The 72089-nt window shown below is 44.0% G+C and overlaps 3 protein-coding genes across 4 annotated transcripts in view; 1 reads left to right on the top strand and 2 right to left on the bottom strand.

Moving 5' to 3' along the window:
- The window catches only part of LOC310798142 (two pore channel protein 2-like), a gene marked incomplete at its 5' end in the record, with an annotated part of 36104 nt that extends 33212 nt beyond the window's left edge, over positions 1 to 2892 (top strand). The window contains 4 exons of the mRNA XM_083660625.1: positions 1288 to 1370; positions 1483 to 1564; positions 2013 to 2104; positions 2772 to 2892. Coding sequence (XP_083516751.1) covers positions 1288 to 1370; positions 1483 to 1564; positions 2013 to 2104; positions 2772 to 2850 — 336 coding nt within the window. The 3' untranslated portion in view covers positions 2851 to 2892. The remainder of the gene's footprint in view (positions 1 to 1287; positions 1371 to 1482; positions 1565 to 2012; positions 2105 to 2771) is intronic.
- A 25134-nt stretch (positions 2893 to 28026) lies between these two features.
- On the bottom strand, positions 28027 to 44823 carry LOC310798554 (semaphorin-7A-like). Of its 2 annotated transcripts, none has more exons than XM_083661096.1 (6): positions 44717 to 44823; positions 41422 to 41614; positions 37109 to 37224; positions 32352 to 32497; positions 29701 to 29765; positions 28027 to 28921 (listed from the first exon to the last, which is right to left on the bottom strand). In XM_083661096.1, the coding sequence occupies exons 1-6, from the start codon at positions 44765 to 44767 to the stop codon at positions 28569 to 28571; spliced, it is 924 nt and encodes a 307-aa protein (XP_083517222.1). In that variant the 5' UTR covers positions 44768 to 44823; the 3' UTR covers positions 28027 to 28568. The 2 variants fall into 2 exon arrangements, with proteins under 2 accessions (XP_083517222.1, XP_083517223.1); XM_083661097.1 differs by having other exon boundaries at positions 29710 to 29765.
- Positions 44824 to 51949: 7126 nt separating this feature from the next.
- LOC310798141 (semaphorin-7A-like) lies at positions 51950 to 59153 on the bottom strand (the record flags this gene model as incomplete). Its single annotated transcript, XM_083660624.1, has 6 exons — positions 51950 to 52132; positions 52828 to 52967; positions 57497 to 57607; positions 58317 to 58416; positions 58713 to 58814; positions 59118 to 59153. The coding sequence occupies 6 exons, from the start codon at positions 59151 to 59153 to the stop codon at positions 51950 to 51952; spliced, it is 672 nt and encodes a 223-aa protein (XP_083516750.1).
- Between the last annotated feature and the right edge of the window lie 12936 nt (positions 59154 to 72089).

Below are 72089 nucleotides of genomic sequence, written 5' to 3'. Positions count from 1 at the left end.
CTCTCTCCCTCTCCTGTCTCTCTCTCTCTCCCTCTCCCCTCTCTCTCTCTCCGGTCTCTCTCCCTCTCCTCTCTCTCTCTCCGGTCTCTTTCCCTCTCCTCTCTCTCTCTCCGGTCTCTCTCCCTCTCCTCTCTCTCTCTCCGGTCTCTTTCCCTCTCCTCTCTCTCTCCCTCTCCTGTCTCTCTCTCTCTCTCCCTCTCCTCTCTCTCTCTCCGGTCTCTTTCCCTCTCCTCTCTCTCTCTCCGGTCTCTCTCCCTCTCCTCTCTCTCTCTCCGGTCTCTTTCCCTCTCCTCTCTCTCTCTCTCTCCTGTCTCTCTCTCTCTCTCCCTCTCCTCTCTCTCTCTCCGGTCTCTTTCCCTCTCCTCTCTCTCTGCTGTCTCTGTCTCTCTCTCTCTCTCTCTCTCTCTGGTCTCTTTCCCTCTCCTCTCTCTGCTGTCTCTCTCTCCTGTCTCTCTCTCTCTCTCCGGTCTCTTTCCCTCTCCTCTCTCTGCTGTCTCTCTCTCCTGTCTCTCTCTCTCTCTCCGGTCTCTTTCCCTCTCCTCTCTCTGCTGTCTCTCTCTCCTGTCTCTCTCTCTCTCTCCGGTCTCTTTCCCTCTCCTCTCTCTGCTGTCTCTCTCTCTCTCTCTCTCTCTCTCTCTCCGGTCTCTTTCCCTCTCCTCTCTCTGCTGTCTCTCTCTCCTGTCTCTCTCTCTCTCTCCGGTCTCTTTCCCTCTCCTCTCTCTGCTGTCTCTCTCTCTCTCTCTCTCTCTCTCTCCGGTCTCTTTCCCTCTCCTCTCTCTGCTGTCTCTCTCTCTCTCTCCGGTCTCTTTCCCTCTCCTCTCTCTGCTGTCTCTCTCTCTCTCTCTCTCTCTCTCTCTGGTCTCTTTCCCTCTCCTCTCTCTGCTGTCTCTCTCTCCTGTCTCTCTCTCTCTCTCCGGTCTCTTTCCCTCTCCTCTCTCTGCTGTCTCTCTCTCTCTCTCTCTCTCTCTCTCCGGTCTCTTTCCCTCTCCTCTCTCTGCTGTCTCTCTCTCTCTCTCTCTCTCTCTCTCCGGTCTCTTTCCCTCTCCTCTCTCTGCTGTCTCTCTCTCTCTCTCTCTCTCTCTCTCTGGTCTCTTTCCCTCTCCTCTCTCTGCTGTCTCTCTCTCCTGTCTCTCTCTCTCTCTCCGGTCTCTTTCCCTCTCCTCTCTCTGCTGTCTCTCTCTCCTGTCTCTCTCTCTCTCTCCGGTCTCTTTCCCTCTCCTCTCTCTGCTGTCTCTCTCTCTCTCTCTGGTCTCTGTCTCTCTCTCTCTCTCTCCCTCTCACCCTCAGGCTTCCATCGTCCTGCTCTACAACGTCATGGTGGTCAACAACTGGCAGGCCTTCATGGACGCCTACAGCAGATACACCACCGAGTAGGAAACCACACAGCCCAGCCCACCCTTAATCAACAGCGCTTGTTGTTATTGTTGTTGTTGATGCTGATGATGATGATGATGATGATGATGTTTCTTGGCTCCCTTCCAGCTGGGCCAAGGTCTACTTTGTGTGCTGGTGGCTCACTTCCTCTGTCATGTGGGTCAACCTGTTTGTGGCGCTCATCTTAGAGGTAGGAGTCACTTAGACCACATGGGTCCATTCATATAAACGACTTATAAAAGTACTAATATACCAATAAACCACAAGGCCTGTGAGGCTCACGAGAGAGACTGAGGGAGAGGGAGAGAGAGGGGGAGAGGAGGAGAGAGACTGAGGGAGAGGGAGAGAGAGGAGGAGAGGGAGAGATAGGGGGAGAGAGACTGAGGGAGAGAGAGGAGAGGGGGAGAGAGACTGAGGGAGAGAGAGACTGTGGGAGAGGGAGAGAGACTGAGGGAGAGAGAGAGAGAGGAGAGGGGGAGAGAGACTGAGGGAGAGATCTGCCCCCTCCCCAATCTGCATTGTTTCAGGTGGATTATGAGCCAACAAAGTAAATAAAACAATCTTGTTGCATTAATGTATGCATGCATCAACTGAATCACTCATCATAATAATAAGCTCTATTATCTGTCTTCCAACAGAACTTCACCTATAAGTGGGACCGCAGTCACAGCTGCTCAGTGACAGAAGTGGAGCGGACCAATTATGAGACTTCTGTTCAGCTCATATTCAAGTAGGCCCACCTCATGCTTATTGTTTTGTTAGACAGACACTGACATATTTGAATGGTGGTGAGCGGTGAGATACTTTTTCTGATCCCCTTTGAATTGTGCCATGAAGTACACGTGATTTCTCCTCCATTTAAAAGAAGTCAAGAAAGCCGCAGTTTGTCGTAAAACTGAAACGTAACGTTTAGTTTTGTATGAAACCGCTCAATCAACTACATCTCTCGTCTCGCACAATAATACGTCACGCCAACACGTCACGCCAACACCAACATGGCCTGGCGGGAGAGACGTCACTTACGCGACTGGTTGTGTGTCGTCTTTCTGATTTATAACTTATCGTGCCACAGTTTTATGACAAACTGCGACTTTCTTGACTTCCAAAGTTATCTTTTTAAATTGACAAACATCATGTGTGTATTTCATGGCACAATAAAAACAGGATAAAAAAAAAATTCACCGCCATTCACCACTCTTTTTTTTTCAGACACCGGTGTGTGTAGGCCCCGCCCCCGACCGGAAGGGGAGGGACTTTGGATCTTTATTGGCTTAATTAGACTATGACTATTAAGTCTGTTAAGTGACTCATCATTCCTATTCTCTCTCTCTCCCTCTCTCTCTCTCTCTCTCTCTCTCTCTCTCTCTCTCTCTCTCTCTCTCTCTCTCTCTCTCCAGAGAGCAGGTCCAGGAGCCGACAGAAGAGGAACTACTCAGTCAGCTACACCAACACCCTCACCTGCACCTGCACTGGTGACACACACACACACACACACACACACACACACACACACACACACACACACACACACACACACAGCACTTGTCTGCCAGTACCCAGTCACAGAGGAACCATAAGTTTGATGACTGCCTACTGTGTGTCAGAAGATCACCTGCGCTGATGGAACAATATCACGATCTATCTATCTTATTATTATACAAGGGAGCAAGTGGGCAATGTTCTGTTTGTTTCCATTCTTGTCCCACTGATGATGTCATAGGAGGCGTTGTGACATCACTGATGATCTCATCGGTGATGTAATAAGACTGATGATGTCATCAGTGATGCCATAAGAGCAAAATCATCTTATGACGCACACACACGCACACACCCGCGCGCATGTAAACTTAAGGGCAATAACATTTTGTGAGCAATACACACACACACAGACGCACGCGCGCGCCAATAGGGCAGGCGGGGCCGCGCAGCAGCCGAGCTGCATTATGCGAGCTGCGGGGCCAGCTCGGCGACCTGCATGTCGGGGCGAGGCCGCGCAGCGGCTGAGCGAGCAAACCCGCGCAGAGCGCGCGAAATGCCTAGTGATCTAAATTACTACTAGTTTGTTTTATATTGTTTTACTTGTTACTTTACTATGTAGCTACCACTGAATCCAGTAGGAAGCAGATATTTCTCATGTACTTCATCAGTAAAACCACTGCAAAGCGCAGATTGGAGTTCTAGCTCTACAAACATTTGTCAAGAGGCAGAGCCGCTGTGGAGACAGAAATACTCTTGATTAGTTGAGCTATGTTAGGGACGGCTGTGAATCAACGCTGGTTTGGAGACCTAATATACCCAGTGGGCCACAGAATTTTAAAAAATACAGCTTGAGTTCACCCAAAACTAGCAGCTAGTCCGACCGGCGGTGAGATGTCACTGTTGGGGAGATTTGGTTGATCAACATAGTAACTAGCTACATAAAATAAGTACAACCAAACGTCAGATAGGTCGCACCACCGTGTTTAACTAGGGTTTATACCTTTAACATTACAATCACAGCTGAAAATGACAACAGAAATAAACAATAAACAAATTGTGATATCTCCACAATTTAAATCAGGTGTCGACCCGGAAGTCCCTGTTGTTATTAACGCAACGTCATGGCGATTGGGTCTAGAATAGCCGTTAGATACAGTCTGTCTGTGTGGGAACGTCCACAAAATGTTACTACGGCTGGTGAGCGAGACTAGACGACGGTGGGGGAAAAACCCCCATATATCTCAATGGGCTGACTCACCAAAAGACGGTGCTGCGGCTCTACACTACAGGATTGGGGATTCAAGAGCACATAGACGACGACGACGTCTGTTCAGAACAGATGTGCGTTTACTGCGGTGGTTGAATCCCGATCCTGTCTGCCTGGGCTGGGCTAGCAGCTAAATGCTAACTATGCTGGCTGGGAAAGGATTTCCCCCATGCTGATCCATTTATCCGCGCGTCTATGACGAGACACTGCCTGAATGTATGGTGCTTGTTTACAAAGATTCAGCACATTGTACTTCTGAAGTCTTTTTGTATTTTTGTATTTTATTTTTGTATTTTCTCCCCTCTCACTGGATGTACTCAGTGCAGGATCTCCCTAATTAAGGACTTAGTGGAAAATGAAAGCTTGTTATAGCCTCTTTCCCCTCTGTGTGTGTGAGCAGGATTGAGGTCACTGGGGTGCATGCTAATATCGTGGCTGTATTTTGGTGGATGGTATCATTATGCAAACCACACACACAGTCTTCAGAAATTGTTAGCATTTGTCGTAAAGCCAGTGTGTTATTTTAAGTGAGATTCAATTTTGACCTAAAAGGGGAATGAAAGCTTGCTTCTTGTCAGTGTGTTTGTTATTTATTATAAACAGAGATCTTTAAACTGGTGGTTTGTTTGTTTGTTTGTTTGTTTGTTGTTGTTTTTGTTTATTTTTTGTTGTTTTTGTAAATACAATTCAAATGCATTTTGTATTGAGAGAAAAAAGAGCTAAATAAACTGCACAGAAACAAGTTGGGATGTTCTCCTTGTACCTTTGTTAACATGAGACAGGGCTCACTTTTCTCATCATCACTGATGACATCATCACTGATGACCTCATGTTCATCACTGATGACATCATCACTGATGACATCGTCACTGAACTTATATAGCCTCAGCCTTAGGGCAGGTAATTAGGGCACTTGATCTGCACTAATCTTTAAAAAAATCCGGCTCCGTCAGGTCACCCGCACATGTGCTCTTTACACTTCCTGAAAGTTTCAGCCCGATCGCACGTACAACGGCATGGCTGTAGCCAAACAAGATTCTGCTCACTCACTCACTCACTCACTCACTCACTCAATCACTCACTCAATCACTCACTCACTCACACACACACACCACACACACACACACACACACACACACACACACACACACACTTGGCTTCCACAGTGCACATTGTGCCCCTGCTCCTCTGGACATAGAGGATCAATATTGTGCATGAATGACATCACTGGTCCACAACTTAACTCAAAACAATTCTCAATAACTGTCAAACTAAATAAATGCCGACAAAACAGTTTACAGCTTTTGGATATGTGTGAGATCAGGTGCAAAATAAATAAGCGTTGCTTTTTGGTGAAATTCCCCTACCTAGATCACGGGACACGGCAAAGGGGCAGCACTTGAAACTTGAACTCTGCACAACAATATTACAAACAGTTTCACGAGGGTAACCAAGACAAACACGGCGGTCAAGAGTACCACATTAGTTCAGTTCACTTCAGTTCAGATCAGATCGGATCAGATCTTTATCGTCCCTCAGGGGGACATTTGGTTTACAGTAGAGGGGCAAAAACACAACATAAAAGAGGACATGTGATCACATTAATCGCAACAGTTACAACAAACAACCAAAGAAAATGTATCTGTTGGTTAAAGTATCAAAACCATTGGAATGATATCCATAATAAAGTTCTGATGAGCAGTGCTGCCAAGGTCTAGTGCAAATGAATGATTAACGTTACCCCGGGGGACCTCTGTCTCTGCCCAGAGGGGAGAAGAACAAATTCCCCCAAGAGTGGGTGGTCAGAGCTGGCTAAAATAAGCTGACCAGATTTCTGAAATTAAAAACTGGAACACGGCAGTCAATAATATACCATTAAAATATCCAATGTTATTATTATCTATGAAATAAAAAATTCCGGGGACAATTCAGGTTTCATATGCTGTATGTATGACCATGTTAACGGTCCTGCTCTGATTTGGTATATCAAAAACCTTTGATATTTGGAGGGAGGGAGAGAGGGGGCGAAGCCAGGAGGGAGGGAGGGAGGGGGCGAAGCCAGGAGGGAGGGAGGCAGCGGCGAGGGGTATTTACGAGGCAGAGCCGAGCCTCAAGAGAGTGAGGAAGCTGAGGATGGATCCTGCTGTGTCTCTGCTGCTGCTGCTGCTGCTGCTGCTGCTGCTGCTGTGCTGTGGGTCCCAGCCGGGGGCGCAGGCCGCGCCGCTGGGCGGGGAGGAGGAGGTCGCCGCCAACAACACCAGCGAGTCCGAGCCCTACAACAACACCCCTCCCGAGCCCTACGTCGCCAACACCCTCGAGCCCTACGTGGACACCACCCTCGAGCCCTCCGTCGACACCACCCTCAAGCCCTACGTGGACACCACCCTCAAGCCCTACGTGGACACCACCCTCGAGCCCTCCGTCGACACCACCCTCAAGCCCTACGTGGACACCACCCTCGAGCCCTACGTGGACACCACCCTCGAGCCCTACGTGGACACCACCCTCGAGCCCTACGTGGACACCACCCTGGAGCCCTACGTGGATACCACCCTCGAGCCCTACGTGGATACCACCCTGGAGCCCTACGTGGATACCACCCTCGAGCCCTACGTGGACACCACCCTCGAGCCCTACGTGGACACCACCCTCGAGCCCTCCGTCGACACCACCCTCGAGCCCTACGTGGATACCACCCTCGAGCCCTACGTGGACACCACCCTGGAGCCCTACGTCGACACCACCCTCGAGCCCTACGTGGATACCACCCTCGAGCCCTACGTGGATACCACCCTCGAGCCCTACGTGGATACCACCCTGGAGCCCTACGTGGACACCACCCTGGAGCCCTACGTGGATACCACCCTCGAGCCCTACGTGGAGGGGGGGGGGGGGGGTACAGGATGTACATTTAATGTCCAGTGATCAATCTATACAGTACATTTTACTGTTACTCATTTTTGTATTATGTTTATTTAATCCTTATACATGGCCATTTTGATTTGCAATAGACTCTAACACTTGCTTTTTATTATTTGGTCATTCTACAGGTGATCAGGTCATTCATTGTCAAATTGAGATTTGTTTATCTACACTTGAGCCTCATGGAATTTCCTTTTTTGGTGCAGATGCACTCACTCTAACTTATTGTTAGTCAAGTCAAGTTAATTTGTATAGCCATAATTCACAAGCATGTCTCAGAGGGCTTCACAGAATGTCTAGCTAAATCTAGCTGACACGAGAATAGCAATTACAGTAGTAGTAATAATAACAACATGGTTGAACAATCTTATGATAGAAAGAGACAGGGGGAAGGGGAGTCAAGTCTTTTTTAGGATATATATCATCTCTTTGTTTTCTTGTATACGATATTTATTTATTGTATTATATTAGTATTATAATAGTATTTGTTATTGTTGTTATGCCTTATTGTAGATTCACATTTCTTTGGCATGTATGCATGTATGGGGCTTTATGTGTTGGGTGGAATGCCACCCGTTATATTCAGACTGTCAGACCCTGAGGAGTTAATACTCGTTGATCTGCTTGATCTACTCAAAGACTACATTTATAATATTATTTCACTTAAAGATGGAGTGCCTTAGTTTTTTTTCAATTTCAGTAAGCTGTCCAAATAAAGTGTTAGCGCCTGTTGTTTTCAGTGTTGTCCTACAGAGTGACGAAGGGAGAGGAGGTGGCAGCAGCTCTCAGAGCACAGCTGAGCACCTCCAACACTGAGCTGCAGCTGCAGAAGAAGAATATGGAGGAGCTGGAGAGGGAGAATGCAGGTGGGTGCGACCCCCAACAGTTAAGACCTGGAAAATACCCAATTCTTTCCCCAGACATCTCCTGACATTTCCAGACCTGTGTAGGAACGTAGGATCTCTATACAGTAAACGTTGACTTGACTTGTTAAAGTGCTGATTGTCTGCCTTTAAATTTGAGGATGTTTTCAGCCACACTGGAAGACGCCAACAACAAGAACAAATCCATCAAAGTTTTGTTATGGTTTGTCTCTGTGCTTCCAGCTCAAGACTCTGCAGTGTCGTCCCTCAGAGACCGAGTGACCAACACCGAGAGGGAGGTGGAGGAGCGGAGGATGGAGGCAGCAGCTCTCGGAGCCAAGCTGACCGCCGCCAATGCCGAGCTGAACGCCACCAACACTGAACTGCGCCTGCAGGAGAAGAAGGTGGAGGATCTGGAGAGGGAGGAAGCAGGTGGGACTCCCCGGGGGAACCGCACATCACAGCTGGTGCTCACACCTAATACTGTGTGGAGCACCGCTACTGAAAAACTGTCGTCTCTGGAGACATTTGATTATAATAGAGTTGATCCCAAAGCCGGTAGGCTACATTATTTTGTTGTGTTTCATGCCATATTTACTCGTGCTGAAACTATTCTGTGATTAATCGATTAATTAGAATTTTTTATAATCGATTAACTGTTCATTTATCAAGTAAAAATACCAAACATTTCCTGGTTCCAGCTTCACAAAATGTTAAGACATTTTAAGAACTTCTTCTTCTTCTTCTTCTTCTTCTTCTTCTTCTTCTTCTTCTTCTTCTTCTTCTTCTTCTTCTTCTTCTTCTTCTTCTTCTTCTTCTTCTTCTTCTTCTTCTTCTTCTTCTTCTTCTTCTAGCCCCATGCCCAAATTAATAGGATGTTTTTGGTCACACTTGAAGACATCAAAAACAAACCCATAGAAGTATTGGTGTGATTTGTCTCTGCTTGCAGCTCAAGACTCTTCAGTGTCGTCCCTCGGAGACAGAGTGACCAACACTGATAGGGAGGTGGAGCAGCAGAGGAAGGAGGCAGCAGCTCTCAGAGCCGAGCTGGGCGCCTCCAACACCCACCATAGAGCCACAGACACCCAGCTGCAGAAGAGGAAGGTGGAGGCTCTGGAGAGGAAGAACTCAGGTGGGACACCACTGTGTTCTTTAAAGCGCTATAATAGGCTTCCTACAGAGTTTCAATTAAAAAATTCCAGACTTTTTACAGACCTTATTTCCTTGATGCGATTGGTTTTCAATACAGTTGACATAATATTCATCGTCTTGTCTCTACTAACTCATCATGGATGATGAAGATTATTCTCCACTGACAAAAAAAATGAATATTAGAGGTGAGAAACATTGGGACATTATAACAATATTTTTGCATAATTGTGCGACTTTGACCTGGAAAATACCCAATTATTTTCCCAGATTTTCCAGACCTGTGTAGGAACTCTGTATATACATATATATATATATATATATATATATATATATATATATATATATATATATATATATATATATATATATGTATATACAGTGTTGACTTGACTTGTTAAAGTGCTGCTTGTCTTGATGTTTTCAGCCACACTGGAAGACAACAACAACAACAACAACAACAACAGCAGCAAAAGCAAATCTATAAAAGCTTTGGTGTGCTTTGTCTCTGTGCTTCCAGCTCAAGACTCTGCAGTGTCGTCCCTCAGAGTCAAGGTGACCAACACTGATAGGGAGGTGGATGAGCTGCAGACAGGTAAAGAGAAGGTTTTTTTGTTGCTCATATGAAAATATATGAGACTTCATGCGGAGCTTCATCTTCCAAATCTTACAGCGACATTGATGGCAGCTAGATGTTTGAATTTTAGTTTTTGCCTTCGTCAGATACTTGTTACAGCATTGGGAAATGTTTCTGTGAGGAGACTAGGGCCCTATTTTGTCGATAGCGCACGATCTAAGCGGATGGCACAAGTGCATTTGCGGTTGTGTCCAAGTCCACTTGTACGTGCATGTACTAAGTCCCTTAATTATTCATAGGTGTGTTTTGGGCGTAACATGAACTCAACCAATCAGAGTGTCATCTGCCAGTCCCTTTTAAAAGCCAGGTGTAGATGCTGAACTCATCGACAGACCTCCACCGCCACTGAGCCGTTGAGTCAGGGTGGGGTGGCGCCCCGACTTGACCTACGCCCCCGTAGCAGTCGGCTAGACACCCCTTTCAAAAAGGGCTTAATTTGACCTACAATTCATTGTCAGTATTTCAAAAGCACAGATGATTCTGTCCTCAAGAACAACAATTTTGTATGCAAAGATTTCAAAGAATGTGTTTTTTCCTGCCCCCCCCCCCCCCCCCCCCCCCCCCACACCCCCCCCACACCCACACACACACACACACACACACAGACAGACAGAAACAGACAGAAGGTGGCGTTCTCCACCGCTCTGGGTGGAGGTGATGGAGGACGTACAATAGGACCCTTCAGCGGAGACAGAACGTTGATCTACAGGAAAGTCTGGACCAACACTGGACGGGCCTACAGCTCTGATACAGGTGACCCAACACACACACACACACACACACACACACACACACACACACACACACACACACACACACACACACACACACACACACACACACACACACAGCTAACCTTGTTGATGAATCTGTTCACCATGTTGTGGGATGTCACTTCATAGAGACTTTGCATTATTTCTTCTGCAGGCATCTTCACAGCACCGGTGGGAGGAGTCTACTATTTCAGATTCACCGCCAGCGGTTACAAAACCACAAAATTTACAGGAGTGAAGCTCTTCAAGAACGACTTCTTTCTGTTGCATAACAGAGAGAACCCCACCGACACAGCTGACCCCCGCACCTACTTCTCCAATGGTCTGGTCCTGACGCTGCAGCCCCGCGACAGGGTCTACATGAAACTTCCCTCAGGGGACACCATCTCTATGACAGTCCAGGCCACCGCTCCACCTTCAGTGGTTTTCTGCTCTTCACTTTGTAAATGTTCACTTGGAAAATTAATCTAAGCTCTTAGCTCACTCTTTTCCTCCAATAAAATGGTGTTTGCGTATAAAAACAGAAGCGCTGATATATTCACTGTTGACATCTTCATAGAACAAAATATTATTGGGGTGTTGCTCAATTTGAACAATTGTATTAACAGACTGAATTTGAATCACATCATTTCAATTTGTATTGTTTAACTTGTATAATTGCATTGAAGAACTGAATATGAATAGCATCATTTGAAATTGAATGTATTAGTTTGAAACTGAATTCCAATCAACTTCAAACTGAATGTAATGTAATATAATGAAATTGAGAGCAATAAAGATGATAAAAGCAATGGGCAGTCACAGTAAGCACTCCAATTCTGAGAACAGTGACTGGGTTCAGGGCATTGGCAGGAGTATCTGATAGCCTACCTAACATCCATGAAAAAATAGAAAAAATAAATAAAGCTCGCACACTGCAAAGGCTCCAGTTTATGTGTTTTTATTTGACACCGGTGTTCGTGTCTCGCCTTTTTTCATATGTCTACCTAACATTCATTAGTCATTCAGGTCATTCAACCTGTACTGCCATGCTTCAAATGACTGATAGTTGGCTGGCATCAATTGACAAATCTATGCTTGTTGGCGCAGTTATGCTTGATTTTAGTGCTGCTTTTGATTTGATAGATCATGACCTTTTAATCGATAAACTGACACACTATGGGTTCAGACCCTCTGCCATCTCATGGATGAGGAGCTACCTGACATCCAGGTCACAGAGATGCTTTTTTAATGGCTCTTTATCAAAAAGTAGGGATTTAAACTGCGGAATTCCACAGGGGAGTTGCCTCGGCCCTCTCCTCTACTCAATTTTTACAAACGATATGCCATTGGCAGTTAAAGAGGCGTCTCTGACCATGTATGCGGATGACTCTACCCTTTATTATGCTTCCCCCACATGCACAGAGCTCAAGCAGGTTCTGACAAGGGAGCTGAATTGCATATATCTTTGGGTTAAAACAAACAAGCTCTTACTGAATCCATCTAAGACTGTTACAATGGTATTTGGATCAAAGCTAAAGCTAGCTCGAGATCCGAAACTTAATCTAATCATAGAGGGTCACCCTATCCAACAAGTGAAAAAGGCAAAGCTACTGGGTATTTGGCTAGACAGTGCATTGTCCTGGTCTGACCATGTTAACAATATTGTCCGCAAAATGGGAGCGGCAGTCGCTGCTGCGAGAAAGTGTGCTCATTTTCTTCCTTCTGTTTTGTTTAATCAAATTGTTTCCTCCTTGGTTCTTTGTCATTTAGACTATTGTTCTGGTGTGTGGTCATCTGCATCAAGGGGCCTCATAAGGAAGTTACAAATAACTCAAAACAAAGGAGCTAGACTTGCACTAAGTTGCTCCTCGAGGACCAATGTTGCCGAAATGCATAGAAAGCTAAGATGGTTTTGTGTGGAGAAAAGACTGACATCCAACACACTTGTGTTTTTTCACAAAGTCATCAACACTCAGATACCTGGATTTATTTCTAGAACAATTGTCTACAGTGCTGAGACTCACCTGCACGCTACTAGAGCGGCCAGCAGGGGGCAGATGACCCTTCCCCTTCCAAGGTCAAACAGCTTAAAAAGAGCTTTAAATTATAGGGCTGTGAAGATGTGGAATAATCTTCCAGGAAACATTTCTTTAATCAGTGGACTGGCTTGCTTTAAGAGAAGCCTACGATCACACCTGCAGGACCAACCAAATATGTGGTAGCAATTGTTTCCAGTGTTTTGATTATGAATGTTTTGACATGACCGTAGGACTGCTATATTTTAATGTAATTTTAATGTTATGAAAGTATTGATGTTTCTAATGTATGTTTCTAATGTTTCTAATGTATTGATATGATTTTACTAATGATTTGAATGTTTTATGTTCTATGTTTGTCTGTCATGGACCCCAGGAAGACTAGCTCGACGCCAAGGCGTCCAGCTAATGGGGATCCTTTTAATAAACAAATAAACAAATAAACATCCATAACATGTATAGATACAGATAGATCAATCCATGATCAGGGTGTTGGTAAGATGCAATGGTAAACACACAGAGCTCTATACCGCCTCCTATAGACCGCTCCAAAGAAAGACAGCATGTATATTTAGAAAGAACAGACAACAGTTAGAAAGTGGCTCCTACAGGCAGTTAAACACACAAAGATACTACAGCATAACAGAGTTCAAAAACAGCAACCAACCACTATTGATAGGTGTGGACATGGTTGTTGTGGTGGTGGTGTGTGTGTATAGTAGTCTGTCTAAACTTCTGGACAGTATGGACAGGACGGAGTCTTCAAGACCATCAGCGGCTTTCTCTCATCAGTGGTTTGGCTTTTGGAAACAAAGGCAGATCTATGGGAACAAGTTGCCCTGTAAGTGTAAACCCGCCCAAGGCCCATTTCCCACCCCAAACCAACCTAATTGGGCGGAAATCCCGCCCATCTGGCAACCCTGTGGGTAGTTGGCTTTTCCCGGGGTCGAGTGAGTTCGAATTTGGGGTGGCCTCTGATTGGTTTAACGCTACCGACCGTTAGTTAAGTTAGGGTGAGAGCCTTGACCAAGTCAGGATCACCAGGGAAATGCAACAGTGCAGTCGCATTTTTTTTTAGCAGTAGCTAAACTCGACCTCAACCGCGATGTTCAGCCGAATGCAGCCAACGTATCGCTATCAACCCTCCCCTGACGTGAGTTTGGCCATCTTTATATCCTACATGTTGTTGACGTTACAGAGCGGAGGCTTTCAACTCGTTTGAAACTAATGACAGTTCGCTTGTTGTTGAACTCACCGAACCTAGCTAGCTAAACTCATCTAGCTATCGTAGAATATGGATAGCCTAGTTGTTGACGTTATTTCGACAATTTCGGACGAAAAATACGGACTTGGTGTGCAACCATTTTATGCAGTTTAAAAATAACAGAAGCGGCGGAGGAGAGGCGGCGGCTCTCTCCACCTCTGGCCGCCGCGCTCTCCTCCCTCTCTCCCCGGGGAGCGGGGGAGGAGAGCCCCGGTGTCATGCCGAGTCATGCCCCGCCGCGGCGCCGACAAATGCATCCCCATCTCAAGGGAACGTATTGTAATGATTTATACGGAAACTTAACTGTTTACAAATGATATAATTGTCTGGGTAGACGTGATATCAAGGCCAGGGGGTCTGTCCTGGCTCATGGAGACCGACTTTGATGCATAAAATCCGCATCGAGGTGACTTCCATGCTTGGGGCTCTCTTCTGGCTCATGGAGGCCGAGTTTGGTGCTTAAAATCCGGCTACAGGTGACCTCGATGCCTGGGGTCTCTCCTAGCTTTATGGAGGGGGAGGCCAGTCTCGGCGGTTTGTACCTGCCGAGATTTGCATCCCTGTTTTTAAGTTAAAACAGACCCAAAATGTGGTGGGGATGCAATTATCGGCGGGGGTGCAAAACTCGACATGACGGCCCACAGCGCTGGTCGGCTTGCTGGCAAGGTGAGTAGGCCCACACGGAGGCGCAGTGATGGTCACCATCCTGTCGCCTGCTTCAGTCCACATCATCACCACTGCTGTGCTGGCTGTCTGTCTGATCATGTTGTCATGTGGATAGGCTACATGACGAATATTTGTCTCGTATTGACAAACATAATACAACGCATCGGACTCAGTTTGCAAGGATTCTGTGCGTGACGTTTTTTTTCCCCGGATGACTGATTAAAAAACGAACGAAAAACGAATAGGGAAAAAGCGGACTGTGCGCAAACCATGGATGTATTTAGGTGCAAACAAACTCCACTGTGTAATGTAGCCTCTGCTCAGCTAGCCTTTGCCTCATGCCTGCTTTGTTTGATAACTTCCAGACTCCAGTCTCGGACCTGCAGAAGTTCAGGAAGATGTTCCCCCCACCACGACCGATCAGACCGACTGTGAGTAGCCTGGCGCTATATGACTCAGAGATATTTACATATTCCAATGAAAACATTAGCAGAGGTTAGCTAAACTATGTCTCTGTCACAGGCTAGCACAGCAACACATTGTACATCATGTAATAGGTGGTTCTCAACCTGGCTAGGCTATTTTGTTATCTCTCTATCTAAATAGAGATAGTTTTATGCAAATCTGAGAATAAAAATAGTATTCGTGTAATATTAGCTACTTTCATGTATTTTATTTTGAGTGATTTGGATTTATTTAATCTAAATTAACTTATATGTATGGCCTCTCTGTGTATAGGCTACTATGGATGTCAGTGGAAAGGGTTTATTGTGAGGATGGTAGCTGACATGTAAAAAGTAGAAAGGGAGTGGAGTTGTTTGTCATTGTCTATCCTGCTGTTTTTCCTCATCAGAGACAGGCTGTGTCTGCGGTCCCCTCCGGCTCCATCAGCTCCTCTGGGCCCCGACAGGCCATGAAGAGACAGGGGAATGAGTCAGCTGACCAACCTGAAGCTGTGGAGAAGAAATCTCGCAGAAGCCAGGTAGAGAACACACACAGAGACACTGCAGGAAATAGGCCACGCCCATCGCTGGGGAAAGCTCTCCGTACACCAGCGTCATTTTCCTTGAATTGAACATGGATAAATGCTGTTGTGTGAGCCAGTTCCTCTATAAAACAGATGAGTTGTGTTCATGTGTGATGAGTTTCAGGATATTTTGCTCTGTATTGACTGCCAGTAGGCTACAAGTTGCAAAAGTAATGTGAAATCTCACTGAATTGTTATCTAACATATGAGAGTTAATTTAGCATCAATCCATACAATCAGTCAGTCACACTAGTGTGTGTGTGTGTGTGTGTGTGTGTGTGTGTGTGTGTGTGTGTGTGTGTGTGTGTGTGTGTGTGTGTGTGTGTGTGTGTGTGTGTGTGTGTGTGTGTGTCTCATATACTGTAATATGGTATGTGTAGAGAACAGCTGCCACATCCTCACAGTCTTTATAAACAGCCTGACTGAGTGACAATCACTTGAACTGTGTTCCTTCAGCAGCCTGGAGGACAGGAGACCTCTGATGTCTCCATGATGGAGGTGGAGGAGGACATCTGCCAGGCATTCTCTGAGACGCTGGAGATGATGGATGTTGACGAGTTTGACCGCGACTTTCCAGAGCTCTGCTCGGAGTATGTGAAGGCTATATATGCCTATCTGTACCCCCTTGAGGTAATACATGCTTTTTCATCATCATCATCAACTTTATTTGCAGACACAGGGTCCAGATATAACAACAGACAATAATTCAGAGAACACACAAATACACAGTATATCTATAAAAGGCACTTATACCAAAACTTCCACATATGTGATTGGTATCTGACAGAACTAATACCAGGGTTGGTTAGTAGCATGATATTCGAGTTCTGAGAGACATTTAGACGCCCAATAAATTTGTACATCAAAGTTCTTAAAAGTGCCTGAAAAGTGCTGACACCTGCATGGCAGAACAGTTCACTTGCACTAGTCCACCTGGGTTTTCTCAGCAAAATCCTCATACAGTCATTGTATGCAACCTGGAGTTTGTGGAGGCTAGCTTTTTTATACTTAACCCACAGGGGGGCAGTGTACAAAGGGGTACAGTAGGCCCTAAAGAGACTTATCTTTACCCCCTCAGAACAAAAGTGGAATTTCCTAACCAACATGTTAGCCTGGGCATATAACATACGGCGCTGTCTGTACATGTCGTCATCATCAGACATTTGGTCTGTCATAAAATGACCCAGATATTTAGTTTTAACACAGACAGATAAAACATTATCAGACAAATAAAAAGCAGGAAAAGTGAGATCCCTGTCCCCTTTAGTTCTACAGATCATAACCACACTTTTTTTGGCATTGTACTTTACATCCAATTTGACACCATAGATGGAGCAGATATTCAATAGTTGTTGAAACCCAGCACTGCTATTTGCGCTTACTATGCTTTCGATTGATTCATTAATATAATAATAATTAAAATGATACAATAAAAAATCGAATACTACGCTGGTTAGTTTATTTTGATATAATATAATACCACCCTGATTAGTTTGTTTTGAGCTGGTATGCTCGAGTGTGTATTTTATATGACAAGGTGTTCCGTCTCCACAGGCACAGCAGCCAGTGCGACGCGACTACCTGCAGGGAAAACAGATCACGGGAGACATGCGTGATGGTCTCGTGGACTGGATGGTGAGGATTCACTCCCGGTTCACACTGACACCATTCACACTGACTCAAGAGACGCTCTACCTCTCCGTCGCCATCGTGGACCGTTTCCTCCAGGTACAAACTTGTTTTAAATGTTTTCTCGTTCATCTTCTGTGAACTAGCAGCTAGCTAACACTCTTCTTCTTATATGTGCCGCAGGTCCAGGAGGTGCCTCGTCACCAGCTGGACCTTGTCGGCGTCACTGCCTTGTGGCTGGCGTCAAAGTACGAGGAGAATTGGACTGCAGGCTGCACAGAATTCGCCGACGCCAAGACCACAGGGCAGACCTTCCTCAAGGCAGAGATGCTCAACATGGAGCAGCTGATCCTGAGGACTCTACATTTTGAGCTGGGACGCCCCACACCAATGGACTTCCTCGGGAGGGCCGTGAAAGTTGCAAGTGTGAGTATATATATACAGTATTATGCCAACTGCCATAAATCTATATTTTGTCTACTGTCTTCATGTAGTTGATGTCATCAAGGCTATGAAAGTGACTGTCTTCTGTCTGTCTGTCTAGTCCTATTTAGAGACCGAGCAGCTGGCCCAGTACTTCATGGAGGTGACGCTGACGAACTACGACATGGTGCAGTACCGTCCCTCAGAGGTTGGTGCTGCTGCCCTCTGTCTTGCCCAGCTCCTGCTGGATGGACTGTCCTGGGTGAGTTGACTGAAGTCTAAAGGCCTACAGATGGATTCAAAGGTTAACTATAGCAAGTAAACATGAGTTCATCAGGCAAATGACAGTACTCTGATCTCTCTCTCTCTTGTGTTTGCAGTCTTCTCTCCAACAGCGCCACTCCAGGTACAGCGAGGCCCAGCTCAGGCCCATCATGCAGCTCATTGCAAAACATGTGCTGAGCCTGAACGAAGGCACCACAAAGTACCCGGTGAGTTGGTTTGCCTACAGTGAAGTGTGAATAAGATGAAATGTTGTTTTGAGCAGGACCTACTAACACCTTGTGTTTCCCTCCAGACTGTCAGGATCAAATACAGCTGCACAAAGCTGTCCGTCAGCGTCCGTCCTGAACTCCGGTCCGAAGCGCTCAAGAACATGGCTGCTACTCAAAAACTGTTTGGGGACGGCAGTGACCGCACAGGTAAGAGAGCAGTTGACACAGCTGAGTGAGTGAGTGAGTGAGTGAGCGAGCGAGCGCACAGTGCGCACACACGTGTACTAGAGAAAAACAATATTATTGTCATGCTGGAGTGGATTGTGAAATTTGCTCGTTTGTTAGCAATTCAAACTCCTGTGAGAAAGCAGATGCTGTTAATGTTTTGGCTCGTGCTGACTCTCTCCTCTCCTCTCCTCTCCTCTCCTCTCCTCTCCTCTCCTCTCCTCTCCTCTCCTCTCCTCCCCTCCCCTCTCCTCTCCTCTCCTCTCCTCTCCTCTCCTCTCCAGGAGTGTCAGGTTTAGACAGCGTACTCCCCACCCGCCCGGACATCGCACAGTTCAAACAAGGGGTGAAGACCATGGTGGGCAAGATGGCCGTTGTTCAATCAAGGGCTGAAGACCGTGGCGGGCAAGATGGCCGTTCTCGCCAACGGTGTCACGAATACAATCCAGGTGAGAGAGGGGCGGAATCTGTGTCATCCTCAAGCTTAAAGTATAATAATATTAATGCTTTAACAACAACCCCAATGTTCAAACTAACTTGGATAACAAACTAATTCCGTTTTAACATGGGGCTTGTTTGCACTTGACAGCCATGAACATAATATTTAAGGGTCCTGATCACCCTATGGGGTTTATTTCATGATAATGACCGGCTCCCTGTACATTCTACCGCTTATTACACGGCTAGGTACTAAAGAAAGCTACGGTAACACTTTTTGCCACCGGGTGTCGCGAATGAGCTAAATTTACCGGACTTCTTTCTGCAGATTGATATGACTGGACTTGGTCCTCCAGTCTTTCAGAACGGCGTGCATAGCAACGGTCTGTTATACCTAGCAGCGGTAGACCGTAGAATGCTGTGATTGACCAATCAGAAAAGAGTATTCAACAAAGCCATGTAATAAAATATATTATAAAACGGCTCTCTCAAATCAAGCAATCTGATTGGTTCACAGCCATTGTATAAATCCAGAGCCGTATAATAGAAGAGTTCTGACATCTCCATTCACTCCAATGGACCAGTTTTTTTCCAGGAAGTAGAAAGTGGAACTCTTCAGTAAAAAAAGCAGCACTGTCGAGTTGCATCAAAATAGACAGTGTTGTACTTTGAAAGGGTTTTTCATCCCTTGAAATGAATCAAATTGTACATTATCTGCTTTATTTTAGCATGCAAAAGTAGCGCCATTCCTGGCTGTTCATTGGCTAATGATTCTTGCATTTTGGTCCTCCGCTGACGCCACTCTCTTACTAGAGGAAACTATATAAATCCAGTAACCCACTCCAATAACCCATGGCCATGGGTTATTGAGTTGCCATGGCAACTCTCTTACTAAAAGCCTTTGGTTACCTCAAATGACAATGTAGAAAAAACAAATGGCGGAGACAGCTGTCAGATCCTTGTGAATCGATCTTCGCTTATAACTTTACTAATACTTCGCAGAAAATTATGTTTTGTACAAGAATAGACGCGGGCTAATGTCTTCTTTGCAAAAAAAAGGCTGTTAACCCCGCATTTAACCCCGCATTTAACCCCGTAACGTTAGTTGGTGTCGGGCTTTGCAGAAAAGCTCTCAGCTTCTCAGCAAGCGCTGAGAATGCAGCGCTGAGAATGCAGCGCTGCGCTCGAGCTGCGTGTCAGGCTTTCCAGAAAGCTCTCAGCTTCTCAGCAAGCGCCAGGATTGGCCAATGTCAACTTCAGTCTCCAGAACGATTCAAATAAATCACCCGCACGTTCTTGCGGTCCCGCCTTACAGTAGTGTTTCAACTGACTCTATCAGAATGACATGCCAGTCGGACTTATAGTATTATTATTATTATTATATTATCATACTTGGAAACCGTTTTATAAAAGCAATATAGCACTCGAGCAGCGTGTGTTGTGGCATATATCCCGCTGCTCAGCAGTTATCCCACTCTGCCTGCGGCCTCGTGGGATAACAGCTGAGCAGCGGGATATATTTGCCACAACACACTGGCTCTCATGCTATATTGCTTAATTAACCCCCATGTTAAAACTAAGTAGAATATTGCTTTAAAGGGGAAGTGATACAGCATCTGGCATTACTGTATGAACCTCTACACGCAAATAATGTCTGTTTTCTCTTTGTCCAGGATCACTACCCCGCGACCCCCGGAGACGAGGTTTAACCAGTGCCAGGCCTCTGAGAGTAATGGTAAGACGGGCCCACCTCCACTAACTTCGGTCCCTGCCCCCCCCAGCTCCACAGCCACAGTCCTTGTCACTTCCCCACCCCAAACTGACTCATCACTAACCCCGCCCCCCAGCAGCACTGTCAGAGTCCAGCCCAAGCAGCACCTTCCCCCATGCTCCCCGGAGAGCCAGGACCTGGCAGCCGAAGATCTGCAGCACAACAACAGCACGGCCCTGCTCTTCCTCTTCCTCCTGTTCTTCCTCCTCTTCCTGGCCATGCTGGCCTACACCTGCTACATGCAGTACCTCCCGGCACCCTGCCTGCGGCTGCGGGCCGCTCTCCTGGGCACTCACAGGAAGAACCCCGTTCGGCCCCGAGTACCGGGCCTGCGAGGCGGGCCTAATGGAGCTGTTGTGACAGAGAAACTGGACCTGACGGAGCAGCACCCGACCCAGAATGGCAGCCAAGTCGCCCCAAACTCAGCTCCGGGCGCTGAGACAGACCCTTCCCGAGCTCGCGCCCGACGCCCCCGCACTTCCTGCCGAAGACTCCTCCTCCGCCCCGAGCCCGCCCCTGTTGTTGCCTCAGACGCGGCCGAGGGGGAGGAGCCCGCGGGCGACCAGGCAAAAAGAAAGAGAAGTTCCGCACTCCTTCCTTCCTAAACAAGAACAAGGAAAAGACAGACTAGATCGGCCAATAACGGATGGGTCCTCACTAGGGATGTTCATTTTGAAAATTTTCCAAAATCGATAATCGGTGAGAATTAACGATCAATTATCGATTATCGATTTTATTAATACTTAGAAAATTTTCAATATTTTCATTTTTTTTTTTTTTTTTTTTTTTTTTTTTTTTACAAAATGAATGCCTATGGCAGAAAATACGAAAGACAACGTGTTCTCCTCAATTAACTCTTTATTTCAATGTGTCTCCTCTCCAACACTGCTGTCCCCGGCGCATGCCGGTGTGAATTTCTCATGTTTAAAACAGTTTTGTTGGCACAAAGGCCCATGCCCAGCCAGAAAACTAGAGACTATATGAAGCTCCACCTCACGTTAGTCGGCTGTGCAATGGAGCGGGGCGAGGAGGAACGAATTCCACCCAAACCTAGTCCAAAAAAAAAAAAAAAAATTTTTTTTTTTTTTTTTTAATAATTAAAAAATCGATCCAAATGCCACAGGATCGATTCCAATCCTTAACGATCGATTATCGATTTTCGATAATTGATGAACATCCCTAGTCCTCACGGCTGGCTTCTGCCTATTTTCACTTTGCTGTTTGTCTGCGACCATTGCACAGTTTGAGCAAAGCCACACTTACACACATTTCTGCTTTTCCTTGTTTTGATATCATTCGTCTCTGCTCATTAATTAACCTGCTTCTCTTTGTTAGCGTGTGCCAATTTTGTATATAGTTTAAAAAGGCTCAACTGCTTGAAGGTTTTTAATGAATCGTTGCTTTTAGTTGTGAGCGAGTGATGCATTCTGTCTCCTCCGGTCCATCGGAGTGGCTTTCTTCTACGCATGTCTACTACTTAAGGTTGACTCACACACCTGATGTGAGCTTTTGGGCTTTTATTATTGCTCTCGTTTATTTTTATTTTATTTTTAAGAATATTACTTAAACTGATGTCACCACTAGAATGTTTTGGGATTGTATGGAAAACATGTCGAAGTGTCTTTTAAAAATAAGGAATGCAAAAACAGAAGCTTGTATCCTCTCATTTAACCGGTGGTCAATTCTGACAGTGAAAGCTACAACTTGCATATTTATGCAGTGTAAGTACACATTAGCAGGTGAGTAGAACCACAGCAGGGCGATCTTCAGTGGATGGAAAATACTGTTTAAGTCCATATTCATGTGTCCAAAATCCATTCTTTGTTGCAATTATTATTATAGTTGGAACTCACAATCCTCCACCCACAAATTAAGGAAATAACACTGGATACTGTAGTTACGCTGTTTTAGTGCTTTGAGCTTTATGAGATTATTTGAACCTTTCACACAGTGGAATCATAACAAGTAGCACTCTGACTGGTGCTTCAACACCAGGCCCAACATCACTAGGTGCGTGTTGGTACTTCCACAAGTGATACTCTATGTATAGTCTGCTAGTGGATTCAGGTGTTGAGGACAGTTGGTAGCCTCTGATATCTTGCTCAGTGAAGGAATGTATATTATTACATTATTATTATTTTCTTTGGCGTTTGCTCCCTAGTTTCTCTCCATCTCAGTGAAAGGCAGAAAGCCGTGACAAATGTCTTATCTTATAATAATTGGCTTTGTTTGCGGATAATGAAATATAGTTTTATTCAGCTTTTTCTCACAGTGTCGATGGAGCCATTGTTACTGTCTGTGAGAGAGCACTGTGAACCACCACCTTTTAAAAAACCACATGGGAACTGCATCTTAGATGTCATGGCGTATCATTTTGCATCATATTGAGTAGGTACAGTTGTTACAAAACATGTGAATGATATGATCACTACTATGATGCTGCATGTCAGAGCCCCTTAGCCTGGACTCTCCTGTGTAAAACTCCACTTCAAAACAAATCCACTTCTCAATGAGTATCTGTTGCTTTCCGGTTTGCGGTCGAGACACTGTGGACATTGGGGACGCAATTCTGTTTTGAATGGCATTGATGTGTGATCAATGATGTGCTTGCAAATATAGCAACAGTTCACACAGTGACCTGAACGGGCGCCACTGCCTGAGACAGAGAATGGCACGTTTCACCTAATGTGAGATGCCTGACAAACCCCCGGCCTCTGTTAACGCAACAACAAGTGGCTTATTTTACAATAGGTGAAGGACTGCATGGTGTTAAAATGCATAGAGCTTGTTCCGTCGACTTAACTTACGTCGACTCTTTCGATTTTGCTATATTGTATATTGTATATATTGTGTATTGTATATATTACTAGTCATGGTTTTCATTTGAGTCTGATTATTTCTTTCTTCCCATTTAAATGTGTCATTATACTGTACCATCTACGGACTTAATACCACCACCTCTTTTTCTCTCATGGTCTTTTTCAACCATGAATAAAAAAACACTATCTTGGAAACCATTTGTGTCTGAATTGTGTCTGATTGTAGCTCACTCAGGTAGATGGTGTGTTTACAGTTACAGATCATGTTGAATATAGGCTGCTTGGAGGTGAATTTGTGGAACAATGCCGCCCCCACCTGGTGGAGTCAGGCTAGTTATTTACTCCAGTACTCCTTTATTTCAACAACTAGTGGCGCTGTATTAAAACTCCCCAGCGGAAGGCTATGGAGGGTGGATCGTGCCTAAATCAAATACAATACACACAACTAAATACAATACACACATTGAAATACAATACACATATTGGAAATACAATACATATATTGAAAATACAATACACATCTGAAGAATACAATACATGTGTAACAATAAATACAATAGCAAAATGCTTAAATACAATACACATATTGAAAATACAATACACATCTCGAAAATCCAACAACTGTATTGTATTTTCGAGATGTGTATTGTATTTTCAATATGTGTATTGCCTTTTCAATATGTGTATTGTATTTCAATGTGTGTATTGTATTGAATTTTGGCATGGGTGATTCGTGCCATAATCAAATACAATACACACATTGAAATACAATACACATATCGAAATACAATACACATATCGAAAATACAATACAGTTGTTGGATTTTCGAGATGTAACAATAAATACAATACAAAATGCTTAAATACAATACACAATGTGTATTGTATTTAAGCATTTTGGTGTGTATTGTATTCTTCAGATGTGTATTGTATTTTCAATATATGTATTGTATTTCCAATATGTGTATTGTATTTCAATGTGTAGTGTGTGTGTGTGTGTGTGTGTGTGCGCGTGTGCGCGCGCGCGTGCGTGTGTGTGTGTGTGTGTGTGTTGTGTGTGTGTGTGTGTGTGTGTGTGTGTGTGTGTTAAAGACCCCCCTACCTCGTCTCACCACGATACCTCAGGGCATTGGGCTTGCGGTCACTGTTGCATTCGATGTTGAAGCTACACTGAGGGGTGCGTTCAGACACACAGATGCTGTGGCTGAGGGGTGCGTTCAGACACACAGATGCTGTGGTGCGTTCAGACACACAGATGCTGTGGCTGAGGGGTGCGTTCAGACACACAGATGCTGTGGTGCGTTCAGACACACAGATGCTGTGGTGCGTTCTGACACACAGATGCTGTACTGAGGGGTGCGTTCAGACACACAGATGCTGTACTGAGGGGTGCGTTCAGACACACAGATGCTGTGGTGCGTTCAGACACACAGATGCTGTGGTGACTTCGCTGAATGCTACTTTAGACTGACTTTGGTTTTGGTGTTGCATTTTTTTGGATTTTTGTCTTCAGTAACTGCAGGCAAGGTCTCATCACTCAGGAAGCTGTGAAGTTGGAAGTCTGCAGAACCTTTGTCTCTCGGATGATTTTGGAGTTAATTCATTTTTAAATTGTTTAAAAGACTAACCTGATCTGTGTAAAAACAGGCGCATATGCAAGTGGTTATTGAATACCTCATTTATCAATTTTATGTTGTTTTTGGCTTGTACAATGCTCCGTAGGCTATATTAATTCATCTGTCGGGTTTGTGCATATTTTTGTACTGTTATTATGGACATGATAATGAAATTACTTATATTATAGTTTTCTCTTTAAACAAACAAAAATAGGACAAAACACATGAATGCTTGTAAAAACTGGTTTGTGCTGATTGTAGGCTATTTAAGAGGAGCACTTTTCCAAAGTGGTTTTCACACATTCAGTTTTGTTCACATTAGTAATATAAAGATATGGTTCTCAGGGCTTTAAACTTGTATGTCATGATAAAGTTTTACTTTATATCTTATTTGTGTGTATTTTGTTCTTTTTTTTCTTCAAATTTGCATTTGAGCTCCATGATGGTCACAGTTGTTAACTGAACACATTCACAGGTGTGTGGCCCGTTATCTGGAAACAGTTGGTGGGTTGCTGCAAAACCAAGATAACACCGGCCAGTGAAACACACAGACAGCTGCTACAGCTCTGCTCATACATGTAGCTGCTGATATCATCTTTTCAAAGAGCCTATCAAATGCATGCGCATTGCGCAACTCACCACTCACTTCCTCTTACTAACACCTTACCTCTTACTAACACCCAGTGAATGTAGACCACAGACCAGCCTGTTTCTGTCATCAAGTTAGTCACATCCCCCTAAAGGCTTGTCTCTTGACATATGAGTATGGTTATTCCACCCCCGGCTACATGATGCATCCTGGTTTTGAGGAGTGCTTAAACATCTACCACATTAGTCAAACACATGAGTCAAAAGGAGGGGGCTTTGTGAAGACCCTCAGGAACTCTCCTACAGTACCTACCTGCTCTTTGGAAAGATTGCATTGCAACCAAATGGGGACAGACCCCTTTGTTTGGGGAACGTTCCACTGCATCAGTGTGGTATCTAGTTTCTAAATGTCTCTAACCAGAGAAGACAGCTTCTTTTTAAATCAGCAGTGCCTTGCTTCATACTAAAAGTTCAACATGTTAACTCCTCACTGTCAGGTGCAGCCAGTCTTCTGGCCACTGGGCGGCTTCACACCTTTTTTTATGTCTTGCTCACGAGCGTTGAAATGATTTGTAATAATCACTCTCCTCCCCCAGATTTCAGATCACCTGTCCAAGCAAACATTTCACAATTGCAGTTTTCGATGTTGACACCTCAGCCCCGTCACAAATCTTTCACCACAAGGCCATAAATGCATCATAAAAATACATAAAACTGTTCTGGAAGAATTTGAAAGTGTTCATAATTTTTATGAATATGCCACTCTTTCAGACAGAGAGATAAACAGTCAAATGTGTGAGCGAAAGAGAGAGCAAGAGAGACTGAGTTAGAGGTCTGACTATATATACAATTGAGAATGTGGGCTGTTTCAAGTTCTGTGTTCAGCTATGTCGTTTTACGTGCCATCGGGCTGAAACCTTTTGGGTGTGTAAAGGTCACCTATGCGGGTGACCTGACGGCCCAGATTTTTTAATTAGGGCAGATTAATTGCCCTAAGGCTATATAGTTCAGTGGTGATGTCATACATAGGCATTGTGACATCACTGATGATGTCATCAGTGACACACAGGAGAGACTGAGGGCAAGACATTGCACGCGCGAGGCCACGCGGTGGCTGAGCTGCGTATGCAAGGGCCAGCTCAGCGAGCTGCAGGGCGGGCCAGCCTAGGCATTAAGGGTGTGAGATGTCTAGTTAAATATAAGCAGACTGCAAGTGGTCAAACAGGCTTTTATTGTTTGTTAATCAGCTTGGAAGGCACTTAAATATAGTGCAAATTACATCACATCAAACACTGTCAAATACCCAAAATAAAGTGCTAAAGATTCCTTAATACAGTGCATTCCTTAATACAGTGCAACCAGTCAAACAAAGTTCAAAGTTAGGAAGCGATTCGATTGGGGGTACGGTGGTGCAGTGGTGAGCGCTGTCGCCTCCTGGGTTCGATTCCCACCTGGGACGCTGTGAACGCTGAAGGAATGCGTGCCCGTCCGCATGTCCTCGAGTGCCCACCGCCCGGGTGGGGTCGTCAAAAGGGCCTTTCTGTGTGGAGTTTGCATGTTCTCCCCGTGTCTCCCGGGGGTTTCCTTCATATAGGAACCCCCTTCACCAAAACATGCAGTATCCTGGTTGCTGATGTGGTGCCTCCTCTGGTTGTTAAGGGCGCCTGTTCAGAGGGAGGGGAACTCGTTGGAATAGCGTGAACCTCCCACGTGTCCTACCGGTGAAGCTTCCCCTGTCAGGTGAAAAGAAGCGGCTGGCTAACTGCCCATGTCTCGGAGGAAGCATGGAGCCAGTTTTTGGCTCTCCCCAGATCGGCAGAGGGTGGAGCAGCAACCAGGATAAATAAATTAAAATTAGTACTAATGGGGGATAAAAATGGGATAAAAAATCGGGGGGGAAAAAGAAAGCGATTCATATCTACATACAAATTATGTCCTTAATACAGTGCAACCAGTCAAACAAAGTTCAAAGTTAGAAAGCGATTCATATCTACATACAAATGAACTCCCAGAGGAATCATACTTCATGCTCAATATCAAAACATATCAAAGCTCAATATCACATCGTTCTCTCTGCTGAGTCTCACTACATTGTTTGACTGAAAAATAAGGATGGCTTAAATAAGATGGCTGAACCTCATATTTCAACTTCTTCAGCATGAGTCAGCCCATAGATATTATCTCTATGGGCTGACTCACCAAGGGACGGTGCTGCGGCTCTACACTACAGGATTGGGGAGTCTAGAGCAGGTACATAGACGTCTGTTCAGATGTTATGTTCACTGCGGGGTTGAATCCCTGATCCTGTCTGCCTGGGCTGGGCTAGCAGCTAAATGCTAACTCTGCTGCATTGGAAGAATCTGTATTTGAAACTGTATCTATTGTACTGTACAAAGTGCACTCTGTTCTTTTTTTAAATTGAGCAATGGATTTCGACAGGAATACAGGAAATGGCTTAAAATAGCTGCAGTAATAAAGCTTGCCAAGCAAGTCTGAGGTAGTATGCAAGGTAGGAAGTTAACATGATGGTAAAATGCTAATGCCAATGGACTGCATTTATATAGCGCTTTTATCCAAAGCCCTTTACAATGTGCCTACATTCACCCATTCACACACCGAGGGCGGCCAGCTGCCACGCAGGGTGCTGGCACAGCCATCGGGAGCAATCTGGGGTTCAGTGTCTTGCCCAAGGACACTTCGACATGCGGACTGGAGGAGCCGGGGATCGACCTACCGACCTTCTGATTAGTGGACGACCCGTTCTACCTCCTGAGCCACAGTCGTCCCACATGATGCAATACACGTTCAAAAGAATGTATTGTAATACAAGACTTGGATGATGGGCTGCACAATTCATCACGTACATGTATGATCATAGATGGCCATTTTCATTTCCATAATCACTAGTAGAAGGTTGGCATAGTGGCAATATAAGAGCATTGATAAAATGTTCCACTCGCCGTTGAAAATATTTTACGCTATTGCAGTCGATGTCAAGATGTTGATATAGTGCCATAAAATCAATCGTGATCACAATTTCTAGCAAAATAATCTGGATGATCATGTCAGTCATCATAACTGTGCAGCCCTATAGCTACTGTATTGTTATTGTACAGATACCTGGAGCTAACAACACAGACTCATGATCACCGCAGCCAGCAGATAAACCCAGGCCAGTGGGCTGCATGCCTGGCCTGCTCCGTTGTGGATCAGGTCTAGGCGGTACTTTGCCAGGGTTCTTCTGTAGCCCATCTCCTCCATCACACAGCTGTAGGTGCCCTCCTGCTCTGGACCCATGCTGTCAATGAGAAGGAGGCACTGCTGCTTCGTTGGGCTGCAGGGTATTATTGCAGTTCCATGATGCCAAGCGTACGTAGCATGGTGGGACGACACCGGGCACCGAAGGAAATACTTTGACCCCAAGAGAAGTGTGACACCTTCTGCATCTCCTCCAATCCTATCAGAAGAGCTGGTAAGCACTGAAAACACAACACAAGGATGTCTGGTTGTTGTTTGCTAGATTAGTGTTTATATTGATTGATTGATTGATTGAAGTTTATTTCAAATATGCAACAACAACAAACAATAAGTACAGATAGCCTTAAGCCATTAAAATATATAAATGTATGAAAGAAACACAAAGATCAAACTCAATTTTGTCATTACATAATATTTGAAAAGGAGTGGGAAGAAGTATACACTTATTTAATCCCACCCCCTTTCCTCAAATCATAATTTACTAATTTCAAAACGATATACTTGTACTTATATAGATATATATATATATATATCTATATATATATAGATATATATATATACTTATATAGATATAAGGTTTTACAGTGGAAGGATTTCAGAGGCAGATGTGTGAAACAAAATGCTCAACAGCAATATTGCCATTTGGTAGGTAGTTCTCATGGGCGGAGTCAGTGCTGTGTTAATATTAAGGGTGATATTTCCCTGCCAATCAGGTGCAGTGACCAGCCAAGTAGCAATTTCATTGGGTGCCAGCAGATCTTTTTCCATCTGTGCCAGTTCTATCACACTTGGGTCTAACCAACAGATTTTTGGTAATATTGTGACCAGAGACGGTAGCGCAGGCTCACAGCAGCCAGTGGCACACCTGTTGTAAAAAGCATTGTATGAGGAGGAATAAATTGTATAGGTGTGGGAGGAGCCAATCAAATTCCTCTCATCCCTTTTAAAACAGTGCTGCCATCAGACTCAAAGCTATGTGTTGTCTGCTTTGACATCTCACCTTTCCCACCTCTTTGCTTCTGGCACACCATGCAATTCCCATTCTCCACATCCTGCAGTGTTCCACTGTGAAATGAAAAGTGCATTTGAGTTGAGCAAGATCTACATGTGAAGTAGGGATGTAACCATAACCAGTTTTAATGATAACCGTGATAAAATTCCTTACGATAACCGTACCGTTTCAAATTTTAATTATAATTCAAACCGTGGTACCGTGATTACCGTGTTACCATGGTTACAGTGCTTTGAAAAACATGGTAAATACTGTCCATCATCAACCAAAGTTGGCAACAGTCTCCCAGATGCAAACGTGCAGCCTTGGAGAAATGATTTCAGTGAGTGTATCAATCCTTTTTGGGTCTGAGTTTTCAATATAAAATGTTGTGAAATGATTTCAGTGAGTTTCTCTCTACTTTTGAACATTTTTAGCTATATTTTACGAATACCGTGATAATACGATAACCGTGATCATTTTGGTCACGATAATCGTGATGTGAAATTTTCATACCATCACATCTCTACTGTGAAGCAGAGCTGAAGTACTCGAGTCCGGTCTCGAGTGTGAGGGATCTCGAGAGCCCCTCCTCACACTGCAGGCAAAAGTGGGCCAAATCTGAATTCTCCAACCCCCCCCACCCCCCTCTCCCCCCGTAAGTGACTCAGGTCTGTTTTTTCCATGACCGTGTGAACAGTACAAATCACACAGAATCTGATATTTTCAAATGTGACATCCTCTGTGCCACTTCTGAGTTCCTCATTTCACTTCAGTACATGTCATCATAATATGAATCTTTTAGATAACACTAAGGTTACTATGGTTAAAATACAACCAAAAAAACAGGAAGACAACATCAGCAAAACTGCAGGATCTATATTGTGTGTATCAGAATTTCCACCAACTGAACGACAACAGGAAAGAAGGGTGGTGACAGAGTGGTCTCGCTTACCGTTTAAAGACACCATCCACTAACCACAACTATAACATACCAGTGCTATTGCATGTGGTCATGTTTCTCAAAACTAAGACAACATTTCACACCAACTCTCTTGGTTCCTGTCAGAAGGGAATGTTGCTACTTCTCTTTTGTCACAAACAGTGTGGCATCTTCCTGCTTTGTGCCATAAAGTCATCTATCTTTGTATCATTGAGCCATCCAGCACATCTCCTGCCAAATTGGACCTGGTGGCACATCATGTAAAAGGCACTGTATGCTGCCAACCATGTGGTCACGATGGCCTTGTTTGTTTACAGAAATTATACTTTAAATAAATATGGCAAATAATAAATAAAATTCTACATCTAAGTGGAAATAAGGAATTTCACTCCAAAACGCTCTATCTCCAAATTGAAATATTGCCACCTGAAATTCATTAAGTCTTACTAATTAGCAGGTTAACATTTTGGTTGGCTCTCAACTTGACATGACATGAACATGAGTTATGATTGTACCTTTATGGCAGAAATAATTTTCTAAGATGTGTGTTTTTTTGTTGGTTTTTTGGTCGAGAGGTAGAATGAAGTAGCCTGGTTAACACCAGAGCAATCTAGTAAGAGAGTGGCGTCAGCGGAGGTCCAAAATGCGTGACTCAGTAGCCAATGAACAGCCAGGAATGGGTCTCGCGCTACGTTTGAATGCTAAAATAAAGCTGACAATATACAATTTGATTCTTTAAAAAACGTCAGACTTTTTCAAAGTACATCACAAACTGCAACTCGACAGCGCTTCTTAATCCAGAACCTTACTTCCAGGAACTCTTGAGAGTAAAAAAACGGGTCCAATTGGAGTGAATGGTGACGTCGCGACTCTTCTATATACACGGCTCTGGTTAAAACCATTCTGTTTGGTTCTGTGGATCCGTCTGGCCTCCTGCCCGGGGCGGGTGTTTTCAGAAACAAAGTGTACAGGCCAATCAGGGACCTGCCTTGTAGTTGACATCATAATCAACCAATCAGGAACGCCACTGGCAAAACAGTAGTTGCTGCCTCCGTGGCTCTCCGGCTGGAGCAGTAGCATCAACGTTTGTCGAGTTTAAACAACCATAAGTGCAGTTATTTCAGAAATAGACTCAATAAAGACGGATACACAGAAGGAAACTACCGTAAATTCCGGATTACCGAAATTTCCAGTTTTTTGGCCTTTTTTGGCCCCTGCGGCTTATATAACGGTGCGGCTTATCTATGGATTTTCCCCCCCCCAAAAAAAAAAAAAAAAAATCTCTCTTTTTTAGCACTCTTTCTAACTATAAATCCACTTCTGTTTTAATTTCTTCTCTTGCCCTCTTTTAACAACATAACATAACATAACAACACAGGTGGTGTTGTGTTATGTTGTTTTGTTGAAATGTTAATAAATGGGAGCTTCCTCAAACAGCCATCTCTTTCCCGACAATCCCCTCTGTGCATGAACCCTTACATATGGTAATTAAACATTAAAACACAATAAAAAAAAAAAAAAAAAAAAAAAAAAAAAAAAAAACATTAAAACACCCGTGGCTTATAGTCCGGTGCGGCTTATATATGTAAAAAACAGTCAACTTTGCAGGTGCGGCTTATACTCCGGTGCGGCTTATAGTCCGGAATTTACGGTATGTGAGTTCACCGATCCTGATGGTTTTAAGCAGGCTAAGAATGAAGATCTTCAAATGTCTTACGGTGTATGAGGGGTACAGTGGGTGCTGTTCCACCCGCAGTAGGGATCTCTGGCCAGGATGCATTCCTCACAGCTGTCTCCATAGTGGCCACAGCTCCCCACGTCCAGCTGGACCAGTTCACTGCTGCTTCTCACATAGAGCTTCCTCTGCAGGGTTAGACGGATACAGCTTAGCAGATACATGGCACCCATATTGGTTTTTTAATCAAAACTGGATATTGGACAGTCAATATTGTCCAGGGGTTCCTCCCTGATCATAGATACACAAAAACAGTCTGAATTCTTTTTTTAATCAGTTTTAGCCGCGCTCAATTCCCTGCAGCTCACCCGCTACGTGGGCTCTCATATGCAGCTCTCATACGCAGCTCGGTTGCTGTGTGGCCTCACCTGCTCTATTGGCACAATTGCTTAAAGTCAAACTGAACCCGTAGTGGCGCATGGGTCGGAGTCCGTTTCAGACTGAAAACATAACTTGTCTGAGATGACAGGTTGAGAGGCGGGTCATAGTAGCATGTCGATGATTTGATTTGACAATTCTGGGGACTGGCTTTGGCATTGGCCAATCCTGGCGTGTTCCACCCCCAAATCGAGTGGGATTCAGCGTGTTGTCGTGCTACGCGAGTGGGATCCGCCGAGTACCAGGCAGCCAGCTGCTTCTGTGTGGAACGAGCGGACAATCCGATGCATGAGTGCTGCCCGCCGGCCTGGAATCTCCGAGGGGCGACCCCTGACAACCAGGCTCTCAGGCGCGCGCCATTATCGCTATTGTGGTAAATACAATATTCCTGGAATGCGAGTTTTAACGAGCCAGTTACATTTCTTTGCATTCTCAGACATTACCGTTTGATTTATTTAGTATGTTCCATACAATTGGCCAAGTTAGTAGTTAGTTTATGGGCTAGAAATTCTGCCAGATGACAGCCACTAGGCACCATTTTCTCCTTCATTTGGAAGAGAAAATGATCCTGAAATGAAGATTTGATTGACAGCTGCCATGTCGTGATATGATTGGTTGAAATGGGGTAGAAATCTGATAGTACTAGGTGACGTCAGCAAACTGTAGATTACTGTTATGAATGAAATCTTGAAAAATGAACTTTTGATGTGAATAAGTGTAAAAAACTAAAGAAATTCAATTTTTGAGATTTTTTTGGCATACATTATTAACACATTGAATGCCAGCCATGTTTTCATTCCTGTAGGTAAGTTGTGCCAGGGGTGTTTTTGACGATTCTGGCTCATTTTAGAACAGCCGAGGATTCTTTTCTGTTAAGAATTCATGAACAGCAATTATCTAAAAATAACTAATAGAATGTGTGCTTTCTCTGTCTAAAAGAGTTAGTTTGCAGAGTTAGTAGTTATGTAGATATTAGCCGTTGAGTACAGCATGGTTTCAGCGTCTGGAAATTTATTCAGAGATAAATGGCTTTTTGTGAAACAGTCACTTTAACCATTCATTTTTGGCATCAGTAAGACCGTCAGACATTCTAAACAATAGTTTTGAACAGTAATTTCCTCCATAACAACAGGAAACACCCCTCTCATTCAAACTCCTCCCTCCGTGTGTCTTCTCCTCCTTCCTCCTGGCTGTACAGCGGGCGTGTCAGAAGCGCTTTTGCTGCTGCCTGCCTGTGTGCCTGCCTGCCTGCTTGCCTGCGTGCGGACGCTCCTTGTGCGAGTCAAGATGGGCCGGGGAATGCGTGGGCGATGGGCAGATGTTGATTCTGGCCTTTCTGAGGTGTTTCAAAGTGTGTTTCACCTATGATCTATTTTGCAAATCGCTCTCCGCTCTCTGTGTGCTGCTGCCGGTGCGCGGCCGCTCTCAGGCAAGACAAGTCTTGAATGGATTACTGTAAAATCGCGTCGCCATTTCCTTGAATGGCTTGCTACCGCGGTGTGTGTGTGTGTGTGTGTGTGTGTGTGTGTGTGTGTGTGTGTGTGTGTGTGTGTGTGTGTGTGTGTGTGTGTGTGTGTGTGTTCGCGCGTTGCTGCGCGGCTCTGGGGGGAAGGGATCTCTGTCCGTTCTGTGTGTGTGTCTCGGGCTTCTGACTGTAAAATCGCCATCGAAGAGGCGGCTGCTTTTGGTCCCGTGGCTTTTGGGTCCCATGGCTGTGGCTTCTCTCGGTCTCTGTCGCCACTTAGTGGTCGGTAAAATAGATTACACACATGCTCTTGCTCCAAATAGTTATCTCAAAGATGTAAAAGGGGTTGATTGATGTCCCTCCGTCAAAAAAAAAAAATCTTTATGTAAGACGAGTTAGTCCGTCCTTGGCACTTAAGCGCTGGATTATGTAAGACGAGTTAGGTCGTCTATGGCACTTAATGTGTTAAATAGGTGCACTGAATACCCAGGTATTTGAACTAAAAGAAAAGAAAAGTCATTTTTGGGTTCAGCTCAACTTTAACTTCGCATCACTGATGACATCACAATTGCTCGAGTGACCATCACTGATCACATCATGGAGTGCTCAAGTGACATCACTCACATTTGCCCAACTTCGCATCACTGATGATGTCAGTGTGTGAAAGAAAAGTAGAGTCCGCACATTGACAGATGATGTCATAGACACTGTGACATCATCAGTGACATCATTACTGACCAGAATCATCACAAATCTCACAATGTGCGACCAAAATCACAGACAGACACTTGCTCATATTTTAGACTTATTTCGTATGCATTAAAGTCTTACAAATCATTGTAGACTACAGAAGGGGGGGGGCGCACCCCCCCCAATCACCATCAACGGCACAGTGGTGGAAAGGGTGGACAGCTTCAAGTACCTGGGAGTCAATATCCACCAGGACCTGACATGGGCCAACCACACCGCCAATGTTGTCAAAAAGGCCCAACAGCGACTACACGGACTCAGACGCCTGAAGAAATTTGGGCTAAGGCCAAAAATCCTCAGGGACTTCTACAGAGGCACCATTGAAAGCCTGCTGACTGGCTGCTTCACCACCTGGTACGGGAACTGCACCACCATGGACCGCAGGGCGCTAAGAAGGGTGAGGCGCGCGGCCCAGCACGTAACAGGATGTGAGCTGCCAGAACTGCAAGATCTGTACAACCAGCGGTGCCTCAGGAGGTCCCTGAAGATCATCAAAGACACAAACCACCCCCACAACAGTCTGCTCTCCCTGCTACCCTCAGGGAGGAGATACATGGTCCCAAGAGCACGCACAAATCGCTTGAGGGACAGTTTCTTCTCGCAGGCCACGAGACTCCTTAACACATTGACTGCCAGCCCTTTTTTCAATGCTGTAGGTAGGTTCTGCCAGTTTTTTTTTTGAGGATTCTGGCTCATTTTACAAGAGCCGAGGATTCTTTTCTGTTAAGACTTCGTGAACACCAATCATCTAAAAAGAACTAATAGAATGTGTGCTTTCTCTGTCTAAAAGAGTTAGTTTGTAGAGTTAGTAGTTATGTAAGCATTAGCAGTTGAATACAGCATGGTTTCAGCGTCAGAAAAATTATTCAGAGATAAATGGCTTTTTGTGAAATTCGATAGAACAGTCACTTTAACCATTCATTTTTGGCATCAGTAAGAGTCAGACATCTAAACAATAGTTTTGAACAGTAATTTCCTCCATAACAGCAGGAAACCCCCCTCTGCTTCCAACTCCTCCCTCCGTGTGTGTTCTCCTCCTGCCTCCCTGGCTCTCCAGCGGGCGTGTCACAACGAAGTTGCTGCTGCCTGGCTGCTGCCTGTTAGCGCGGCCGCTGTTTGAGGAAGTCTGGGTGGACTCGCTCGTTTCGTGGAGTTTTGGTTGAGAGCTTTGATGCGATTCTGGTCATATTTATGCTGCGTGTTTCAAAGTGTGCATCCAATCTATTCTTGGAACCCCCCACCGTTGCCACCGCTGTGCATCAGCGCGAAAGTGAAAGCGTTTTCGCCATCAATTTTACAGTATGAGAACGGCTTCGTCGCGCTTTTCCGTCCAGTTTTGGGTCGCCTCTTTGGCTCTTTCTACTGTGGAGAGACATGTCGACACTCAGTGGGTCGGTAAAATAGATTATACACATTCAATACCTCCAATTCTGGTGTAGGAGACGTAAAAGGGGTTGATCGATGTCCCACCGTCAAAAAAAAAAATGTTTATGTAAGCCGAGATATCTCGTCCTTCGCACTCAACGGTTGGATTATGTAAGCCGAGATATCTCGTCCTTGGCACTCAACGTGTTAACATATACAAATAGTGTAGTAGCCGCACTGCAGCTGCTACCATCACGTACGACTAATGTTCAATAGTATGTTAATTAGGCATATGCTATTTGCACCTAACAGAATGTTATTATGTTTAATTATGTTTAATTATGTTTAAAGTATGTTCATGCCATTTGCACATATGTGCAGTGAATACACCACTGTCTGTGGCGTGTCTTACTGCTTTATTGCTTGTTGCCTCTTGTTTTTATTTTATTTTTTATTTTTTGCACTATGTTGTAACAGAGTCTACAGCACAAGAATTTCACACGTGATACTTGTACTACGGAGTGACAATAAAAATCTTGAATCTTGAATCTACAAGAGCCCTTCAGTTCCTAGATGTGTGTAGTAGGGAGTGGTGGGTGTGTGGGTAGCTAGATGTGTGTAGTAGGGAGTGGTGTGTGTGTGTGTGTAGCTAGATGTGTGTAGTAGGGAGTGGTGGGTGTGTGTGTAGCTAGATGTGTGTAGTAGGGAGTGGTGGGTGTGTGTGTAGCTAGATGTGTGTAGTAGGGAGTGGTGTGTGTGTGTGTAAGCATGTCTGACTCACAGTGGTGGGCTGAAGCATCATGGTGAGGATGTGGTCAGGCTGGCTGAAGGGTTGATACTCAGTGATGAAAAACGCCTTGGTGTTCGTCTCCACAGCCTTGTGAACTCTTCCATTCTCTGTGGGGAAGCATACCGGTAATATGATGTAATATAGCACTGACAGAGGAGGATTTTTGCACTCATATGCCCTGTTATATTTGTACTATGTTGTAAACGGAGTCCACAGCACAAGAATTTCACACGTGATACTTGTACCATGGAGTGACAATACAAAATCTTGAATCTTGAATCTTGAATGAGTAAGCGTCCTACCCACCAGGCCACACACCCACCCAGCCAGCCACACACATCCTTTAAACTTGTACTTCTATCCTCATGGGGACCATAATGAGTACATGCGTTCTCTCTCCCCTGAACCTAACCTTAACCTCATCTTAATTCTAACCTGAACCTAACTTTAACCTAATCCTAATTCTAATCCGAGCTTTAGCTGTGTACTATACAGTCAATTTTGCCTTTTATTAAGATATGAAGTAACGTTATTTTACACGAGTAGCCCACAGGGAATGTGTACAGATAAGAACTGATCACCGAAAACGGAGGTTTGGCATTATTTTTTCTGTGCTGTTATGACATGGAGATAGAGACAACAAGCTAACACTGTTAGCTATTAGCCTTGGTTTGTAAGGTACCCCGTTGTGAATTAACTTTGTGTTCTGTTGTGATTGTCTATTGTCTAATAAACGATTTTAAATGATTTGCTCTGTGCGTGATTCCAATTCAGTTCCATGACAGTATTGTACAGTGGCTGCTGCAAGCATGATGCGGGGGACAGTGATAAGTGATTGTTGTTTAACACAGTGAGTTTGATATGACTTCTTGTCAAATTACAAAGTCAAAGTGCAGTAAACATTTTACTAACAAGGTCAGGCAAGCACATCGTTATTGCTTTTATATGATCTTGGTTGTGATCAAGTCAAGGGAACTGGCATCCAGTGTGTGTAGATCAGTGATACTCAACTTGCGGCCCGCAATGTTTTTTTTTTTTCTCTCTCTTTTTTTTTTACAGTGCACCTGAACGCAACATGCAAGATACCCGCTGAATAAGTGTCCAAATGTTCATGTCATTCTGGCCAATACTCCACTTCTGTTATAGCATTTCAATCTGGAATATGGAATATCTTTCAATAAGCTCTGATTTAGCTGCTAAATTGTCAAATACCGCCGTCTGCTCGCTACCCAGGCACTTATGTATGTACCGTACTTAACCTAACTAACTTAACCTAACTAACTATCCGGTGTGCACAACATTGTCAGACTAAACTCCGACTGACACCCCAAAAACCTACAATCCGCTACAGAAAAATGTATATTGATTGTTTATTAACTGGCCCCTGGCCTTCTATCATTTCACGAAAGTGGCCCCCGGGCAAAGCAAGTTGAGTATCCCTGGTGTAGACGTTCTCCATTGCTCCATAAAAAAAAACATTATTTATCCCTTTTTCATAAACCTTGATAAGGTAACGAGGTAACTTCAGGTTTAACCCTAGGTTTGCCGTACCACAACGCTAGTTAACTTCTTACCGAAATAGATCACCATAGCAACTTATGCTCTACGGCTAACCTGCTTTGTAGCAGGTTAAGTTCAGAGGATAAGATCAAAACCCATGAAAGACCCACCTGCCTCAATCAGCTCTTTGGAAACAGCGAGTCGCCATTCATATGGTCCCCATATGAAAAATACATTGCATTCAAATGAAAAAGAAAAAGAACAAAGAAAAAAAAACATATGGCTCCTGTTGAATTAATCAAGGACTGAAGCCTTGCACTTGTTGCAGGCTACATAATTAAATTAAGCCCTACTTACCACTTTGGAATATGTTTTTATATACTGTATTCATTTTTGTGCTCTCAAGTAGGCTAGATACGTTTGACCCCGCCGATCGATTGTAGCTGAATGGTGAGTGGAGAAATATCACTAAACCGGCATAAAAAGGTTACATAAACGTCTCTAAAGCGCACGGAGCAACGGAGCTGAGGCTGACGTTGGGTTGGACATGGTCATACATGTCAGAATAGCCTACTACTACATCTAAGCAATTTAATATGGGATCGCCTGCACACAGAGATTATTCATATCTAGGCTACTCCTGCATTTTGCAGCTGCAACTGTGTTGCTTTTAACCTGTCTGTGATTGAACTTCATATTATTTCCAGCATAGTCATTGTATGAAATATGGAGATATGCGACTCTACTGCCAATGGCCTATATGTGACCACAAAATAGGCTATTTTTTATAAATGAAATCTATGCCTGCAGTACCGTGTCGATTCAGTTCAGCAGGCTTTTAAAAAATTTATTATCATTATTTTTTTTATTGATAGCCTATTAGCCTATAGGAATTATTCCATCAGTGCGACCAAACAACACATCATGAGATCATTATTATTCATTGAGCCTAAATGGTCTAAAAATGCCTACGGATTTTGCAAATTTAGATTGAGATAGATTACACATTACTTCCACTCGCAAAAAAGACATGCAGGTTTTATTTAGATTATTGAGAGGGTGAATTGAGCTGCTGTAGATACATGGAGACAGAAACCGCTCTTCAAAGAAATTACTGATGTGAATAAAAGCGGTAACTTTAGACAGTCATTCGGAAACAGACTGATAATATTCAACGCGGATTTGGATTCTGACATACAGTAGTAAAGCTTCACGATTTGCGCTTTGAATGAATGAGGAAATAGGCGTGTCTGGCGCTGTAAAAGCTGGGGCAGTCCATATTGCATTGTGATTGGCTAGTTGTTAAAAACCACGCCTCTTTTGCGGGCACGAGCTCGGTGCACAAGCATTTTCATGTGCATGCACTCTCAACTTGATTAGAAAAACCTGGATCCAATTAACGAGTTGAGAACTACATTCGTGATATAACTTAACTAGAATCTAGCTAGATGAAAGTATCTGGTTAAAGTCGAGCTGAACCCAAAAATTACTTTTATTTTATTTTAGTTCAAATACAGTACCTGGGTATGCAGTGCACCTATTTAATAATGTATGCCAAACAAATCACAACAATCTAAATTCTTTTTCACATCAAAAGTAAATTTTTCAAGATTTCATTGATAACAGTAATGTACAGTTTGCTGACGTCACCTAGTACTATCAAATTTCTACCCCATATCAACCAATCATATCACGACATGGCAGCTGTCAATCAAATCTTCATTTCAGGATAATTTTCTCTTCCAAATGAAGTAGAAAATGGCACCTAATGCCTGTCATCTGGCAGAATTCCTATCCCATAAACTAACTACTAACTTGAGCAATTGTTAGAAACATGAACAAAAAACAAATACTATAATCTCTAAGAATGCGAAGAAATGTAACTGGCTCGTTAAAACGCGCATTCCAGGAATATTATTTACATTTATAACGATAATGGCGCACGCCACTGAGCCTGACAGCCTCCCTGGCTGTCAGGGGTCGTCTCTCGGAGATTCCAGGCAGGCGGGCAGCACCTATGCATCGGATTGTCCGCTCGCTCCGCACGAAGCCGGTGGCTGCCTGGTGCTCCGCGGATCCCACTGGCGTAGCACGACATCATGCTGAATCCCACCCGATTTGGGGGTGGAACACGCCAGGATTGGCCAATGCCAAAGCCAGTCCTCAGAATTGTCAAATCAAATCATCGATACGTATATGGTCCGCCTCTCAATTTGTTTTCAGTCTGAAACGGACTCAGATGCACGTGACGAACGGGTTCACCTCGACTTTAAGCCAAACCAGATCAAGGGACAGATCCTGGATCTGCTTATCCTACATTTGTGCGGTATAGCCCTCAGGTCTTGACTCAAACCTGTTATTTTCCATGATGCTAACTTTTTTGTTTCACAAAAAAAGGGGGGTCGGGGAGAGAAACAGTAAGTGTGTTTCACCTTGCTTGAGTCATATTGTTTCAGCAGACTAACTCACCTAAGGAGAGAAACAGTAAGTGTGTTTCACCTTGCTTGAGTCATATGGTTTCAGCAGACTAACTCACCTAAGGAGAGAAACAGTAAGTGTGTTTCACCTTGCTTGAGTCATATGGTTTCAGCAGACTAACTCACCTAAGGAGAGAAACAGTAAGTGTGTTTCACCTTGCTTGAGTCATATTGTTTCAGCAGACTAACTCACCTAAGGAGAGAAACAGTAAGTGTGTTTCACCTTGCTTGAGTCATATTGTTTCAGCAGACTAACTCACCTAAGGAGAGAAACAGTAAGTGTGTTTCACCTTGCTTGAGTCATATTGTTTCAGCAGACTAACTCACCTAAGGAGAGAAACAGCACTGTGTGCCCATTCGTCTTGTTCTGGAAACGCTCCGTGCAGATGTGAGTGTAGTGCTGGTGATTAACGAGGAGTGGACCGGAGTCGTCCAGAGGCAGGACTCTGTCCTCCATCTCTGAGTTCTTGTTTACTATCTTCAGGACTTCATGAGGAAGCTTTGTGCTGTCCACCACACACTGAAGAAAGAAGGGAAGGTCAGACACACCAAAAAAAGAAAAAGATAAATCAACTTTAATTGCACCTGTTTTAAATGGTGTAATTGTGTGGATGATGAACTATTCGGTGTGATCCTCTTTTGAATTGTATCCTTTTGTTTATTTAGGCATTTCCACTTTCATGTTTGTGATTTTCTTAACTTAATCTCAGCACCACTGGAAAAGAGGGTCCCAACCCTCAGTGTGTGTTCAGAGAATTAAATAAATGTAGGTTGATTGATTGTTTGATTGACTGTTCAAAATACATACTACAGCATGCGCTGGGACGCGTCATCAGTGATGTTAGCTGGGGTCGTAAGGTGTTTCGGGTCTGTCAACATCATACACCCTCGCCCAGTAGACCCAGCCGAGGCCGATTAAGACCCCGACCCGCGTCCCAGAAGCAGCCGCTCACGGATCAGCCTTCCTACTCTGTCTGCAACGTTGCCCGTGGAAGGGCTGATCACGCCCAATCTGCTGCAATAGAGCTAGTGCTACACCGCAGTATTGAAAGACCCTTCGGTGCATGGAGGCTCAGGCCCTGTGGGTTTCTCCCGGCCGCGCTCCTCCTTTGTCATTGAATTGAATTGAATTTAATTGTTGTGATTGTGTCTATTTCTACAACTAGGAATGCTCACCTGCTCTGCGGGCTCGCCCATCCTGCAGCTCGCTGAGCTGCCCCTGCAGCTCGCCAAGCTGGCCCTGCAGCTCGCATTCGCAGCTCGGCCGCTGCGCAGCCTTGCCCGCAACTCGGCTGCTGTGTGGCCAATGAGACCACTGATGATGTCAGATTTATGACATCACTGATGATGTCATCAGTGGGATTTATGACATCACTGATGATGTCACAGTGGGATTTATGACATCTCGGATGATGTCACAGTAGGATTTATGACATCACTGATGATGTCACAGTGGGATTTATGACATTTATTTTTATTTTTTTATCGATTTTTTATCCCATTTTTATCCCCCATTAGTGCTCATTTTAATTTATTTATCCTGGTTGCTGCTCCACCCTCTGCCGATCTGGGGAGAGCCGAAAACTGACTCCATGCTTCCTCCGAGACATGGGCAGTTAGCCAGCTGCTTCTTTTCACCTGACAGGGAAAGCTTCACCAGTAGGACATAGCATGTGGGAGGATCACGCTATTCCAACCAGTTCCCCTCCCTCCGAACAGGCGCCCTTAACCACCAGAGGAGGAACCACATCAGCAGCCAGGATATTGCATGTTTTGGTGAAGGGGGTGTCTATATGAAGGAAACCCCCGGGAGGCACGGGGAGAACATGCAAACTCCACACAGAAAGGCCCTTTTGACGACCCCACCCGGGTGGTGGGCACTCGAGGACATGCGGACGGGCACGCATTCCTTCAGTGCTCACAGCGTCGAACCCAGGACCTTCAAGCTGTGAGGCGACAGCGCTTACCACTGCACCACCGTAGCCCCCATTTATGACATTTATGACATCACAGTGGGACAGAGAAACAAACAGAGCCCCAGCTCCCATTTATATACTGATAACTGCACTTATGGCTGTGTTTACTTACTGCTCATTAACATGAACATTACCGCTCGTTGCTTTGAGAGATGCTCTTACTGTTTTGCCAGCATCCTTGATTGGTCGGTTATGTCCTCAACTCTGGGCAGGGCCCTGATTGGCGGCAATTTTGCCGTAACTTGTGTAAATGGCTGGGATAGAGTGGAAGTCCAGACTGCTCCATGGAGCCAAACAGAATGTGAGGTCATGTGATCAGGATGGTTTTAGCAGGCTATCAGCACATGACACAGAATGTAAGGTCATGTGATCAGGATGGTTTTAGCAGGCTATCAGCACATGACACAGAATGTAAGGTCATGTGATCAGGATGGTTTTAGCAGGCTATCAGCACATGACACAGAATGTAAGGTCATGTGATCAGGATGGTTTTAGCAGGCTATCAGCACATGACACAGAATGTAAGGTCATGTGATCAGGATGGTTTTAGCAGGCTATCAGCACATGACACAGAATGTGAGGTCATGTGATCAGGATGGTTTTAGCAGGCTATCAGCACATGACATTGCCATTCAAATAAGTCCACAATTGTGGTAATGTGGTGTTTTCATGACAGCAGCCATGTCTTTAAAACAGCTGAGGGTCATGAAAATGCTGTCATTTGAGAACTGTATTAAGTCTTACTTCCTCTAAAATGTTGATTTGATAGACAATAATCCCAGTAATATTCACTGTATATTTAAGCAATATAGCATGAGAGCCAGTGTGTTGTGGCAAATATATCCCGCTGATCAGCTGTTATCCCACGAGGCCTGAGGCCTCGTGGGATAACTGCTGAGCAGCGGGATATATGCCACAACACACGCAGCTCGAGTGCTATATTGCTTTTATAAAATGGTTTCCAAGTATGATAATATAATAATAATAATAATACTATAAGTCCGACTGGCATGGCATTCTGATAGAGTCAGTTGAAACACTACTGTAAGGCGGGACCTCTAGCAAGAAGATAGACGTGCGGGTGATTTGATTGGATCGTTCTGGAGACTGAAGTTGACATTGGCCAATCCTGGCGCTTGCTGAGAAGCTGAGAGCTTTCTGCAAAGCCCGACACGCAGCTCGAGCGCAGCGCTGCATTCTCAGCGCTTGCTGAGAAGCTGAGAGCTTTCTGCAAAGCCCGACACCAACTAACGTTACGTCTTATTTAGAAATGCGGGGTTAACAGCCTTTTTTTTTTGCAAAGAAGACATTAGCCTGCGTCTATTCTTGTACAAAACATAATTTTCTGCGAAGTATTAGTAAAGTTATAAGCGAAGATCGATTCACAAGGATCTGACAGCTGTCTCCGCCATTTTGTTTTTTCTACATTGTCATTTGAGGTAACCAAAGCCTTTTAGTAAGAGAGTTGTGTCTCATAACCCATGGCCATGGGTTATGAGAGTGGGTTACAGTATTTATACAATGGCTGTGAACCAATCAGATTGCTTGATTTGAGAGAGCCGTTTTATAAATATATATATATATATATATATATATATATATACTGTATATATATATCATTTTGGACTCATTACTATGACACGTACCGTCCCAGGCCTTGGGTGATTTGGGATGCTCGTGCTGAGCCCCTTGAACATGGATTGTGTGAAGATGTTGTCAATATCCTTTATTGTATAGATGCACACAGCACTCATCCCCCTGTAGAGACACAAAGAGTCAGCTACATTCATACTGTATACACACAGCACTCATCCCCCTGTAGAGACACAAAGAGTCAGCTACATTCATACTGTATACACACAGCACTCATCCCCCTGTAGAGACACAAAGAGTCAGCTACATTCATACTGTATGCACACAGCACTCATCCCCCTGTAGAGACACAAAGAGTCAGCTACATTCATACTGTATACACACAGCACTCATCCCCCTGTAGAGACACAAAGAGTCAGCTACATTCATACTGTATACACACAGCACTCATCCCCCTGTAGAGACACAAAGAGTCAGCTACATTCATACTGTATACACACAGCACTCATCCCCCTGTAGAGACACAAAGAGTCAGCTACATTCATACTGTATACACACAGCACTCATCCCCCTGTAGAGACACAAAGAGTCAGCTACATTCATACTGTATACACACAGCACTCATCCCCCTGTAGAGACACAAAGAGTCAGCTACATTCATACTGTATACACACAGCACTCATCCCCCTGTAGAGACACAAAGAGTCAGCTACATTCATACTGTATACACACAGCACTCATCCCCCTGTAGAGACACAAAGAGTCAGCTACATTCATACTGTATACACACAGCACTCATCCCCCTGTAGAGACACAAAGAGTCAGCTACATTCATACTGTATACACACAGCACTCATCCCCCTGTAGAGAGACACAAAGAGTCAGCTACATTCATACTGTATACACACAGCACTCATCCCCCTGTAGAGACACAAAGAGTCAGCTACATTCATACTGTATACACACAGCACTCATCCCCCTGTAGAGACACAAAGAGTCAGCTACATTCATACTGTATACACACAGCACTCATCCCCCTGTAGAGACACAAAGAGTCAGCTACATTCATACTGTATACACACAGCACTCATCCCCCTGTAGAGACACAAAGAGTCAGCTACATTCATACTGTATACACACAGCACTCATCCCCCTGTAGAGACACAAAGAGTCAGCTACATTCATACTGTATACACACAGCACTCATCCCCCTGTAGAGACACAAAGAGTCAGCTACATTCATACTGTATACACACAGCACTCATCCCCCTGTAGAGACACAAAGAGTCAGCTACATTCATACTGTATACACACAGCACTCATCCCCCTGTAGAGACACAAAGAGTCAGCTACATTCATACTGTATACACACAGCACTCATCCCCCTGTAGGGACACAAAGAGTCAGCTACATTCATACTGTATACACACAGCACTCATCCCCCTGTAGAGACACAAAGAGTCAGCTACATTCATACTGTATACACACAGCACTCATCCCCCTGTAGAGACACAAAGAGTTAGCTACATTCATACTGTATACACACAGCACTCATCCCCCTGTAGAGACACAAAGAGTCAGCTACATTCATACTGTATGCACACAGCACTCATCCCCCTGTAGAGACACAAAGAGTCAGCTACATTCATACTGTATACACACAGCACTCATCCCCCTGTAGAGACACAAAGAGTCAGCTACATTCATACTGTATACACACAGCACTCATCCCCCTGTAGAGACACAAAGAGTCAGCTACATTCATACTGTATACACACAGCACTCATCCCCCTGTAGGGACACAAAGAGTCAGCTACATTCATACTGTATACACACAGCACTCATCCCCCTGTAGAGACACAAAGAGTCAGCTACATTCATACTGTATACACACAGCACTCATCCCCCTGTAGAGACACAAAGAGTCAGCTACATTCATACTGTATACACACAGCACTCATCCCCCTGTAGAGACACAAAGAGTCAGCTACATTCATACTGTATACACACAGCACTCATCCCCCTGTAGAGACACAAAGAGTCAGCTACATTCATACTGTATACACACAGCACTCATCCCCCTGTAGAGAGACACAAAGAGTCAGCTACATTCATACTGTATGCACACAGCACTCATCCCCCTGTAGAGACACAAAGAGTCAGCTACATTCATACTGTATACACACAGCACTCATCCCCCTGTAGAGACACAAAGAGTCAGCTACATTCATACTGTATACACACAGCACTCATCCCCCTGTAGAGACACAAAGAGTCAGCTACATTCATACTGTATACACACAGCACTCATCCCCCTGTAGAGACACAAAGAGTCAGCTACATTCATACTGTATACACACAGCACTCATCCCCCTGTAGAGACACAAAGAGTCAGCTACATTCATACTGTATGCACACAGCACTCATCCCCCTGTAGAGACACAAAGAGTCAGCTACATTCATACTGTATACACACAGCACTCATCCCCCTGTAGAGACACAAAGAGTCAGCTACATTCATACTGTATACACACAGCACTCATCCCCCTGTAGAGACACAAAGAGTCAGCTACATTCATACTGTATACACACAGCACTCATCCCCCTGTAGAGACACAAAGAGTCAGCTACATTCATACTGTATACACACAGCACTCATCCCCCTGTAGAGACACAAAGAGTCAGCTACATTCATACTGTATGCACACAGCACTCATCCCCCTGTAGGGACACAAAGAGTCAGCTACATTCATACTGTATACACACAGCACTCATCCCCCTGTAGAGACACAAAGAGTCAGCTACATTCATACTGTATACACACAGCACTCATCCCCCTGTAGAGACACAAAGAGTCAGCTACATTCATACTGTATACACACAGCACTCATCCCCCTGTAGAGACACAAAGAGTCAGCTACATTCATACTGTATACACACAGCACTCATCCCCCTGTAGAGACACAAAGAGTCAGCTACATTCATACTGTATACACACAGCACTCATCCCCCTGTAGAGAGACACAAAGAGTCAGCTACATTCATACTGTATACACACAGCACTCATCCCCCTGTAGAGACACAAAGAGTCAGCTACATTCATACTGTATACACACAGCACTCATCCCCCTGTAGGGACACAAAGAGTCAGCTACATTCATACTGTATACACACAGCACTCATCCCCCTGTAGAGAGACACAAAGAGTCAGCTACATTCATACTGTATACACACAGCACTCATCCCCCTGTAGAGACACAAAGAGTCAGCTACATTCATACTGTATACACACAGCACTCATCCCCCTGTAGAGACACAAAGAGTCAGCTACATTCATACTGTATGCACACAGCACTCATCCCCCTGTAGAGACACAAAGAGTCAGCTACATTCATACTGTATACACACAGCACTCATCCCCCTGTAGAGAGACAAAGAGTCAGCTACATTCATACTGTATACACACAGCACTCATCCCCCTGTAGAGACACAAAGAGTCAGCTACATTCATACTGTATACACACAGCACTCATCCCCCTGTAGAGACACAAAGAGTCAGCTACATTCATACTGTATACACACAGCACTCATCCCCCTGTAGAGACACAAAGAGTCAGCTACATTCATACTGTATACACACAGCACTCATCCCCCTGTAGAGACACAAAGAGTCAGCTACATTCATACTGTATACACACAGCACTCATCCCCCTGTAGAGACACAAAGAGTCAGCTACATTCATACTGTATACACACAGCACTCATCCCCCTGTAGAGACACAAAGAGTCAGCTACCTTCATACTGTATGCACACAGCACTCATCCCCCTGTAGAGACACAAAGAGTCAGCTACATTCATACTGTATACACACAGCACTCATCCCCCTGTAGAGACACAAAGAGTCAGCTACCTTCATACTGTATACACACAGCACTCATCCCCCTGTAGAGACACAAAGAGTCAGCTACATTCATACTGTATACACACAGCACTCATCCCCCTGTAGAGACACAAAGAGTCAGCTACCTTCATACTGTATACACACAGCACTCATCCCCCTGTAGAGACACAAAGAGTCAGCTACATTCATACTGTATACACACAGCACTCATCCCCCTGTAGGGACACAAAGAGTCAGCTACATTCATACTGTATACACACAGCACTCATCCCCCTGTAGAGACACAAAGAGTCAGCTACATTCATACTGTATACACACAGCACTCATCCCCCTGTAGAGACACAAAGAGTCAGCTACATTCATACTGTATACACACAGCACTCATCCCCCTGTAGGGACACAAAGAGTCAGCTACATTCATACTGTATACACACAGCACTCATCCCCCTGTAGAGACACAAAGAGTCAGCTACATTCATACTGTATACACACAGCACTCATCCCCCTGTAGAGACACAAAGAGTCAGCTACATTCATACTGTATGCACACAGCACTCATCCCCCTGTAGAGACACAAAGAGTCAGCTACATTCATACTGTATACACACAGCACTCATCCCCCTGTAGAGACACAAAGAGTCAGCTACATTCATACTGTATACACACAGCACTCATCCCCCTGTAGAGAGACACAAAGCACACAGCACTCATCCCCCTGTAGAGACACTTAGGCTCAGCTACTCTATATATATACAGTGCTGTTTCACAACTTCTTGTAGCCGTCTGCAGCAGAGACAGCAGGAAACCCAGCAAAGATTGTGGCCATGTTGGCAGAAAGACTCTCTGAGAGGTTAGAAAGTGGAACTGAAGCCGTTTTCCCACATGCGTACCGGAAAATTACCTGTAAGTCAATATCGGACATTTCCCTTCACACCTCTCCTCTGGCATGTGGGAATCTATCAGCGAAATTGCCTGTATGTGGGGGGGGGGGGGGGGGGCGGCACTGCAGAGCGGGTGGGGAGTGACGTGTCGGCAAAACTCCGAATGGTGAAATAAGTTTGCTTGTTTATCCGTTCACCTGCGTCGCGTTGAAGCAATTTATTACAGACTGGCTTCATTTGATGTGTCCGGGCTTGCCTTGGCTGTCGGCAACGTTGCTTAGTCCCTGTCGGGCTGTGACTGAAGGAGGAGGACGGACTGTGGCCAGAGAGCGAGCAGAGAGGAGAGGGGAAAATCAGCACACACACACATGAAGCTGACATAGGCTACTGCTCTTATTATCACAAGATCATTTCGCCAGTTTGCTTTAATGTGCGCTAATGATTAGATTATGCCCACTGGAACATTAAGCAACGTGTGTACACCTCGCCCATGAGAGTGTCGCGCAGAATATGAAGATAGACTAAACCGGGGACAGATCATGACTGATGATTATGTACCTCTGCGCTGCTGCGTGAGACTAGAGCCGTCTGGGAAAATGCTCTGAACAATTTTGACGACGTGGAATGGAAGCGTCATTTTCGCATGTCCCGGTATTACGTGCTGAGTCTGGTCCGACCCGCACGCAAGATCACCCGGTGGCAAAAACCACTGGAAGCGCGTTTGCGACTGGCAATAGTCCTTTGGTGGTACGCAACACCAGGGGAATATCGAACAATCAGCTGTGTATTTGGTGTTGGACTGTCTACTGTGTGCACTGATAGCGGAAAATGACTGGACCCCTTTCTCACCTGTCTGTCTGTCGCGGCATACCGCTCTTCTGACTGGCTGGAAACTGGTGAAATGTCGGGGACGACGGGGTCGCGCTTATACCGGCACGGCGCCTTTCTCACATGCAGGCATTAGACCACGTACCGGTCATTTTGCGGTACAAAGCGCATGTGGGAAAAGGGCTTGAGGTTGACGAAAGAGGAAGCAGAAGCAGCCGACTCTACAGCCTCAAAACACTCATCTGTTCAAACAAGACACCCTAAAGAGCTGAAGTGAAAGGAAATGTCCAAAATACAATCAATCATCAACAATGACTGAGTTTGTACTTTTCCTGCTAATCTACTATTAAAAATGAGACGTTGAGATTTTGTCCGCAGGTTTGGTTTGGTCCTGTTTTGTATTTATTTACAAGCCTGTTTGTTTGTTTTTGCTTTTAGTTTAAACTGCCGTTCTGTTCTGTTTTTGCCTTTTGCCTACCACAGTTTTTGTTCACCCTTTTGGATAACCTGCTTGATTTTGTGCTTTTCGTGTAATTAGCTAATTAGCTATACCACACCCACACCTCCCTAGCCTGGGTAAACCCAGCCCCCAGTGACCTGCTCTCAGGCTCACCCTGCTTACAGTCACAAGGTGACTGGGAACTGAGAGAGCAGGTCACGTGGGGGCTGGGTTTACCTAGGCTAACACCACCCTAGCACACCCCTCCTCCCTACCACCCCCCCACCTTCTTAAAGGTGCGTTCACACCGAGATATTTATTTTTCGCTCTGTCGCTCAAGTCAACCCTTTGGAATCGCTCTGTCGCTCTGTTTAAATCGAACGAAAAAAGGGGCTCGCAACACAAGTTTTAGATAGCTCCCGTGGCGGACATTTATTAAGACAAACAGTTTCGGCCCAATTCGGGCCTTCGTCAGTGTCAAGTCTGGATGCTCTGTTTAAATCGCTCATCAACAGGCACACGAAATGACGGACATGTGGGGGATATAACGTTACGCAATGTCATGATATTTGTCCACTACGAGCCACCTTCATTGTTTACAAGCTAAAGCCTATCAGCGTGCTCCTAATGCGAGCTCCATACCGGTAGGACAGACTTCACTTCATGTCAGCTGTCAATGTGGTTTGTTGCCACACAATAAACCAGCGGTTTGTTCCAAGCCAGTGTGATCCTTGACTCGCTCTCACACGGCAGCCAATCAGCGTTGAGCGGCGAGCGACTGATGCCAGCGTAATTTCGCTCGACTTGGGATATTTCATCTCGAGCGACGAGCGTATTTTCTCCCTATCGCTCTGTCTCTGTCGCTCGGACGCCCAGCGATTTTTCTCCCAGGCGAATATACGCTCAATCGCTCGTTTGCATTGACTTTGTATGTCAACTCGACGCCAGCGAAAAACTTTAATAGGTCGGTGTGAACGCACCTTAACACACCCCCACCTCCTACCTCCGTACCACATGCCCACTCACCTGATGTAGCCCCGCCCACTTGACGCACTGTGTCTCGACTTCCTGTTAAAAACACAGGCTGTTCTACCTGCTCAAACTAGTCTGACTCACCTGGTCAAAAGGGAGCATCCCAAAACCTTTGGCTGATAATTCTGCTCATCAAATCATTTCAAAGAACTTCCAAAAAACGCTTTGTACCTGAGTAAAACATAAGACATTGATAATGGAATCCTACCATTCATTTCTGAAGAGTGCGTAGACCCTGGTGTCCTGCCAGTGGTGTGCGTGTACGGCAGCCACATCCACCAGCTCAGAGTAGTGCTGTCTGCTGTCATGGTCTCCACAGAAGAGCCTGGCGTTCAGCCGGGACGTCCACACGTCCTGCAGGTAGTTCTTAGGCCCACCATGATCTGCCTGGAAGCCGAGGAACATCGGCAGGTTAGAGTTGGCTTCATTCTGTCTACAGCTGTTATACTGCGTACACTATCCATCACTTTTCATTCATACACTCATACTTTTTGTCTGTAATGATTGGTCACTGTGAACCCAGCCTTTATATAGTTTACTATTCCTCCTGTCAGCATATACTTGAAAAAGGCCTTGTACCGAAACGTATAATAAATTCCTGTTTGAGCAAGTGAAGACAGTGTGCGGGTGTCCCTTCCTCTTCTAAGTGCATCTACTCCACCTACGCACCTTCCACAAGACTTCTCAGGTCTGCAAGAGTCTTTGGATTATCATTGATACATTCTAATATGGTCTCATGTGGCAATTGTTGGTGCATATTTGAATAATCCACATTGCTATATTCTTGTTTCTAGGTTTTTTAGGGTTTTAGGGTCCATTTCCTTTTTTTCTTTCTTATTTTTTTGCTGATGCAACAACTCAATTCCCCCACAGAGATCAGTAAAATGTCAACTTATCTTTGCTCAAAACTCAGACGTGATGTTAAATCAGATGGGCTGATAGGCGAGAATAAACCGGTTACGGCAGTTACAGATTGTTTCCCCTTTATATAAAGGACATAAACGTCCGTTATAGTTGTGCGTCGCGGCTAAAGGGTAGAAATATACAGTGGAATAATCAGTGATTGTTTGTATGGCACTTACCATGCAAACCTGGGCAACAAAAGGCAGCCACCTAGTACTGTCCCTCGCTGAATCAGTGTTTTTCTCCTTATAGAAGGCAAACACTTTGTCCTGCAGTGTATCCTCTCTGCTGCTGACCACCAGACCCACATACTGCTGCTCTGCACACAGGCACAACACAGGGACTATTTGTTTCTATAGCCTGAGGAGGTAGATGCACACAGGCACAACACAGGGACTATTTGTTTCTATAGCCTGAGGAGGTAGATACACACAGGCACAACACAGGGACTATTTGTTTCTATAGCCTGAGGAGGTAGATACACACAGGGACAACACAGGGACTATTTGTTTCTATAGCCTGAGGAGGTAGACACACACAGGGACAACACAGGGACTATTTGTTTCTATAGCCTGAGGAGGTAGATACACACAGGCACAACACAGGGACTATTTGTTTCTATAGCCTGAGGAGGTAGATACACACAGGGACAACACAGGGACTATTTGTTTCTATAGCCTGAGGAGGTAGACACACACAGGGACAACACAGGGACTATTTGTTTCTATAGCCTGAGGAGGTAGATACACACAGGGACAACACAGGGACTATTTGTTTCTATAGCCTGAGGAGGTAGATACACACAGGGACAACACAGGGACTATTTGTTTCTATAGCCTGAGGAGGTAGATACACACAGGCACAACACAGGACTATTTGTTTCTATAGCCTGAGGAGGTAGATACACACAGGGACAACACAGGGACTATTTGTTTCTATAGCCTGAGGAGGTAGATACACACAGGGACAACACAGGGACTATTTGTTTCTATAGCCTGAGGAGGTAGATACACACAGGGACAACACAGGGACTATTTGTTTCTATAGCCTGAGGAGGTAGATACACACAGGCACAACACAGGGACTATTTGTTTCTATAGCCTGAGGAGGTAGATACACACAGGGACAACACAGGACTATTTGTTTCTATAGCCTGAGGAGGTAGATACACACAGGGACAACACAGGGACTATTTGTTTCTATAGCCTGAGGAGGTAGATACACACAGGCACAACACAGGGACTATTTGTTTCTATAGCCTGAGGAGGTAGATGCACACAGGCACAACACAGGGACTATTTGTTTCTATAGCCTGAGGAGGTAGATACACACAGGCACAACACAGGGACTATTTGTTTCTATAGCCTGAGGAGGTAGATACACACAGGGACAACACAGGGACTATTTGTTTCTATAGCCTGAGGAGGTAGACACACACAGGGACAACACAGGGACTATTTGTTTCTATAGCCTGAGGAGGTAGACACACACAGGCACAACACAGGGACTATTTGTTTCTATAGCCTGAGGAGGTAGATACACACAGGGACAACACAGGGACTATTTGTTTCTATAGCCTGAGGAGGTAGACACACACAGGGACAACACAGGGACTATTTGTTTCTATAGCCTGAGGAGGTAGATACACACAGGGACAACACAGGGACTATTTGTTTCTATAGCCTGAGGAGGTAGATACACACAGGCACAACACAGGGACTATTTGTTTCTATAGCCTGAGGAGGTAGATACACACAGGCACAACACAGGACTATTTGTTTCTATAGCCTGAGGAGGTAGATACACACAGGGACAACACAGGGACTATTTGTTTCTATAGCCTGAGGAGGTAGATACACACAGGCACAACACAGGGACTATTTGTTTCTATAGCCTGAGGAGGTAGATACACACAGGCACAACACAGGGACTATTTGTTTCTATAGCCTGAGGAGGTAGATACACACAGGCACAACACAGGACTATTTGTTTCTATAGCCTGAGGAGGTAGATACACACAGGGACAACACAGGACTATTTGTTTCTATAGCCTGAGGAGGTAGATACACACAGGCACAACACAGGGACTATTTGTTTCTATAGCCTGAGGAGGTAGATACACACAGGGACAACACAGGGACTATTTGTTTCTATAGCCTGAGGAGGTAGATACACACAGGGACAACACAGGGACTATTTGTTTCTATAGCCTGAGGAGGTAGATACACACAGGGACAACACAGGGACTATTTGTTTCTATAGCCTGAGGAGGTAGATACACACAGGGACAACACAGGGACTATTTGTTTCTATAGCCTGAGGAGGTAGATACACACAGGGACAACACAGGGACTATTTGTTTCTATAGCCTGAGGAGGTAGACACACACAGGGACAACACAGGGACTATTTGTTTCTATAGCCTGAGGAGGTAGATACACACAGGGACAACACAGGGACTATTTGTTTCTATAGCCTGAGGAGGTAGACACACACAGGCACAACACAGGGACTATTTGTTTCTATAGCCTGAGGAGGTAGATACACACAGGCACAACACAGGGACTATTTGTTTCTATAGCCTGAGGAGGTAGACACATTCAACACAACTGCAAAACAGAGCCAACTCTTTGATGGTTATTGTCATTAATCAAGCATGGGCATTGGGCAGTGGTGGCCTAAAGCCTAGTTCCTCATTGCGCGGCTCGAGAGACGCTGGCGGCTCTCGAAGCTTTAGTTGGCAGCTCTAAGAAATTGCAAAAACAAATCCCCCTCCCCTGCTCTCCCCAAAATTTCAATAAACCTTTATGGCATATTATTACAATACAATACTGGTGTTGACAGTAATAGAAGGTGCCAAATCATTCAAAACAATAAGCATTTTGCTTTTAGGAGTATTGTGCCAGCGTGCAGCGCTGTTCCAAAACGTGTCAACGTGTGTCGTTGCCTGGGAAACACACATCCCATAATACAACTGTTCGCATCGCATCCCATAATAGTATGATGATACTTGGGATGCCATTGCGAACATAGATGCGAACAGGTTAGCTAAAACTTTAGCGTCGCCAGCGACGGCCCCCGCCGTTGCGGTCGGGGTACGTTTCGAAATCCCTCCAGGCCTGAAAGATTTTCTAGGGGAAACTGGTACATATGTGTGTGTGTGTGTGTGTGTGTGTGTGGAAAACAATAAAACACAAAAAAATGGTAGGCAGATGTGCTTGGTTGGGGTGGCTTTTGGTGTTTTGCGGTAAAAGTGGCTCTCCTATTGACTTTGTCCTGCCAGTGCTGCCCTCATCGAGGAAATAATGAGGATCACTGGCCTAAAGGTTAGAGAAGCGAGCATGTGACCGGAAGGTTGTCGGTTCAATCCCCGGGACCGGCAGGATAAATCTGGGTGAGGAAAGTGAAAAGGCAGCGCCTGCCCCTCCCTCATTACCACCACTGAGGTGCCCTTGAGCAAGGCCCTTAACCCCCTAACCGCTCCAGTGGAGCTGATCAGTGGCCAACAGATCAGACTGTGGTTGTACTGGTCAGCTTCCAGGTGTGAATGTGTGTGTGAATGTGAACAGGGCGCTCCTGAAAAAGAGAGCATTGCTCTCAGTGAGATCTAGACTCCCCCTGTATAAATAAAGGTAAAAATAATAATAATCTGGTGACATAACACTGGCAAGGTTGTGGCAACAATAAATCTGTCTTATGAGGCAGGGTATCTGTAGGTTTAATAAAAAAAAACGTAAGACTTTGAAGAGCTTTTTAACGCTGCCTGGAATTTAATTTAAAGACCATAAAAACCAAAATAAAGAAGCAAAGTTGGTCTATTTCTGATTGAACACAACTAATAGAACTATAGAAACTACTGTATAAATAGGCAGTACAGTGCACTCCTCTTTTAGTGATCACATTTGGACGAGTCACTATAAGCGGATTATCATTATAACAATTTATTTTCTTTTTCTTTATTTCTCATGCAGATTACCATCTAATTGACATTTGTACCGTATATGTATTACATGAATACAGCAAATATAAAGTAAAGTTGACTTTAAAAATCCATACAGTAAGTTAGGCTTCCAGCTGTTTCAAACACAGCGGTCTCGCGTAGACAGACATGCGATCATATCTCCACAGACAGAGATGCCGCGATCTCTCCATATACAGAATATAGACAGACCTGCACTGAGTATCACTGCTGTATCTCGTTTGCTCAATCTTGGCAGTTTTTAAGTAAAAAAATTATAAAATTACTGCAGTTTTAAACATTTTTCCATTGTTCTCAGGTGGGTCAAGGCCCAAAATGATCACTGTACGCGGAGTATTGATCACTATAAGCAGATTATTTAAACAGCTTGTGTATAGGAATGATTCAGGACCAAGCTTTTTGATCACTATAAGTGGTTGATCACTATAACCATGATCACTATAAGCGGTTGATCACTATAACTATGATTACTAAGCGCATTCCACTGTATAAGAAAGAACAGGCCAGGGTATTAATTGTTGACATGAAGCAGATACATGTATGATGGAAAACTGCAGTATGCACACTCTAACCCTGTTATGTATCAATGGAACAGTGTAAAGAAACCTGTCACAGCAGTGCGAAGAAAATGACAATAACTGTGTTGAAGACCGTGTACTGTCATACTTTGTGAGGCCTTTGAGAGTAAATATTTTAAGACATTTTTGGGAGCAATGAAACTTCAGGATGATTATGCACCACTTGCAAATACAAGCCGGGGAATACCTTCAGGTAAATGTGGGCTAACCCACCATGTGACGGGCTAATTGTAATTCCAAGTAACCCCTAGCAGCTTTTACAGAGAACATATATGTATGACAGTATGAGTACCCTTTCCGTGGTTCGCTGGTCCGACTCCTTTCTCTCCAAACTTGTAGATGCCAACCAAGTCTGTAGAGGGACTCGAGTGAGTGATGTAGAGGTCTGCACGTCCTGCGCTCTCTGGAAAGACAAGACTAACAATTAGCTGTGATCGTTTGCTTTTGTTTGCAGACAAGAGCCGTTCAGTCAACAAACTGTGGTTCAGAGTGTTCAGTCAGAGACATGTCACATTTTCTCTGAAGGAGCACCCGTTAGTGGGTTTGATGATGTGACTGACTCAATAAGTTCATGCAAACCTGTGGTCTTTAAGTGCCATAGTTTTTTTTGTTTTTTGTTGACATGTAAATTGGAAGGAGGTGGGCACTTTAAGTGTGGTCACCCAGAGGCACCACACTCTGTATTAATCCATCTGTATTATGAGAGGGGTGCCCTTTTTTCCACTTGAGCACCTGCCCTCCAAAATGTCTGTCCTCCACGCCACTGGCAGAGAGCTCTACGTGCGTGACGCGGCCGCTCTCCATTTCTCCAAACTGAGACCGTGTCATAGCACTGACTGTCGTGTCGGCAAGGACCTCCTACAACCCCACATGAAAAAACCACAACTATCCCTTTAAATGCAGATATAAGCTGCCTTCTAGACAGGATGGCAGTACTCTGGTGAAACAGGAAAGAAACATACAGTATATATATATATATATATATATATATATATATATATATATATATATATATATATATATATATATATATATATATATATATATATATATATATATATATATATATATATGTATATATACTGTATGTATATATATGTAGAGGCACTCACCACTAAGGACAGATGGTTCACCTTCCTTCACCCTTGTCATTATTTTTCTCATGTGTGGAGTGCAAGATGGCTGCTCAGGAGATGACAGCTCTGTTATATTCTGCAAGGGAATAAGTCTGTTAATACAAATAACCAGCAACAGCCAACATTGTATTGACAGAGCACACAAGTCCTCTAATTATTATTTAGCCTGCCCTATACAACATTTAGAACAAACTACATCAATAGAAAGTCCATGTACTGGACACACTCATAGCTACTGGACACACTGTTGGATTGACAGGTGATTACAATTTTTATTCACTGCTGTTGCTAGATGTAATTCTAGAGCAGAGTACAATGAGATCCATTATTTCTAATCAAAACAGAAATAGTTGGGGTTCTGCTGTCTCTCACCATATCACAGCAGATGGTTCCCTTGCCATCAGTTGCACACAGGAACAGCTGGTTGGTCTCGCTCCTCTTGTGAAGCACAGTGATGTTGTCATGGCAACTAGCCTGACGGACACGAGCAGAAGCAAATATTGAGGTGACATGATGTTATGTATTCAGCTGAAGCTCAGATTCAGGGTTCCACGTCACAGTGAGTGGAACAGATCCAGGGTTCCACGTCACAGTGAGTGGAACAGGAGAATAACCATCACTCACAGGGTTCCACGTCACAGTGAGTGGAACAGGAGAATAACCATCACTCACAGGGTTCCACGTCACAGTGAGTGGAACAGGAGAATAACCATCACTCACAGACAGATCCTACTGTGCTATGCTCGTCTCTATTACATCACCTTGTGAGATACTCACTTGGTCACTGGTGCATTCCTTCCACAGCATAAACATTTCCTCAATAGGCTGTAAACAAAAAAATTAAAGTCTGTCACTTTTCTCCATTTAATTATGGATTAACAACGTGTAGTTTGATTGAAAACACGTTTGCCTCCCAGCAATGAACTAATCAACTCCTAATGATTTCCAAAAACTGTTAGAATTATTGTTCAGCAAATTGGAACTTCCATATCCGGCATATGGATCAGAATAGCAAACACTTTTTTCTCAGAGTACAACAGGAATGTGTGCAGACACATATTGCAAGTTACACAGTAGTACATAGTACACAGAACACCTCACATACAGTGCAATCTACAAAATGTACTTAGCTTCAGCATTCAATAACACAACATCCCTGAGTACATACAGTATGAACATACCTTGTGCTTTTGAAAGTTGACTGAGTGCAGGTTTCTTTGTGCTGCAGCTATGACAGTGTCCGGGTGTGCGTCTTGGAGAATCTGCATGGGTGTTCCATCTCCTGGTAAAGCTAACCTTTTGAACACTTTATCTGAAATAGAAAGACATGTGAATGATACATTTTGCCTGTGCAAGACACAAATACAAAACTGTTGGTGGGACACTACAAAACAAAGGCGATGGTTTTTGACCAATTTTATTTCAAGGGATGGCAAGTTCAACCTTGAGATCTGCACTATATCCTGAACCTTAAGGGGGTATGTTTAAGTAAAACAAGCAGGTGATACAAATACTGAGACGTGAATAGTGAAAGCTATAACTAAATGATTTTTACTGATTATAAGGGAGATCTTACAGCTGACCCCAGGTCTGCTTCTGCTCTGACCCCTCCATAACAAGAAAACACATTGATTCCTAGACTTTAGGGATCTTGAATGTGTCTGTGGCGCTCTATAGTTAGTTTAGTGATCTCAACAATGTATTCACGAGTTTCCTGATGAGACCGTGGGTGCTTCCATGACAGCCTCCCTCCCTGTTTCCAGCTGCTGTTGCCTGTTTCCGCCCAGCACCGTTCATAGCGAAAGAGACTGAAAACAATCATAATAATTGTTGTGACTTTGTACCTACCTATGTCTTGTAATGGAGCCCCCCTGCATAATAATTTCACACGCATAATTGTACAACGGAGTGACAATATATATCTTGAATCTTGAAAGAGAGAGTCCGCTAAAGCTACCTTCAATGACCAAATAATAAGAGTTCCGGTTTGGACGTTTACCCTTTAAAACAAAAGCGGACGCTATGCAACCACATACTATGTTTAGCAATTTCGGCTAAAATAAGCCCGTGAAGTACGAGTGAATTGACATTCACCTCGTTTTTGTAAAATATCGCCGCTATGCAACCACACAACGTTACTATTTTTAGCCATTTCGGATAAATAAGCCAAACGTTCCCACTCTGACAGCGGCGTGCACGTCCTTGCTAGTGCAAAAAATGTAAACAGGAAGTCGACAACCGGCAACGGCTGAGAATCATGGGAAACGTAGTTCCAGGAATAGGTAGTCTCTTAAGAACCACTAGACGAGTTGGCTTCCGCAATTTTCAAATGCTTCCGCCATACATTGTGTATAGCTGCATTCGCCGGATGTAGATGAGACAGTCTGTTTTAAGAGAGCAAATAAGGTGAATAGGCTAATTAATTGATACAGTGAATCACGCCAACAGACTCAACAAACTGATCCGCAAGGCCAGGCTCTCTATCCAAGTTATAGTTCCATCATGGTCAACGTCTCCCACCCACTCCATGACGTGCTGGTCGAACACAGGAGCACGTTCATGTTCATCAGTGCGCTGTGGCCATCAAACTCTTTAACTCCTCCCTCAGAGCACCAGTCACTCTGAGTCAGACTCACTCCACCCGTCCACAACTCAAACCTCCTTGGATAATGTAGGCTATACCTGATGTGCAATAACACTCATGTGCAATTACTGCAAATTACAACAATTTGTGCAATAATCAAAAAGCCACACTGATACTGTTCACTTTACTGACTGGATGCACCTTCCTCGTTATTATCGTTATTTTAGTTTATTATTATTATATTATCACTGTTGTATTATTGTTATTATTATTATTACTATACCCCTCTGCGATATGTATAAGGAAATAGTAGGTAGCCTACCTCGATATTTCACTTTACTAAATGGTAGCCTACTATAGTAGGTAGCCTACTATAGTAGGCTACCATTTAGTAAAAATGTGCCTAATGACTGATGGAGAAGGCACATTTTTGTGACACTTTACTGTACATAGGCTACGTAACTTCTATTGTAGGCTATTCTATTTTATTCCATTTTATTGTTATGGAACAGTCCTATGTCTCTTATGTTTGATGCTTATGTTGATATTTTTCCATGCCTGCATGAGTAGGCCTACGAGCAACTGTAGCATGTCCCAATTTCCCCTCAGGGATCAATAACGTTTTTTCTGATTCTGATATGGCAGAATCAGACTTCAATATAATAAATTAACTGTTATGCCAGAGTTTCTCTGGCTCGAGCCAATTTCTTTCTATTTTTTTTTATCAGTGATGTCGGTTGGACACCGCAAAAGCAGGCAGTTAACTAGCTCCATAAACGCGGTTTGTTTATCAAAACGCTGAACTTTCCTCAAACATCAGAAAACATTTAAAAATTATCGCTTCTCTAGGCTACATGACATGTTAATTGTAGGCTATTTAATGTTTCAATTTATTTGTCTGAGACGAGAGAGAGAGAGAGAGAGAGAGAGAGGGGGAGAGAGATAGGGAGGCGGGTATCTTACCTCTGTCTGTAAATGTCATCCTTGGTAAATGCGAGTTCGCCCCTGACAAATTGACGAGGCATGACAATAAGAAATACATGTGTATTAATAAATATAACATTCTCCTGTATGTTGTCAGATCCGATAGCACACTCATCATGTCATCTCTCAACAAATTCCAACTCTTATAGCGAGTTCCTCAGGCTCAGTTCCTCCGCTGTGAATGGGGGCGTCGCACATGTGTGTGTGTGTGTGTGGGGGGTTGGGCAGTTGTTTCATCACAGCTCTGTTGGCATCCTGCTGCTCCTGTTAAAAAACAAACACCCCCCCTCTCTCTCTCTCTCTCTCTCTCTCTCTCCCTCTGCCCCCTCCCCACCTCTGAATCTCTTCACACTCTATACCTCTCTTCCCCAGGAACACTCTCTGGCCCTGTCTCTTCACTGACCTCTCTCTTCTTCATCTTGAAACTAGGTCGAGACCAATCATGAGAGACCAGTGGGTAGAATTTAGTCAGTCACACAGGAACATCTTTTTGCTGAGGGGTGCCCGTGCCCATGCTCATCACTCAGAATATAGGCTACTTATTTTAACATCAAATATTGCTTAATACAGCAGTTTTAATTATAATGAATGTCAACCAGTTTAGCCTGTTAATAGATCATTCTTCCAAAGCCAAATAGACTGTTTAAATAAGATTGAGTGTGAACAAAACACCATTGATGCACTGACTCATGTCTAAAGCAACATCCTATTTCAAAAGCATTTCAAAAGTCAGTCTACGTATTTCTTGTGAGTCATCCTGCTGCAAGACGTGATCAGATACACAGCCTATGACGTCATTCTTTTTCTTCTTTTTTTTGCATTTTTAAAAACAGAAACGGAAACAACGAAACAATGTGGATGTAGAGACATGAAACCCTAACTTGGCTTATACTTGTAGGTTATTAATACATAGGCTACTTGTAGCCTTAAAATTGTCCTTGTAAGAAATCCAAAATTCAACATGCCTCTATGATAAGAGGTTCTTGTGTAGGCTAGGTTGAAAGTAGTCTTGTGCCTGTCTGGTTGACTGTGGTGGTTAATCACATGCAAACAGCTTGTTGCAGAGAGATCATTTGAATAGATGTTGCCTGTGTGTTTCAGTGCTCATCTACTCTGTACATTGTTTCAACAGTTTCCCAGTGTGTCACTATCCTCACCCTGCAACTGAACTATTTCAAAACAAGATATTTCCATTTGAAATATGTGACATCTATTCTAACAACATTATTTGAGACATTGTTGATAGCAAAAAATGAAATTATGGTTATTTTTAAAGCATAGTGGTAGCAGTGTAAGTAACTTAAGTCCCTGCCTGACAAAATGAGAACATTTTTGGATCCTCAATTTTAGAGATATTGAATGATGAACGGTGATGATTTTTCTCTCTTGAATTGATATATCAGTTTGTCAATGAAGTCTTGCTAAGAAATGCAGTAACATCAAGTAAACAATGTTGCTGGAACATAACCCACAGTAGCTTGTGATCTGGAGTCACATGTTGATCAGGCGCGTGTGCTGGCTAGTTAACACCATGGCCTACTGCTTTTTACATGCATTAAGGCAGAGGTTCTCAAATGTTTTTCAGCCAAGGACCCCTTACAAGATAGAAAATATACCGGGGACCCCCTCATTCTGATTTGTGATTTTGGGCTAAGCTTAGGCTACTGTAACTGTTTCCACGGTAACGTGCTTGACTTTTAAATTCATAGGTTTGTTAGATTCGAATGTAATCCATGAACCATTTTAGATTTAAAGCATAAAATATTTTCGTTACTATAAAACTATCCTAACGAAAATTCCGCTGACCCCCTGGCAAAGTGCCACGGACCCCTGGGGGCCCCGGACCCCCATTTGAGAACCACTGTATTAAGGCATGCCCTGGTAAACCATGCAAGCACAAATCTCACGTAAATTTGATCTCTCTCTCTCTCTCTCTCTCTCTCTCAAAAAGGGCTTTATTGGCATGATAAGTTGCATCTTACATTGCCAAAGCATACATTAGCAACACTTAGCAATTACAAAGAAACAAAAACAATCAATCTCACATGCACTCATACCAGTACCGGCATACAAAAATAATTATGGACTAAGATCATTCTTCCACACTGATAGAGAATGAAATTCCACAGCCAAAAGGTAAACAGTGAACCACTTGAAGGAAACCAGTTGAAATGAAATGATGGAGCCAGGAGTCAGAAGAAGTCGTCTGATATGATGTATTTGACATAGATCTTGGCCAAGAGCAAGAGATGCACTCTTGGCCAAGAGATGCACTCTTGCATATTCACGAATGGATACACAGGCTTACATACATTGAACAGAAAGTCAAAGATACTTATAGGACACACAACAGATGACATGTCTTGACGCACACTTGAAGGCCACTCTGTAGACTCAACCTATCTGTTATTCTGGCCCTGTAGAGGGCACCGTGGCATGGTGACAGGGCACAGTGTGCGATAGAGAGGAGCTGCAAATGTAAGGTACAGGTTATCTAAATACGTCTGTCTGTGTATGTACACAGGTTATCCAAATATGATGTCTATCTGTGTATGTACACAGGTCATCTAAATATGAAGTATGTCTGTGTCATAACTATATGTAACTAAAATGGAAATGTATATGAATATATTAATAACTAGTGATTGTCCAAATAAAGGCTAATGTGATGTAAATTTTCTCTATCAGAAAAATTAGAGAATTTTCTCTATCACACACATACACCAAAATTTGGAACGAGATCCCACTCCACACCAGAGAAATAACCTCCATCTCACATTTCAAACAAGCCTACAAACAACATCTGATGCTAGAAAACACCTGTAATCACTGATCCGACTCACCCCTAGGTTTTAATTTCTTGCTGTTGCTGTTTTGCATTGATGAATGAATGAATGTTTGTAAATGTAATTGTTTTTGTTAGGTCTGTAAAATTGTATGTAGTGAAATTGAACATGTTCTTGTATATTAATTATTTTTTGTTTAATGTACTGCAGAACAGGAACCTGCTGAAAACCAGTTTGTAACTGAGTCAGGCCAGTTGTGAAATGTAATTTTTATCCCTTCCTGTATAAATAAAGTGAACTGAACTGATCATTTTTATGCAAATTAGTGTCTAGACGCATGTTTTGAGGGTCAAGGATCATAATAAAACTATTCCTGAAGTGGCCACATGTATCTGTGGCATGCTACTATGCAAATTAGTGCTGCCATTATAAAAATATAAGTTTTTTGTTCATGTACTAAATACCTCAGTCCAAAGTTCAACCCCTTCACTGATGCCAACTGTGTATTTTGCTGGGTATTCAACCTCCCAAAAACAAGGTAAGAAGCTAACTCAGCAACACACCACACTACATCACAATACAGACGTGTAACAGGACACAATTCTACTACAGGGTAAAAACGTGGTTATGGAGAGCTAGTAGCTAGTTAGTACTACTAGTGAGCTAGTAAACATATTAAATCTAGCTAGAACCTAGTTTGTTGATGAAGCTGGGTTCATCTCTTATCTCATAATAAGGGGTTACGCTTAGCGCACGCAAGGCACGCAAGCTAGACCAGACCATGCAATATTTCTCGTCAGATTTAAAAGTCCAGATTTCATAACAGGGTGCCTTTAAGTTAATGGTGATTTGGTGGAAGCAGACATTAAGCCTGCATGCCCAAAAGAAAACAGAGTGTAGGTCCTGCAGCCCACAAATGCTGTCCAGCTACATGCATCTACATAATCTAGTGAACAATGTTGCAGGAAACTCACAGTAGCTTGTGATGGGGAGTCACATGTTGTTGATCAGGTGCACACATGTGCTGGCTAGTTATAAACACCATGGCCTCCTGCTTTTCACTTGCATTAAGGCAGGTCCTGGTAATGAAATTAAATGGCAGTAAGACCAGCTCATCAGCTCCAAAAACAGCCTCTCCAAAGCACAAAACATCACTGCCCCAAACATCATCATCGACGACGGCTTCCCTGTTCCCATCTCCACCCAAGCAAGAGCCTCTGTGTCATTCTGGACAGCACCCTTTCCTTTGAACCCCACATAAAAAAACATCACCCGGTCTGCTTTCTTCCACATCCGCAACATCTCCAGACTCCGCCCATCCCACCCGTCCCAACACAGCACTGAAGTCCTCATCCACGCCTACATCACAAACTCACTACCTCCTCCAAAACTCAACTGAACCCCCCCCCCCCCCCATAAAACTGTAACTCATATCTAATTGAATGCCTGTTTAACTGGGACTGTAAATTCATGTAAATTCCCTGCACATTTAATGCCTATTTAACGTAGCCTGTAAATTTCATGTACATTCAATGTAAACTCTATTTAACTCCGACTGTAAATTCATGTAAATCCAGTGCCTATTTAACATCTATTTAACTCATTCTGTAAATCTCATGTAAATTCAACATAAATTCATATTTATGATCCAGAGAACACATCACCACTCATGTACATATTGTATATATTTACTCGATTTGATTCGATTTGATTGCACTTGCAACTTTGTGATTGTCTTTAGTTATCTTCCTACTTCTTATCTCTGTATATTGATGTGACCACTACGCTGCATACAGACACTAAGACAAATTCCTCTTATGTAACTTGCATACTGTGGCAATAAAAGTGATTCTGATTCTGATCCCGGATTGATTACTTTTACCTCCTCGGTAACGCTTTAGAATACAGCCTGCAAATAGCGTAACTGTGTCCTGCAACGGACACCTGGACGCCTGTTTCGTCACGTCCGGGTCAGAGGTCTCTCGACGTGGTTTCCGGTACTTTAGCAGGCATTTCAGATGCTGGATCGCCGCTTTGTGAAAGTGGAACTAATTTATACATCTATATGTGTCAATATGTGGAATTTCATATGAATATGTGCATGGTAACATGTCAAATTACTTTAGGAAAGTGACTTTGATGACAGAAAGCCATAAGACGTGCTTGGGCGACGAGAGTTACTGATCTTTAAAGTTGCTAGCTTGCTAGCTAGCTAACGCTAGCTTTGTCTAAAACACAACAAGGCCAGCTAGGTGGCAATAATGCAGCAAAATGGGACTCAGCGACCACTACAAGCCACTCGCTTTGTTGACTATTACTGGCTTGCTAACCAGCAGAGCCGCAGAGTGAGCTGTCCGTAACAGGACAAGAGCAGCTTTCAGTTAAGACGCCAGCGGTAGCGTCCGTTCCCCGACTCTGGTAAATCAAAGACACAACTAAAATAAATTATTTCAACGGTATGTTGCTAGAAAGAAGTTCGACTTAACGTTTTCGCCGTTAAACTACACGGAAACATGACATGATCATTGTAGCAGTGTTTGAAGCACAATTTTAACAGGAGTTTTGTAAAAATATTGTCCGTTGCAGGACTCGCTTCCGTTAACCCTGTAACTCCAGGGTAACAAGATGTGTACTTACAGGGTAATTACGGGGTACCCCACCTGTACTTACAGGGTAATTACGGGGTACCACACCTGTACTTACAGGGTAATTACAGGGTACAAGAAGTGAATTTAGCCTGTAACTACAGGGTAACAAGATCCTGCCACTAAGCCCTGGCAGCACATCACCCCCACCCTCATCCATCTCCACTGGCTCCCGGTCAAGTCCTGCATCACCTACATGTACAAAATCCTGCTCCTCACCTACAAATCCCTCAATGCCTGTAACAGGTACATTTGGAAAGGAGCCCCACAAAAAACACACATCAAGAAATCAATATTATAGCCTTAAAGCATATATATATATATATATATATATATATATATATATATATATATATATATATATATATATATACTGTATATATAAAGCAGACTGTAACTCACAAGTTTAGTGTTATAAGCCCCCTTGGCCTGTCCTGTCCGCTCAGACCCTGTACCTGTCAGCGTCACTCAGGACGGAGCCCTGGATCAGAACCATCTCCCCCGGCTGCTGAGCGCCCAGGGTGGTCCCAGCAAAGGGAATGGACTGTGGGGAACACAGACATTATCAGGGATGAGAGCCAAGAAGGAACAGCTGGACACAGTGGGAGAGAGAAGCTGACCACATCTGAGCATGTCTTCCATAATGGCTCATGGGTAGCTGCCAAATTGGCTGCTGGGTAAGACTGCCCCCATCTGGCAGCATCAGGTTATAGGCCTGCAATAAACAAATATTAAAGTATGCATATTAGCTATACAGTTCCTATGTCTTTCTGCTTTAATACTGCTAACATAGACCCCAAACATTGAATAGCCTATGCACAAGCATGACTCTCTGGTAGCGACTCTTAGATTAAACTATGCACAGTGTGTTTGGGCTTTGGCGGAGTCAGTGCACCGCTGCAAGGGAAAGGTGTGTGAATGAGTGTGAAGGCATAGCACATGTAAATAAAATGGTTTTGGTTATTCATTCATTTCAGGCTGTCTTTGCGATGTGTTCTGTTCATTGCACATGGTCACAATGATGATTAAAATACGATGTATTATTGTGCAGCACTATAACAGCAAATAAACACATGCACACATTAGGGAAAATCTGTCAGTAGCCTATTTCAGTCTGAAATGTGTATTTTCATCTGATCTGGTGGAGGCATATCTCCATCAAAGTCTGGCCCCAAGCAGAGCATAGCACGCTGGTATGATTGCACCAGGAAAAGGATAGCTGTCATTCCTGTTTGTTTGAGCTAGGAGAGCTACAGACAGTGCATCACACATCACAGCTGTTTCAGATCAGTTAGATAGGCTATAACGTTACTTCAGAAAAGCACAAAATCACGTTTTACAAGCCGCATTAAGTGTTCAGATTGAGCTATGAATGGAGACTGACGCCGTTGCCCCATTAGCTAGCCCAATAGCTAACGTTAGCCTCAGACTAGTTTACGAACAATATCAAATATCCTGAAAACACTGAATACGACAAACCAAGTGAAGTTACAGTAGCTAGTAGTGTCAACACAGAAAGCTGTTTCTCACCGGAGTCAACCCCGTCTGTTTGGGCTTTGTGATGGTCATGTTCTTGCACAGTGCACTGCACACTGATGGTCTGTGCCCAGCTCCGGCTAAATAAAAACAAATACAGATGCAGCTTTCATTCAAATGCATACAGCATGCAGTAGTAGCCGTGACTTCACGTCAAGTGACTTGCAATACCGAGCTTGGCCACAATTTTACTTCACCGCCCGGGGGCGCTGTGTTCCTGGGCGTCTAAAGTCTCTCCCGGAAGTCTCGAATGCAGGCCGCCGAATTTGAACAGACGTCAAGCAATCGACAAGACGACAAATTCCAAGCAACACCCTCTCTTACATTAAAGAAGGTACGTTAAAACTTGAATTAGCTACATTAACTTTTTTGTTTTGTTTGTGTTCTTAGCTAACGTTAGCTTAGCTTAAAACGTTAGCTTAGTAAGCTAGCTACCGTTAAGCTAACGTTATGAATTATGATAACTAAAAAAAAAAAAAAAAAAAAAAAAAAAAAAACGACCCTTAGCTAAACTAACGTTAGCTAAACCGTAATTAATTCGAGCTAACAGTTAAATCATATGATGCAACATGAATTTAGGATTTGTTTCAGGTCTGAGACTCAGATTTTAACATTAATGTTACATCTAGCCCCGTTTGGAACTGTCATTTAGCTAAATCAATGCAGACTTTAGACCTATGCTTTGGACACACAATGTTAATCTTGCTTGGCACAGGGCATGGTTTTGCCGGAGCCCCATCAATAAACCCTTTTAACGGGGTCATTTGTGTCGAAAAGGCAGAATAAACACAGGTGCGAGCAAAACACTAATGATGGTTTCAAACGTCCATGATTGGAATGTGGAAACCCTCATTAGCGTTTTGCTCGCACCTGTTTATTCTGCCTTTTCGACACAAAATGGCCCCCGTGAGAAGGGTCTATGAAACGTCCACACCGTGTGTCCCTGTCTGTGTGTGTGTTTAAGCATAATATGAGACATTATAGGGGTATATAATCACTTTATTATGCATACTATGACATTATTTAAGTATTAACACAGATATTAACATTGGTTTGTCTTCATTTTTAAAAGTAATCATCTCTAGTAGTATTGTAGTATATTGGGGGCTGCAGTGTCACTCATGCAGCGATTCAACATTACTATGATCAATGTAATTACATTTTTTAAATGGTGATCATGATCTGAGAAAAATTACAAGTCAATGACCATAACATGATGCTGAATTTTGCGACAATCTCACACACTCTCTCTCTCACACACACACACACACACACACACACACACACACACACACACACACACACACACACACACACACACACACACACACACACACACACACACACACACACACACACACACGTCATACTAGGCTATATATAAATTATGCAACAATGTGTTGGATTTGACAGGTGAATGAGCTACTTAGGCTGTTGTATGGGGGGGAAATAGAAAGGTCATAGAGCAAGCTGCAAACTGCTCCAGTGGAGCTGATCAGTGGCCAGCAGATCAGACTGGTTGTACTGGTCAGCTTCCAGGTATGAATGTGTGTGTGAATGTGAACTGGGCACTCCCGAAAAGAGTTCTGAGCATTGCTCTGCGAGTCTCCCCCTGTAAGAAAAAGCTACAGTATCAGAACCATGGACAGCGCTCTGACTCCTGGTAACAGTCACAGTCAAAGTATTGAAGCAGCACCTGAGAGCAGAGGAGCTGTATATTTCACTGTGGTTCTGAAATGACCACTGACATGTTTAATGTTGATTTTTATGTTGAATTTTGTTATAGATTGCGAATCCATATGTCTAAACCTACGCCACTGCTCAGTGTGTTCCCCAGGTTTCGCTGAACACTGTGTGTTTCCCGCTTTCGGCGCACTATCTATTTACTAAAAGTGCTGTGTTGTTTCTCCCTAAGGTCATTAAGCCAGAGTTCTGTGGGAAGAGGATCAGGTCTGAAGCACCCAGAGTACTGCTGCCCGGTCCATCCTCAACATGGGTGGCACCTCTGTCAAAATTGGGCTACGATCCAATCAGGTAAGCTGAGTCTCTAACATGAAAATAGCATTAATTTCATAGACCAAAGTTCACATACAGTACATGTCATACACACATACATAGAACAGCCATGTATATATACTGCAAACAAGATGAAAGGGTAGCACATCTCAGTTTTCAAAGTCTAATGTCAGGAAGGTATGAAAAAATAGATACCGCTCAAGCCTGTGACAGTTCATTCATACACATTTATAACACATTTAAATATGGTAATATCATAACAAGGATTAATGGCACCGGGCCGTCTATAGTTGGCCAACAATATCCAACAGCTCAAAGGCACAAGAGTCAAAGTGCAACTGCATGAATTGATGTGTTGTTCACACACTGAACACAAAGTGAACATTTCCTCTTGTACTGTGGCTGTTCACAAGTCTAATGTTTCCTGGAATCAAAGCAAAGTTGCTTCTGTTTGTTTGACATGCAGGCAGTTTAAAAACACATTCCTGATGGCATTAGGTTAAAGCAGTCACAAAGGACATGTCTGGGCTCATTGATAATCTCATGTGCTATATTTATATCTTATAGGTAACGCATGCCGAGGAGGACCCTGACGCTTCCCCCGCCGCCAACAGCAGCCATGTATACGCCTCTGTCAACAGCACCTCAGACGTCGTGGACGATATTCGCAAATGTGGCTACCTGAGAAAGCAGAAACACAAGAGGTTCTTCGTGCTGCGCGCGGCCAGCCACCTCGGCCCGAGCCGTCTGGAGTACTACGACAGCGAGAAGAAGTTCAGGAGCTCTGCTGCCCCGCCTCCCCGGAAAAGGGTCATGTACCTCCACCAGTGCTTCATGGTCAACAAAAGGGAGGATTGTAAAAACAAACACCTCATTGCCCTCTTTACTAAGGACCAATCCTTTGCTATTGGGGCTGAAAACCAGCAGGAGCAAGAGGACTGGTACGTAGCTGTCGGTCAGTTGATATGTGAGGGGAAAAAAGGCCACCTGGATTCTGATGATTTAGATGATGGCTATGGTACACGTACGCTCACCCCCCGTACTGTGATTAAGGAGGTGTGGCAGGTGAATGTGAAACGGAAGGGACTGGGTCACACTAAAAAGCTCACAGGTGTTTACCGGCTGTGCCTCTCTAGTAAAACCATCCACCTCCTTAAGTTGAACTCTGAAGCCCCCCGCGTGAACCTCCACCTGATGA

Source organism: Poromitra crassiceps, assembly GCF_964638095.1.
Source record: "Poromitra crassiceps genome assembly, chromosome: 25".
NCBI classification, from domain to species: Eukaryota; Metazoa; Chordata; class Actinopteri; order Beryciformes; family Melamphaidae; genus Poromitra; species Poromitra crassiceps.
The sequence above is the reverse complement of the archived record's forward strand: the minus strand, read 5'-3'. Positions and strand labels throughout refer to the sequence as shown.

Coding starts and splice junctions, on each gene's coding strand:
- LOC310798554 (XM_083661096.1), bottom strand. CDS start 44,767: ATGTTCAAGGGGCTCAGCACGAGCATCCCAAATCACCCAAGGCCTGGG. Junction 37,225..41,421: donor AGTGCTGTTTCTCTCCTTAG/GTGAGTTAGTCT, acceptor GCTTCCCCACAG/AGAATGGAAGAGTTCACAAG. Junction 32,498..37,108: donor TGATGCTTCAGCCCACCACT/GTGAGTCAGACA, acceptor CTAACCCTGCAG/AGGAAGCTCTATGTGAGAAG.